General features: G+C 38.8%; 5 protein-coding genes across 6 annotated transcripts; 4 read left to right on the top strand and 1 right to left on the bottom strand.

Moving 5' to 3' along the window:
- Positions 1-3,339: 3,339 nt before the first annotated feature.
- On the top strand, positions 3,340-4,206 carry LOC131257788 (uncharacterized). The gene is made up of 2 exons (XM_058258681.1): positions 3,340-3,834; positions 3,894-4,206. Exons 1-2 carry the CDS (start codon positions 3,538-3,540, stop codon positions 4,116-4,118), a joined length of 522 nt encoding a protein of 173 aa, XP_058114664.1. The 5' UTR covers positions 3,340-3,537; the 3' UTR covers positions 4,119-4,206.
- Positions 4,207-7,291: 3,085 nt separating this feature from the next.
- LOC131257787 (probable amino acid permease 7) lies at positions 7,292-10,751 on the top strand. The gene is made up of 5 exons (XM_058258680.1): positions 7,292-8,117; positions 8,531-8,590; positions 9,346-9,479; positions 9,812-10,039; positions 10,266-10,751. The coding sequence occupies exons 1-5, from the start codon at positions 7,952-7,954 to the stop codon at positions 10,599-10,601; spliced, it is 924 nt and encodes a 307-aa protein (XP_058114663.1). The 5' UTR covers positions 7,292-7,951; the 3' UTR covers positions 10,602-10,751.
- Positions 10,752-18,232: 7,481 nt separating this feature from the next.
- LOC131257786 (probable amino acid permease 7) lies at positions 18,233-23,089 on the top strand. Its single transcript, XM_058258679.1, has 7 exons — positions 18,233-18,338; positions 18,444-18,677; positions 19,001-19,094; positions 19,480-19,694; positions 20,274-20,407; positions 20,742-20,969; positions 22,334-23,089. The coding sequence occupies exons 1-7, from the start codon at positions 18,269-18,271 to the stop codon at positions 22,733-22,735; spliced, it is 1,377 nt and encodes a 458-aa protein (XP_058114662.1). The 5' UTR covers positions 18,233-18,268; the 3' UTR covers positions 22,736-23,089.
- Positions 23,090-27,508: 4,419 nt separating this feature from the next.
- LOC131257784 (transcription factor MYB80) lies at positions 27,509-29,861 on the top strand. The gene is made up of 3 exons (XM_058258674.1): positions 27,509-27,700; positions 28,802-28,931; positions 29,097-29,861. The coding sequence occupies exons 1-3, from the start codon at positions 27,568-27,570 to the stop codon at positions 29,854-29,856; spliced, it is 1,023 nt and encodes a 340-aa protein (XP_058114657.1). The 5' UTR covers positions 27,509-27,567; the 3' UTR covers positions 29,857-29,861.
- Positions 29,862-29,878: 17 nt separating this feature from the next.
- On the bottom strand, positions 29,879-66,938 carry LOC131257783 (proteasome activator subunit 4). Of its 2 annotated transcripts, XM_058258672.1 has the most exons (35): positions 66,693-66,938; positions 65,002-65,104; positions 64,773-64,885; positions 57,885-58,007; positions 52,342-52,443; positions 52,078-52,243; positions 50,231-50,347; positions 50,042-50,109; positions 49,338-49,439; positions 49,040-49,256; positions 48,255-48,488; positions 48,032-48,159; positions 47,840-47,957; positions 47,510-47,728; positions 47,273-47,422; positions 47,060-47,136; positions 46,509-46,717; positions 45,306-45,522; positions 45,130-45,209; positions 44,896-45,013; positions 44,631-44,801; positions 41,715-41,883; positions 41,584-41,627; positions 41,419-41,461; positions 41,186-41,328; positions 40,685-40,779; positions 39,256-40,154; positions 37,143-37,424; positions 36,961-37,056; positions 35,622-35,800; positions 34,700-34,781; positions 33,701-33,825; positions 32,810-32,902; positions 30,894-31,047; positions 29,879-30,125 (listed from the first exon to the last, which is right to left on the bottom strand). In XM_058258672.1, the coding sequence occupies exons 1-35, from the start codon at positions 66,851-66,853 to the stop codon at positions 30,084-30,086; spliced, it is 5,439 nt and encodes a 1,812-aa protein (XP_058114655.1). In that variant the 5' UTR covers positions 66,854-66,938; the 3' UTR covers positions 29,879-30,083. The 2 variants fall into 2 exon arrangements, with proteins under 2 accessions (XP_058114655.1, XP_058114656.1); XM_058258673.1 differs by lacking the exon at positions 66,693-66,938 and having other exon boundaries at positions 64,773-64,880.
- Between the last annotated feature and the right edge of the window lie 5,151 nt (positions 66,939-72,089).

Genomic DNA, 72,089 nt, shown 5'->3' with positions numbered 1-72,089 from the left:
TTTGGAGGTTTTGGAGTCCATCCCTGGCTGACCAGGGCCAAGGTGGCCTTTTTCTGAATAGTGGGCCCCACACACGTGCGGCCGGGATCACACGCACGTCCGTTTGGGCCATTGTTGTTGTCCACACGCGGGATCATCTTTTGGCTCAGGTTTTTATCCTCTTTTATCCTCTCATAGTCATTTTTTCATGAATCCTAACCCTATATTACATGATCCCTAATTGATTTGCCCCTTTTTATCACCTTAGGGTTCCTTGAATTGAAATTAGGGAATCCCTTGGATTAGGGACTGATTTTTATGCATGAGTAGTTGATTTTATTTCCCTTTGACATTGTTTGGTTTATAATTTTATTGGTCCAGTCCTAGCTTGTGTTGGCTTGGACCCGCATAGATTCCCCTTTAATTGAATGTTTGGATTTTCATGTGGGACGTGGAATTTGCGTGATTGTTTCGAATTGGTAGGATCTAAGCCTGAAATCTTACATATCATATTTAATTTTCCATGTCTTGCATCCCTTGCCAATGTTGCCATGTGTGAACTATGTTGCTTCAATCTTCCTACCCTATGATTGAATTGTGTTCAGTGTTGTAAGTAACCTCATTGCGAGCTTGATTTAGATTTATGGAAAATCATTCTTGGATTTAAAAATTTGAAAATCTATTGTCATGCATTCATATCTATGGGCCAAGATACTAATCCTGACATGCATAATTTGATTTGTACGTCAAGGCTACACATATCAATGAGGGTGTTGATATTCACAGGCAACATGTCATGGTGTTTGACTTGCTCTTTTTTTTCTTTTTTCTTTTTTCTAGCTGAAAATAGTCATACTCCTTCTATTCCTTTGTTTCTTCAGCAAATATAGGTGATATACTTGCTGTCAAACGATCAGTCACTGTTGGATGGTTAACATATATGAGGCATAATGCTCCTCCATTCACTCACACGGTATCTTCTTGGAGGCTTTTCATTGAGCATAAAGGAGGGCATGGTGTTGTACAATCTAGGATTGGAAGGAAATGCTTGGATTGGCCAATCTGGGATTGAGCAATCCAAACTTATAACTAATCTACACTGGTCAATGAGTTTCAAGGAATAATTGACGTGCAGTTTGTAAGGGCTATAAGCCTATAGCGAAGGTTTGCAAATCAGTTTCAGTATACTGCATCAATCACCACCACTAGGGGGTTAAATGTATCACCCTGTATTGCTGTGTATTAGGCTGTTTTGGGCTGATACAGCTCAATCATTCATGGGTGATAACAGTATGTATCAGGCGATATGTGTCAGTTTTGGACGATAAATGCATGTGATCCCATGTTTGTGTCATGGTAATTGATTTTTAAATAGAATATACATGTCAGCATATGTTGTTATTGTCTCTTAGCATGCATTGCTTAATCCAAGCATGAATTTCTGTATTTTACCTCTACATGTCCATGGGCATCGCTTTCATTTTTGTTTTTTTTTTTTTAAAAAAAAAAAAAAAGCAAAAAGAAAAGCAAAAAGTTGATTCACTACTTAGAGAAAGAGATAAAAAGATAAATTACCAATGATTTGAGAGACTATTAAAAAGACATTAATTCATTACTTAGCATGTTGAATTCAGTCTCATTTTCTTATCAATGCAGATTATTATTATTATTATTTTTTAAGTCCTATTTTATGCTTATACATATGAAGGCACTTAATTTAATGGATTTGATATTGAATTTGGTATGCTTATAGGAGTTGAGGCTAGGGGGTTTATATTTGGCCATCCAATTGTGTTAGCGATTGGTGCGAAGTTTGTTCCATTAACAAAATCAAGAAACTTGCTAGGTATTATTCATCAATCTCTTCCACAATAATTCATCTTTCTTAATTTATATTTTTATCGCTTCATTTATATGCTTTCTTAGAAACCCAACTTGTAACTCCTCAGAATCTACTCTACCGTAAGACATTATGGTGCATGACAGTTCCCAACAAGTTATTATACAGAGTTGGTTGCATATCTTTTATTTTTATAAATGTTGTTAATAGTTAGTTTGATGATGAATAATACTCGCGACTTATCACACACACACACACACACACACACACACACATATATATATATATATATATAAAATTCTTGGAGGATTTATTTTTTAAGGGAATATGATATTCTTGCAGCCAATGGTATGATGCCCCAATATTGCTTGTATGTTACTAGTATGTAATAGATATTACTAGGTTAATTTATCAAAGTAAAATTTGTTTCTTTAGTTTAAATACATTCCGTTATTAGTTAGCTAGATAATGAATGTCAATTGCGATTGATTATGGAATTGTTTAAGTATAGGACAATTTGTTGCCCATTTGAGAATTTTTATGTGGCCAAGCATAGATATAGCGTGCTTTTAGAAGCATAGAAATTCTCAAATCGTCCCACATGTGGACAGTTCAAGGTTTGATAGATTAGAATGCTTTCAGTTCTTTGATTTAAATGCACATGCTTCTTATGTGCCGTATTTGTCCATTTCTCTCTAGTTACGTTTCTTATATTTATTTCTAATGTCAAATATCCCCACATTGTGTGGATACTTGACATGGGAATCAAATGTGAGATCAAAGTATCCGGAGAGACATGGGGAGATGTTGCAGGAATTTCGATGTGAGCATTTAAATGAGAATATGAAAGCATTACAATCTATCTAGTCTTGGATGGGTGACTGATTTAGCCAGTTAGTTAGAAATAACATTAGGGATTCTATAAGATGCTTAAATATATGACAATACTGAACCGTCTTACACAACATGGATCTTTCTTGATGAAGAGTGAGTTAGAAAGATAAGCATGTTGTAGTGAGTACGAAGCCTAAGGACTTGTTTGAGATTCATGGGGAAGAGTATGTAGATGATGTTGACACCTACTTGGAGAGTTTGTCATGCAATGATTAAATTTTGAAGGACTCAAGTGATGACATTATTACTTGGGAAAGGATAAATGTCGATGATACAACAATCGTCACACCTTTACCACCAACCAAAAAGATGGTAGAAGAACAAATAGATGATACTGAGTTTTCTGATCCCAATGGAGATGACATTATGTACGATAATTGATTTCTTATATACCACATTGTCCTGATATCTGAAAAAGAAATTCAAATGTCTTTTTTCATGCAATTTTGTTATTATTATTATTCCTATTTTCAAAATTTAAATGTTTTTTTAACAAGAGACTATTCATAAATCAAGCTTTTCATTTTATGGATCTTCGTGTACATATCATTAACTAAAGATGAAGAATGTTTTATTATCATACTGTCATATTGCTGGACACATACAGGTGTTAGACATGAGGCACATGAGAGGCACGACTAGGCAACCAATAGGTCCTATGAATGATGTGGGACCTAGCCAGCCTCAGGTGACCCAGGCTACAGTGGGTCCCTCCCAACCTCTAGTGACCCAGGCTATGGCAGGTCCCTCCCAACCTCAGCCTCAAAATCTGCACCTGTCAACTTCTGGTGGTATGTTATGCATCAGTTATTTCATGTGTTTTTATGCTAAGGAAGTATACAGGTATGCATATATTATTGTTGTGGTTTTTTTTAACAGATTCAATGTCTATAAAACAAAAGAGAGGCCACACACGATGCCCTGGAGTTTGGAAGATGCGTGAAGGGCAACGAATTCCTATTCCCATCAGCACTCTAGGACAACCTGTTGGTGACAATGTTAGCAAGCTAATAAACTTCTTGGAAACCATAGCACGCAATGCGGAATATGCACCCCTTACATTTACTGATTGGAGGGCAGTGCCGAATGAGAGGAAGGATGATATGTGGGGGCTTTTCACGGTAATGGTGACAATGTTTTTTTTTATAATGTAATTGTCTGGTTTCAACATGTGATGTAGTCCAAGTTTGAGTTTGACACAGATGCTAAGTCTTGGGTGTTGAGTTCAATTGGTAAAAAATGGAGGGATTGGAAGAGCGAGCTGAAAAAACTCCACTACTTGCCCCATGAGACTGATGAGGAGCGGCTCGCAGACCTTGATGAGCAGGTCCAAGAGGATCAGTGGAAGACGTCCATTCAGTTTTGGAACTCTGAAGAGGGAATGTATGTGAAGAGTAACTATTGATTGCTTCACATTCTAAAATTATGCAACAATCTTATGTTGATATCTTATAATTTACTTTGTCGGTGTGTCACATATAGGCTCGTACTAAGATAAAAACGAAGAATCGAAAAAAACAACTAATTGACCACGCTACAAGCTCTAAAAGCTTTGCGCGAATACGTGAGGAAAAAGTAAATTTTATTCATCACTCGATCAATCATGTCAGTTTCTTTGTAATATATAACTTGTTTACACAATGATAGAGTAAGAATAAGGCCAGTGGGGAAGATCCTAGCTGGGCAGATATGTTCATATTGACTCATACGTGCAAGAATAGGAGGCCTATGTATGAGGCATCATCAATAGCAATGATATGTTCATGTATCTAATTGTTATGTTTTATCATTTTTTTTCTCGCATTTATAGCTAAATATGATCAATTTATTTCTTTATCATTGTATAATCCAAACCGATTTTTTTTTTTTGTTTTTTTTATATTGCAGGCAAAGCTCAATGAACAAATTTCATAGCAGCCCCAGACTTCACAAAATAGCACGGCAAGGGATGATGTATTCTTTGAAGCAATGGGAGAAAATAGACATGGCCGAGTCCGCACTTATGAGTTAGGCCCCTCTTCGTCTGATTTGTGGGGCACAACACCTAACTAACAAACGATGGACTTCGCTGCTCAAAGTAGATATGAACAATACGAGAGACTGAAAATTGAAATAGCATCCCTAAAAGCAAGAGATGTTAAAAGAAAGGCTAAAATATCATAATTGAAAGAAACTGTGGCTGCCGAAATATCATCTTTGAAAGAAACTGTGGTGTAGCTGATGTCTGCTATGAAAAATTCAAATGTTAATGGAGCCACAGTATTAGGTCATTCGACAAATCTCAACCTGAACCAACTGGCATCATCATCAAGTTAGGTAATTATATGATATACATGTATATATTTACATGTGTATTATGTTCTAGATTATATATAGTCCAGTTAGTATATGATGATTGACATTGATTTATCATTTGCAGAGATACTTAGCGAAAAAAGGGAAAACTATGACTTGCACTAGTGCCGGGGTAAATTTTCACACCAATTAAATAATTCTTTTATTATGTTTTGAGATTATTGTTCTTAATTGGATGTGGAATACAAATGAGAATTTATTCGATGCAATGTATTGTGTTAAATAGTAAATTTTATTTGTAGGACGTGATTGAAGTTTTTCTTACTAGCATCGTGAAATCCGGGGCTACCGTGGCTAAAGGAGTTGTTTTGAGTGAGGATCCGCTCAAAAAAGTAGGGGGGGTTCAAACTTGGATTTGGTTGTTGGGAAGTATTTGTTCAGGTGGCAATGGTACGTCAGGAGACTTTCATGAGATCCAATGGACGATACGAAACAATTGGGGATGCAGTTGGAACGAGTAGAGCTGGGCAAAATTGATTATGTATCGTGAGATTATTATTTTTTGCATATACGATAGAACTTCTTATACAAGATTGCACTAGTGCTAGGGTAAATTTTCACACCAATTGAATAATTATTTTATTATGTTTTGAGATTATTATATTCTTAATTAGATGTGGAATACAAATGAGCATTTATTAGATGCAATGTATTGTGTTAAATAGTAAATTTTATTTCTAGGACGTGATCGAAGTTTTTCTTAATGGTATCGTGAACTCTAGTGTTATTGTGGCTAAAGGAGTTGTTTTAAGTAAGGATTGCTCAAAAAAATAGGGGGGTTCGAACTTGGATTTGTTTATTGGGAAGTATTTGTTCAGGTGGCAATGGTACGTAAGGAGACTTTGATGAGACCCGGTGGACAATACGAAACAATTGGAGATGCTGTTGGAACAAGTATTGTTTGGGCCGCTAGATTATGTACGGTAAGATTATTATTATTTTTTTCATATACAATAAAACTTCTTATACAAGATTGTAAATATTAACTAATATCTTTTTGTTATTTTGATTCACAGGTTGCAGCAAAGATGGATTGATCTAAATGGAAGGGTCTCTTTTTTTGTTATTTTTAAAAAATTGCTTTCATTTTGAGAACATGTATACAGTTTGGGTACAGTTGCTAGATTTACTTGACTCACGGGTTTTTTTTGGCTAGATAAATTCTTCTACTTCCTTTTACAATCTTGTTTCTTCACGTTTTTCATTTTTGAATCACATTTTCTTTGGATTTTTAGCATGTTTTTTGAGGCAGTATTGGATGAGGGAAGCCAAGCAAAGGAGAACCGCTACATTTATGTAAGTACTGCGAAATATTGCTTATTTATTTTGATGTTACTTAGGTGAACATCAATTGTTCATAAGATATGTATTTATGTTTTTCTTTCCTTCCATTATTATATTGCTCGTATTGGTGACTGTTGTTGGGGATAAAAAACAATTGAATGTTTGTTGACCCATAGCAAATGCCAGTTCTTAATGTTATCAGGATTTGTTTGCTTCAGAAGTTACAGAAGAGTACCACCTTTTCGTTGTTCTTTTTTTGTAGCTTTTTAATTTTAATTTTATTTTTATTTTTAATTATCTTCTTAGTAAAGCTTTCATTTATCACATCATAAATTTGCTTCATACTTTTAATTAAAGCCATTTGCTGAATTGCTGAGCCATATGGAACTTAGCGCAAACCTTCTGTTTTTATTTTGGAGATATCTTCAAAAGTTCATGGGCATGAAAGTCTATTGTTGCTTTATTGTCAAACTTACATACTTCTTTTTCTTTCCTTTCACAGGAGCTGTTGCTATTCTTCTACTCCTGGCTGTGGCCCTCCTCTGTACATACGAACTTTGTGCTGTGTATGTCATAGCAGGTTCAAGTGCCTCTCAGAGATATTCACCTTCTAGTTTTATGGAGCAAAAGATCAAGTCACTTGCTTATGGGATCATCAGACCATATTACAAATTACTAGCTGCTAATGCTGGCATGTCTTTTAAATTTTAATGGTGCAGGAACTGGCTTAGATGTAGACGAATATGTTTGAAGGTCATATAAATTTGCATATTCTGATTGCATTGAAGTAGGCCCTGTGGCTTGCTTACCAGAACCACCGGATCCCAATGAACTATATGCTCAAAATGTAAACAGTGAAAATAGAGAGAAGCCAAAAGGTTTTCTGTATTTGAGACAACCCTAAGGGGTTGAATATATAGAGATTACAGTAATCTATACAAGGAAAATATTTAAAATCGGAATCCTCTACCTATGAAAATGAACTATACAAGGTATACTAGCTATACAAGGTATATGGTCTGTCTAACATCTTCAGTCATTGGATCTGGCATCCTGTCGATCAAATGGAGCACAGTGCAGTTGGGCTGGGTCGTGGGTCCAGTCTGGATGCTTTGCTTTGCCATAGTCACCTATGTCTCTTCCTTCCTCCTCTCTGACTGTTACCAGTCCCCAGATCAAGTAATGGGAGTGTGGAATTACACTTAATGGATTCTGTTAGAATTAACCTTGGTATTACAACACAGACCCATGTTTTCATTTCTATTGTTTAGGCTGCGTTTGGATGCACTATTGATTTGAATTGCAATAGCTAGTTATATATTCCTTTCACACTCCAACTTGAAAGTAGCACTTCTGTAATTTGGAGACTGAAACTCACTATGAATGAATAATTTACACATTGTGTAATTGGATTTTGGTCATTTCCACCTTATAGAGCTGATAATTATTCTGATTCAATTACATCGTGCATCCAAACACAGCCTTATCTACTTGAATTTTTCGTTTTTCGGAAGTATAGATTGTTTCTGTAGCTTCTGTGATTTGTTTGATGATAGTACAGGTAGAAAGCAGAGATGGGTCTGTGTGTTGCTACAATATATGAGCTGGTATGGGACTGGTATTGCTTATATAATCACTACTGCAATCAGCATGAGGTGCTTCTTTAAAGTGAAGTTCCCTGCTCTGTCTCTTCTTGAAAGAGTAGGATTTCCAATCATACTCTGGCTCATTGTGGCACATGTAGGAGATTCAGGCTGCTCATCAGGTGGGTCCCACTCTTTGGCTGGAAAAAAAATCTAGCCAATCCAATCGTCAGACGTGCCACAGGTAGATGTTGAATGTGGACTGATGGTAAATCTTCTTACCAACTGGACTGGCTTGATTCTTGGACCACGGCACATTCGGTGCAGGCCCACCCCACTTGATGAACAGCTGCAATGACACATGTTTGAGATGATAGGATTTGAGATCCTACACTGGTTAGCAGCCATTGGCACATGCTTAAACACTTCTATTGGGGGGGCTGTTGGAATTATTTTCATTCATTAATTGGCAATTAGCGATTGGTTTTAGCTTGATGAGATTCCTTGGAGATAGTTTTTCTATGCTGCTGTTTGGAGGAATTCAGATTGTGCTTTCTCAGATTCCTGATTTTTATAACTTGGCATATTGTGGCAGTCATCATGTCCTTTTCCTATTCTTCCATTGGCTTTGCACTTGGGCTTGCCAAAGTCATAGGTATGGTGTATTGTTTCAGCACTGTATTTTGAATTGTTATATTGTCTGTACATTACTTTCAGTGATCCAGACTGTTCACTTGGTGGGCCCCATCTTGGATGGAGCATGCTGTGAAATTCCCTCCTTCGGACAATCCACACTCTCTGATCGTTAGGCAGTAAATGGATACTTAGAATTAATATAGCCAATGGTCTATTAGCATGAGGAGAAGTGTGCTAATCGGATGGCTGTGAGGATCACCAGTTGAAGGATCTGGATCACTGAAAAGTGGGCCAAACTGACCCATATCAGATGCTGGCTTGAATGGAAAAACAATAACGACCTGAAGATAATGCATGTCATACTCGGATTTTCACTACAAGCGGGGCCAATTCCTCAGGGATCCAGGCCCTTGGCCTAATGCAACATGCCGTCCCAGACAGATCACACAAAAGTTCCTCAATAGGATGAATCAAACCACTCAATCTGTGCCTTGTAAATAGACAGTTAAGAAGGAAAAGACGAGAAGAAACCACATTCAACTTAAAGAAAGATCCAAGATTGCTGGTTAGGACACTTCCTATTTGAGAAAATAGATTTCCATAGTCCATGTCGCATCGCATTAGACCAAGGGTCTGAATCACTGAAGCATGGGACCCATACTGCTGAAAGTCAATCAACCTGATAACAAAATTCATAACCAATTTCTTGCCGGTTCAGCAGGCCAGTCTGATCATGGAACTTGGTATTCAGCTTCCATTCCTTCATAACTGCAGGAAACAGGATGATCAAAGGGAATATCGTCAGAGTTCCTCAGTCGACATCAACTGAAATTTTGTGGAAAGTCTCTCAAGCACTTGGAGACATTGCATTCGCCTATCCGTACTCCATAATTCTTATTGAAATACAGGTGATGAGTTTTCTATGTTTGATCGCTCATAGATATTGAAAAACTCCTCAAACACACCAATGTAGGACATATGTGTGATATCCACTCTATTCATTAGGCAGATCCCAGCTTTTATGTTGTGGCCCAAAAATTGGGCAGATCCAGTCATCTAGTAGGCCACACATGTATGTTGAATGTGGACCTTTATCAATTTTTTTAGTCCATTTCTTTCATACATGTAGCCTAATAGAAGATTCTTGCAAATATGCCAAACTGGGGAGAATAGAATTCTATTGCATCTCTCTTAGTCAGTGAGGAAGCTAAAAATGAGTTACAAAACTTGTGAAATGAAGGATACACTGAAGTCGCAGCTGCCTGAAAACAAGACCATGAAGAAGGCGTCAATGATTGCAATTTTCATCACCACCTTCTTCTACCTATTCTGCGGATGCTTTGGATATGCTGCCTTTGGGAACAACACACCAGGGAACATCTTGAAAGGGTTTGGATTCTACGAACCATATTGGCTCATCGATTTCGCCAATGCTTGCATTGTTCTTCATTTGGTGGGAGGATATCAGGTAATTCTTCATTTCTTCTAAGTTAATATATAATTATATAATATAACACTAATCAATGGGCTGTCTGGGTGGGGGATTTGGGTCAGGGATTTGTGAAATTCATGGATTTCAAATCTCTGCTGTTTGTTTTTTGTCGGGGATTTGTTAAATTCTTGGACCCCATTTACACAAACTAGAACCCAGATTGCTACCAACTCAAAAGCCCTATCTCCACATTCTTTTGCAGATGTTCAGCCTGACAGTCTTTGTAATTGTTGAGAAATGGATTGCACAAAAGTATCCAAGCAGTGGTTTTGTGAACAATCTCTACACAGTCCAAATCCCATGCCTTCCACCTTACCAAATCAACCTCCTTAGGATATGCTTCAGAACAGCTTATGTTGTGTCAACCACAGGCATTGCAATGCTCTTCCCTTACTTCAATCCGGTGTTGGGAGTCTTGGGGGCCTTGAATTTCTGGCCACTGGCCATCTATTTCCCTGTGGAGATGTACTCTGTGCAAAGAAAGATTGGGCCATGGACTAGGAAATGTGTGGTCCTACAGACATTTGGCCTTGTGTGATTGCTTGTGAGTATGGTGGCCTTGGTGGGGTCCATTGAAGGGCATGTTAGTAAGAAGCTAAGCTGACAATTTAAGTGGACTTCTTTTCTTTATTTTTAATTAGCCAATGAGAAGAAATAGGCTTTTTAGTTGTTGTTTTCTTTTCTTCTTCTTCTTCTTCTTCTTCTTTTTTTTTTTTTTTTTTTTTTTTTTTTTTTTTTGGAGTTTGAAAATTGAGGGGTTTTAATTAGCAAAAAGAATGTGATTATTGGCTAATTATTTTGGTTAGCGGCCGATGTAAAAGGGATCATCACCTGTGGCCTGTTTGGAAAGGTTCGGACCGACAGATTTTGTGGTTTTGTTTCTTGAACTTGGAATATTGTAAAATGGTATCTTGTTGTAAGATTAATCTCATTTTATTTTATTTTTTACACACACACACACCCCAATTTCACCACTTATGGATACTCGAACCATTGACCGGGTGTTGAAACTCCTGAGAGTCTACCACCCGAACAAGAGTAAGGATCCAGATTAATTTCATTTAAATCTTTGCTTACTAGATGGGCATTGTCTTAATTGTATGAAAAAACATTTGGTATAAAATAATTTAGATTGTAGTCGATTTTGTGATTTTTTTTTTCTCCTTGCGTTAACCTGAAGAGAGATGAACTCACTTGATGTGATGATCTATACGCATCCCATCACTAGTTGCATGGGCCATTGGAAATTGGAATATGGGCACCTTGATAGCATGGACAACTTATTTTTATGTTCTGACTTCTTTTGGATGAGTACTGTCAGTAAGATTTCCCTAACAAAGGAAAGATATTATTTAAATGAACCTTCTTCTCCAATATCATTAACTTGTTTCATTAAAGACCCATGTTGGATGGTTTGGACTGAAATGCATATATATAATGCGATAGCGCCTGTGAGCATTTGTAGGATCTTGGTATGCCATAGGTGAGGAAAGCTTAATCTTCACATGTGGGAAAATGACTGATTCTACCATTGTGAGTGCACAAAAAACTGATACAAGCTCACTTGGAGATCAAACAATCCCACGATCCGGATTGTTGTTCTACACCACAAGATGAATCAGATGACAATTTGGCCTATAAGATATTTTAGAAATTTCTTTAATCACATCCGTTCTTTCTTGAAATCACAAGGGTCAAATTAGACATTTTCACAAAGGTGAACTGTAAGCTCCCATGACCTTCACGTCTGTTAAAACCAGTGTTTCAAATGGTGCCTGTAGCGTAGTGGTAGTGTGGCTGTAATGATACGTAGCATCCTAAATAGAGTAAATCCCCAATAGTAGCATATGGTATAAGGGTCGTAGCGTATGCTACAGCTATGTAGCGCATAGCGTACTATGTGATACATAGCATACGCTACAATGTATTTTTTTACTATTTTATTTTTTTATTATTTTTTCATATTTTATAAGGAATATGATACATGTATTGTACTTGATACTTTCAACCTATAGGATTTTTATTTCTTTTCTTGATTGTGACTTGTAGTTTCATTATTAATTAAAGGTTAGCTTAGAAAGTTATTAATGTGATAATTATTTAATTTGGTTTATATATATGGATTGGTTTTTGATAAATGATAACTAATCATTTATTTGAACATGCTTATAATTAACAAAATGAATTATCTTTTAGGCATTTTTATTATTTTTTCTTTTTTTTTAAACTATTTATTATATTTATCCTATTTTTAAATTAAAAAATAGAAGTATCATATAGCTTGTCACACCCCAAACTCGAGAACTAGGCTCACAGAATTCTCAGTTGCTGAATCCAATCCCAACAGCCTTCGCCCATTTTCAGATCATAACTTTCATAGCCGGGTTCCGATCCTGAGATCCTAATTGGAAGATTTTCATGGTGATTTTTTTTTTGTAAAGTAGCATAACCACAAGTGTACCCGAGTCACAAAATATCATTACCACATATCCACTAATATAATCTTTTAGTACAATGCTAAAAGGAAAATACATGATATAACGAAATTCCAAAAGACCAGGCACATGTTCCTACCTCAATGCTGCTACGGTCTAACATAACCTACACATAATGAACATGAGTAAGCTTACTACGAAGCTTAGAGAATGCGTGTGTGTGTGTGTGTGCACAATGCGTATGACAGTAATACAAATATCAAAGTATGCAGAAGATGATGGATGGCTAAACTGCACAGTCCATAAATGTTGTTAGCCATACCAAGGCTATGCAATGCAAGGCTTACGTGACCGAATGTCATATGCTAGAGATGCAAGACAAGCATGCTAATTCTCAACTAGTTCACGTATTAGTACGATTCGTCACTGGAAACATCACTAAGGTCTAAGACACTCTAACAATGGTTGCTGCCCCATCGCGTGCATAACCAAGTGAGTGGAAGAGACCTCACTATCTGTCTCACCAGTGGTATGTCAATGCTCACTTGGCTCATCAATAGCGGACTCATTTACGAGCTAGTCAAACTCAACCTAGCTTACAACCCCCTACCATCGGGCGGATAAGGTCACAACCCCTTTCAACCGACCATGGCACAATGGGAGACGCGGCCTATGGTATTTTGGCATTCAGTCGCTCATGTTATCCACTCGGTCTCGACATTGAAGCATTTTACTGGTGCCACAAATGTTTAGGGACTTTCACCTAAGGACATCTATAGCATCCTAATATTAAAACAAATATTTCTGGTATCTAATTCGGTCATCCACGAAATGCATGTGGAGGCCATAACCCTGATGTCGATAGGGCATAAAGTGATCGTGACATACAAGATGCAGGATGCATGAGTCATACCATATAAGCCATGCACCAAACATGCGCGTACGGCATGATCATGTGGGGCAACCCTATCTCATATAGGGTCCCCTAAGTATCTTAAGCCAAAAGCATATGATATGATCAACCTTCATCCACAACAAGCATAAAAATGATGTATATGGGCATATAAATGGGCATGATATCCATTGTACTAGACGTGTTATCAGTGTGTCCTATCAAGCTAATTACATCAGCATGTTATTAGACATATAATGAGATAATCGGCCTTAATTGACACATTATAGAAAGTGGGAGCCGAATGGTAGGATCCACTATAAATATAGAAATTTATGTGATGTGGCCCACATTAGATTAACATCGGTTCCTCATGTAGCCTGCAAGGCATGAATAAAATACATATAACAAGGCGGGGTCCATTGGGATTGACCCGGATGGACACCCACATGTACAACATGTGTGCCAATAGGCTACCAATCTATTCGGGCACATGGCTCAATGATGATGTCCCAAAACAATCAGATTATCCACGACATCACTTAATTACTTTAATAGGATGATCTGCAACGTCCGATCATTTTTTATGTAAACCGACGGTTACAGATAATTGGTTAGTCACTAGAATATGATCATATGCTTATGGGCGATCAGAGTCTTGGGATTTCATCTTTTGAAGTAAAGTATATCCCTTAACGGATTAATACAACCATAGTGTCAACATTACATACACACGCTAATTAAGGATTTTAAAATGATTTACTAATTAATTTCAAATTACGAAAATACACATCGCTTTTAACTTAGTATTATAGGGACTCTAAATCCAAGATGTCAAACATGACCAAGGAATTCCCGAAATCCAGGAATCCTAAGTTCAAGAAGGCCCCAATTTAAGGACTCTAGAATCCAAAGATTCCCGGGTCGAAGGGATCCCAAAAACTTGGGATTAATCCCAAGTCCCATGGATCTTAGATCTAAGAATTTCAAGTCCAATTGGGTTCCCACCTCCAAAGATCCCTATAGTACAACTCACCGGAGAGCCTGAGTTTTGGGCTCAAGGCATAACATGATCCGGCGAGATGGATGAACATGGTAGATAGGGTACATACATCATGTAGGGTCCCACTTGTGGTCCCACCTACACGTAGACCCAGATATCCTATGGAAGCCTTTTGCAGGAAGTTCTTACACTGGGAACCTGGGTGGGGTCTACTATGATGTTTGTGAGAAATCCACCCTGTCCATCCATTTTGTGAGTTCATTTTAGGACATGAGGGCAAAAATGAACCAAATCCAATGCTCAAATGGACTGAAAATGTGAGAATTGAACATCCACGGTTGAACTATTTGTGGGGCCTCGTAAGTTTTGAATCATGCTAATATTTGAGTTTTTAGTTTATCCCAGTAAGAATGATGTTATGAACGGTATGGATGGCATATAAACATCACTGTCGATCCCAAGGAAATTTCAATGGTGGGAATTTCCCTCACCACCTTTTTCCTTTAGTACAGCCCACTTGAGTCTTGGATCTTGATCACATTTGGTCTCATGTCTTAAGATGAGCTCGCAAAAAGGATGGACATAGTGGATTCCGTACAAACATCAAGGTGGTCCCCACTTCGGTTTCCAGCCCAGGAACTTCTTGGGAAAGACTTTAGTAGGAAAACTGCGTCCCTTTTATATGTATGTGTGTGTGTGTGTATATATATATATATATATATAGAGAGAGAGAGAGAGAGAGAGAGAGTTTTATTTGTCTGTTTTGATCACATCATCAAATAGGTCCCCACTTGGATAATTTACTCTGTTTACCGCACAGACTAGATCGAGAAGGGACCATTATGCTCTAACTGGGACTAGTTTGGATGAACAGCTATACCTCATATTTTGACCCATGGCCTAAAATGATCTTAAGAAATTTGTGGACGGTGTAGATTAAACATATACATCATGGTGGGTCCCACGAATGGGAGCAACCCAAGGAGGCTTCCACCCTCACGGAGCTGGGCAGTAACACCCAACATCACCCTTTTTTTTCTATCTTTTTTTTTTCCCCAGCCAAGTGGAGTCCACGAGTAGATAATCCACTCCATCCATCTTGTCAGCCAGCTCTATGTGGACTATAGAAGTCCAAGGTTGAGTAAATTCCATCACACATACACATAACAGTGGGCCTTAGAAAGTTTCAACAGTAGGATTATGTTTTCCTCGGTGCGGTCCACTCAAAACTCCAATTTGACTCATTCTTCAACACATAGCCTAAAATGATTTGGAGGAGATTGTGGACGGTGTGGATTTTATATATATTGGCTAGGATGACCCATTCCACGTCCGCATGGCTGACATGAGGGGTGCTCCCAGCCCACTGTCTCCTCTGGTGTGGTCCACCTGATGGTTGGGATTTACGGTCAAAATGAGTTAGGAAATTAGATGGATGGTGTAGATTTAACAATTACATCAGGGTGGGTCTCACAAGTGGGAACCTACTCCAAACCTCTCATGCAAGGGGAGTTGATGACGATGGAACTTTTCAACACATTGCACCTCAGTGTGGCCCATTTGACTTCATATTTTAGCTCACTCTTTACGGGCCTGGTTGATTTTCTGGCTCAAATGTAATTACCTTGTAAATGAGTAATCATTATATACCAAGATAATTACTGCATATTTCCCACCACTGACTAGACCGATTACTTTTTAAACAAGTAAATTGAGAAATTTGCAAAATAAATATGGGGCCCACCATAATGTGTGTGGCTAATCCACACCGTCCATTCATTATTCCAACTGAATTTTAGGCATGAGCCCAAAAATTTGGCTGATCTAAAGCACAAGTGGACCACACCACATGAAATTGTAAGAATCGAATGCCTACCATTAAAAACTTCTTGGGGCCCTTGGAAGTTTTAGATCATGCTTATATTTATGTTTTTCACTTATCCATGTCCATATGGCCCTATGAACGGGTAAGATGGTGAATAAACCTCAATGTTGGCCCAGTAAAAGAATCAAATTTCAATGGTAGACAAATTAAGTCCATTGTTTCCTTTCATGTGGCCCAATTGAGCATTGGATCTTTCTCATTTTTTGGCCCATGCACTAAAATATTCTAATAAAAGAGATGGACAACACTGATATATCATATACATCACGGTGGGGCCACGGATTTAAGTCAAACATTTGTTGACCAATTTTCTAAGTGGAATTACTCACTCATCTTCAAACGAGTGAAAAAGTAATAATTAATTATTTGCTAGCATCATGGAAAATCAATCAGGCCCTAAATGATTTGAGGAAGCCAATGGATGGCGTAGATTAAATATATACATCATAGTGGGACCCATGAGTGGAGGTCCAACCCTTCCCTTGCGTTCTTAGCGTCTAGACGCGGACATATCCAGCGTCTCTGATGCTGTGAACGTCCAGCGTCCGTACCCTTTTCTCTTTCATTTTTTTATACAGTATGCATGTGGGGTCCATGTGAGACATGTACAACGTCCATTAAACTGGCCAAATCATGGTGGGCTAAGGAGCTTTGGATCACATTAATTTTGGTGTATTTTCACCATCCAAGTGTGGTTGCATAAATCAATAGATTTAAATAGAAAATAAACATCACAGTGAGACACACAAGGTGGTCCATGCTGTGATACGGTGCGGGACATGCTCTCCAACAGCATGGCCCACTTGTGGGTCCCACAACACCGTGAAAGTAAGAAAATAAAGGGAAAGAGATCTGACCATCGGGGTGGGCCCCCGCTACTATGGGCTTCACCCTACACTCTATACATGGCCAAGGTGGGTTCCACCCTTGTGAGCCCACCAAAATAGAAAAATCGCAAAAAAATTGAGGGTTTTAACCATCCTATGCACTCACTTCAAAGGATGGATGGTTGGATCGATGATCAGACGGTCCACCAAGCTCCTCACTCCTAACCTTCTCTAATAACACTTTTCTCTTTTCTATTTCTCTTACTTTCTTTATCCATCCTAATCCTCTCTCAAGTTCTCTCTTTTTCTCTTAATCTCTCCCTAATTCTCTCTAATATTTCTCTCTCTACTCTTGCTAGAAAATGGTAGAAATGAGAGGGAGTTTGGGAGTTTTTGTGGTAGAGTTTTTTGGATAGATAGAAAATTATGAAAAGAGAGAGTGGTAAAATAGAAAGAAAAAGAAGGGAAAAATGATGGCTAGCATGGGTAAGGGCATGTGTTACATGAGAAATGCATGAGCTTATTTGACTAATGGGAGAGAGATACATAAGTGATGGATGAGTTGATTGATGGATTGATTGATTGATTTGACAACATTAGATTTGTGCAAGTATAGCCTGCATGCATTGCACGGCCCACCTTGGATTGTGCCAAATATGCAACTTCTAATGTAGAGACTGAAATGGGGCGTACAGCACAATGTTGGAATCATAGCACCTGCGCAGTTGTTAAGGTACAAGTCTCGAGGTGTTGCGGTACTAAAATATGGTTGCAATCAAAACTCGCTGATCTAGTCTGTCAGAAATGTGCCGGCACTGAAAACGAAACGTGCGGTTGGTCTCATAGGATTACGGGTCTGATATAGTTTATGCTACAGGCAATGTATTTACACCACATGCTATAGAGGGCTGATCGCTACGTGTCACTCACGCTACTGCTATTTAGAACACCAATTAAAACCATCTATTATTTTCCACTGATGTGGACATTTTGGACATTTTGTGTTGTTGTCCACACAAACACATTGACTGGTGTGAATAGGAAACAATTTGGCGCACATCATCTTCACATGTCATACAATATATTCCACTGATATGGACATTTTGGACCTTTTATATTGCTGTCCACACAAACACATTGACTAGTACTGTGGAACGGAAACGATGGCTGTCCAACGCTCCCTTGAAGTAGTCAGTGGTTCCTGTGACGACGACGGCCATCTACTCAGAACTGGTAAATTCGAACTGATCAATCTAGTCCATTCATCTGTTCTCAACACCATCCATTTCATTTACTTATATATTTTACATGGCCAAATCACGATATGAATCCGATCAGGAACAATATGGACGTGCATCGCTCATGTAATAACTGCGATCATTGGATCTGGCGTCCTGTCGCTTGCATGGAGCACAGCCCAGTTGGGCTGGATCGCAGGTCCGGTCTCGATGCTTTGTTTTGCCATGGTCACCTATGTCTCTTCCTTCCTCCTCTCCGACTGTTACCGGTCGCCAGATCCTGTAACGGGAGCACGGAATTACACTTACATGGATGCCGTTAGAGTGAACCTTGGTATTACAACATAGACCCATGTTTTTATTTTGATCATTTAGGCTGCGTTTGGATGCACTAGTGAATTGAATTGCAATAATTACTTATATATTTCTTTCACACTCTAACTTGAAAGTAGCAATGCTGTAATTTGGAGCCTTAAAACTCATTAGGAATGAATAATTGTGTAGTTGGTTTTGGTCATTTGTGTTTAAATGAACAGATAATTGTTGTGATTCAATTTGATTGCACATCCAAACGCAGCCTTGTCTACTTGAATTTTTAGTTTTTAGGAATGGTTGATTATTTCTGTAGCTTCTGTGATTTGTTCAACGGTTGTTCAGGTAGAAAGCAGGCATGGGTTTGTGGGTTGCTACAAGTTCTGAGCTTCTATGGGACTGGTATTGCTTATACAATCACTACTTCAACTAGCATGAGGTACTTCTTAGAAGTGAAGAACACTGCTCTATCTCTACTTGAAAGAGCAGGATTTCCAATCATACTCTGGCTCATTACAGCACATGTGCACAATTCAGGCTGCTCATCAGGTGGGTACCACCACCTTAACCTGAAAAATCTAGCCAATCCATTCATCGGACGTCCCACAGTTGGATGTTGAATGTGGACTGATGGTAAATCGTCTTACCAACGGCCAAGTGATGGCCAGACTGGCATGATTCTTGGGCTACAGCACATTTGATGTGGGGCCCACATGATGAACAGCCGCAATGACGCATGTTTGAAGTTAGAAGGATTTGAGATCATGCTCAATGATTAGCAATTATTTTTAGCAAAATGAAATTCCTTAATTTTCTTAAAACAGGGCTATACGGAAATCAGATTGCTACCATGAGGAGGGGCACAATGCACCATGTTCATATGGAGATGGTTTTTATATGATGCTGTTTGGAGGAATTCAGATTGCATTTTCTCAGATTCCTGATTTTCATAACATGGCATGGTTGTCTATTATAGCAGCCATCATGTCCTTTTCCTACTCTTCCATTGGCTTTGCACTTGGGCTTACCAAAGTCATAGGCATGTTCCATTGTTTCTACTTTGGATTTGAATTGTTATGTTGTTTGTAAGTTAGTTTCAGTGATCCAGACTGTTCACTTGGTGGGCCCTGCTTGGATGAGGCTTGATGTGAAAAACAGTCAGGCAATCCAAGCTATCTGATTGTTGGGCAGCAAATGGATAGTTAGAATTAGTATAGCCAATGGTCTATTAGCATTGGGAGAAGTCCGTCGATCGGATGGCTGTGACGATCACCAGTTGAAGGATCTGTATCACTGAGAAATGGGCCGAGCTGACCCATATGAGATGCTGGCTTGAACAGAAGCAATATCGATCGACCTGAAGATATGCATGGCTTACTAGGGTTTTCACTGAAATCGGGACCAATTCCTCTGTGATCCAAGATTGCTGGTTAGGATATTCCTATTTGAGAGATTTGATGGCCATACTCCATCCATTTCGCGTCTCATTAGACCAAGGGTCTGGATCACTGAAACATGGGTCCAATACAGCTGAAAATCAACCAACCTAGTCAAAAATTCAGTGGGCTGGTCTGATCATAGTACTGGCTATTCAGCTTCCATTTCTTCATAATTGCAGGAAATGGAATGATCAAAGGGAGTCTTGTCGGAGTTCCTGAGTCTACATCAACTGAAAAATTGTGGAAAGTCTCTCAAGCACTCGGAGACATTGCATTTGCCTATCCATTCTCCATAATTCTTATTGAAATACAGGTGATGTGTTCTATGTATGATCAATCACAGATATTGAAAGACTCAAAAAAACCAATGTGGGATGTATATGTGATATACAGTTCATTCATCAGGTAGGTCCCACCTTTTATGTTGTGGCCCAAAAATCGGGCGGATTGGGTCATCTAGTAGGCCACATATGTATGTTGAATGTGGGACTTTACAATTTATTTTAGTCCATTTCTTTTGTACATGTAGCCTAATAGAAGACTCATGGACATAAAAGCGTGGCCCGGCAAATGAACAAGCCAGATCTTGCATCTCTCTTTAGTGAGTGAAGAAGCTAAAAATGAGTAACAAAACTTGTGAAATGAAGGATACTCTGAAGTCCCCGCCGCCTGAAAACAAGACCATGAAGAAGGCGTCGATGATCGCAGTTTTCATCACCACCTTCTTCTACCTATGCTGCGGATGCTTCGGATATGCAGCCTTCGGTAACAACACACCCGGGAACCTCTTGACAGGGTTTGGATTCTACGAACCATATTGGCTTGTCGACTTCGCCAATGCTTGCATTGTTCTTCATTTGGTGGGAGGATATCAGGTAATTCTTCTTTTCTTCTTAGTTTATATATAATTAGTATAACACTAATTAATGGGCTGTTTCGGTTGAGGGATTTTGTTCAGGTATTTATGAAACCCATGGATTTCAAATCTCTGCCGTTCATCTTTTGTTGGGGATTTGTCAAATACTTGGATTTCCCAAATACAGACCCCCATAAATCATGGCTTTGGGGTGAATCCACATCCCCCTGAAAATTATAGACTTTGCAAATTCACAGAATGAAAGACTTTCTTGAAACAAATAAAAGTTAATAAAGTTGCAATAAATGCCCCAACATTCCAATAAATGCTCCAAATCCATGGATATGCAGCTCATTCCCAAACAGTTAACCTGGGATTAGACAAATCCAAATCCAATGCAAATTCATGAATTTGACAAGTTCATGGGTTTACCAAATCCGTGTACTCATTTCCTTGATCTCAAACAGGACCAATGCATTTAGTTGCACAAAATATCATGATATTTCATGATTAACCAGTGTAATTTGGTGTAGAACTTGGTGATGTTTCATGAAATTTGGTGTGCAACCAAACATAGCAGTAATAAAACCATATAAATTACAGCCTCTAGTACAAGTGGGCCCATAGTTCATTGATCCTGATGGGATGATAAGCCTCACCAATGGATAGGAAACAGACTGAAAATCTCCCCTTTCTAACAACCATCAGGCTGGTGGCGCCCACTTTGGATATCCATGCACTAAAAATCTCATAGATTAGAAGATCCTTGCCATTCAACCTTTGGCCTTCCATTGCGTTGGGCGCATAAGCGGACAACGTGGTATTTATTATTATTTATTATTAATAAGGACCGAACGATATGATTACGTGACCGATATGGGGAGCCAAAACATGATACCCAATTGCCTGCTCAAATCAAACACATGCAGGAAGACAAGCCAATTCACATCTCCGATCTGATGGAAAAAGTGATATGCCAGTGACACAGTTCCATTCAACATGCGAGTGGACGGTCCCACATAACATGCATGTCTTATCTCATCCCCTTGTTCCCTCACCTTATATGCCAGTATGTCTGCACAATAACATGATGCAGTTATCCCAAAGGGTTGTCATGGCTTTCCTTAAAAACAAAATGGCGTGGCTTTTCCCGGGCTGACACGTGTGGCCACGCTACCCATCTCTCTCCTCCATTTCCAATACATTGAATATGGACCCGTCTTTTCCGGCAAGCACTGATGAAAGGCAAGGATTGTCCTATTGGAGATATTTAAAAAATGAGCCTAATGACAGTCTGATTAACAAACTGTGGACCTGACTTACGCAAACTAGAGCCCAGATTGCTACTAACTCAATGCACTATTCTCCACATTTGTTTTGCAGATGTTTAGCCAGCCAGTGTTTGCAGTTGTGGAGAAATGGATTGCACAGAAGTACCCAAACAGTGGATTTGTGAACAATCTCTACACAGTCCCAATCCCATGCCTACCACCATACCAAATCAACCTCCTTAGGATATGCTTTAGAACAGCTTATGTTGTATCAACCACAGGCATTGCAATGCTCTTCCCTTTCTTCAATCAGGTGTTGGGAGTTTTGGGGGCCATTAATTTCTGGCCAATGGCCATCTATTTCCCTGTGGAGATGTTCTTTGTGCAAAGAAAGATCGAGCCATGGACTAGGAAATGGGAGGTCCTACAGGCTTTTAGCCTTGTGTGCTTGCTTGTGAGTATGTTGGCCTTGGTGGGCTCCTTTGAAGGCCTTATTAGTGCGAAGCTAAGCTAAAGATTTAGGTAGTCTTCTTTTTTTCTTTCTTTTCTTCTTTTCTTTTGTTATCATTAGCCAATGAGATAAAATTGGGTTTTTAGTTTTTTTTTTTTAAAAAATAAAATAAAATTGGATAGAGTTTGAAAATTATGGGGTTTTAATTTGCAAATAGAATGCAATTAGTGGCTAAGTATTTTGGTTAGCGGTGGAAGTAAAGGGATTATCGCTTGGGGCCTGTTTGGGAAGGTTTGGACAGACAGGTATTGTGGTTTAATTTGTTTCTTGAAATTGGCATATTGTAAAATGGGATTCATGGTAAGATTAATTGTATTTAAATCTTTGCTTATTAGGTGGGTTTTGTCTTAATTGTAACAAAAATCATTTGTTATAAAATAGTAAAGAATGGAGTCAATCTTGTGAATGTTTTTTTTTCATCTCAAATTAACATGAAGAGATGAACTCACTTGATGTGATGATCTAAACGCTTGTGTCCTAACCGTAGTTGAATGGGCCATTGGAAATTAGAATGTGGGAACCTAGACAGCATGGACATAAAAAATGGGCCCTCCCTTTTGTTATAATAGTTAAAGAAAATTATATTAACTCGTAGTCTATACTGAAACTTCACACTTGTTTAAGATAGTTGTAAAATGAGGAGTTCGAATTTATTGTTAGTGTGAGGTGCAGACATTATCGTTGTCTTTAAGATAATTCAAGCCTCTTAGTTTATTGGACCAGTAAAATAAGCTGTCGACGTGAATGTCCGGCATGATTATCTCCGGCATGGTCTGTCTCCGGCATGCACAGACTGTGAATAGACCCAACACCAAAATTGAGTAGTTCATATGCTTAGGAAAAGAGAAAAATGATTGTTTTTTACCGCAATGATGGGCCAGGCCATGATAAGTATGCATTAAAATAAACTAAAATTAAAAATTAAATTAAATTTTCAAAATTTCAAAACCAACCAAGCCTATCAAAACTTCTATAAAAGGTTCAGACCTCAGTTAATTGGTTTCAGGTCTGGGTTTTCCATCCAGCCAACCTCCAACATATATATGAACCTGTGAATGTTAATATATACAAATTTACATAAGTACATGTGAGATGCTTTGTAAGTACTTCACATTTCTTCTTTCCGCCTGACGTGGGACTAGTGCTTTGCACAAAAGACAAAACACAAAATGACGAACCAGAGATTAGTTTTTGCATTTACAATTTTTTTTTCTTCCTTTTCTTTTGTTTTGAAAAGCCTTTATTTTATTTGAAATACTACAACATCTTCAACTTATTTGAATGTTCTGACATCAATGGCTCTTTCGGCCAGTCCAGTGAACACGTACGTACTCACTCTAATTTTCATTATTATAATCCTATCTTGATTTTGTCTCACTTCGTTATTCAACAAATGGTCCATTCATATGCAATAATCATGTTGTAACTGATGTAGTTAAGTGGTTAAAAAAAAAAGTGATTTGTGGTTTGATTCATGCTCTCTCTCTCTCTCTCTCTCTCTCTCTCTCTCTCTCTCTCTCTCTCTCTCTCTCTCTCTCTCTCTCTCTCTCTCAAGATGGACAGTATTACCAGAATGTAATAATGAATCACAATTATATACTCAAGTTCCTTACATGGGAATAATGAATCTTACCCTGAAACTATAAATGATAAAATAAGGAAAGATCTTCCCAAACACCAACTAGCTAATTACATCTAAGATCAAACAGAAAATCATCCCAAACACTAACCAATTACATCTAAGGTAAAGCATGCTCGTCGCATTCAAGAACAACTTCCATCACATAAGAGGAGGTAGAATAGAACCATCATGGAAGATTATATTTGGAACCAGCTTGCATATCTACTTTGTAAACTAATGGAGATTTATATAATACGAGGTCTTAAGACATTTATGCCAAACAGTAAGTTTTCACAGACAATCTTTAAAAAATTTTGAATGGTCTAAGACATTTATGCCAATGAGTAAGTTTTCACAGACATTTTAGTAAAGTGAAGGATATTTCAATAACTTGAAAATATGATCGTGCAATTCAGATTTCACCCACAAAAGGCTTATGTGTGCGGCCGGCTTTCTTTCTCCTCATAGGCTGATTTTCTCTCTTCCATTCTCTCCACAAATTAACCTGTAAGTGTTTTTCATTTTAACTGGTTAATTTTGATCTTCTTTCATTCTTTCAACTTTAATGATGAAATACCATCACCATCCATCAGTTACTGGTGGGCCTCAAAGTAGTAGAGTCCAGTAACTCTCTGCTTTCAGCCTACATTGAAACCCGGTCTTTGGGAATGACAGAGGTGGTGATGATGATGGAACAATTGAAAACAACCATCATATGTATCTCAGCTAGAAATAAGAAAATGCACCATCGCCATGGTTAAGGTACATGGCTCAATAATCGCTTCATAGGATGGGTGTGTTCGCCCCAAGCATAGATGGATCATCCTCAAGTCCCCCACATCTGAATATCCTAGCCACCAACCATGGGCCTTCTTTAGTTAAACGTGAACCGTCTATCTGCCGGCCACAGATCGACAGGGCAGGACCGCTCGGTCAACGAAGTCTTTTCACTGGCATGGTCCATCCAAGTGGCCCCAACAGATCAACGGACCAGATCGCTAAACCCTGCTCATCCCCAATGGAATTTGTATGCATTCGCATTCTAGAACTCGGAAACGGATTGGCTACCCCCCTGCCACCAGCCAATGGCTGGTGGTCGGTGCTCTGTGGGCCCCACCATGATGTATGTGTTTCATCCATGCCATCCATCTATTTTTATAGATAATTTTATGATATAAACCAAAAATTAGGTATATCCCTATCTCAAGTGGACCACATTACAGGAAACAGTGTTGAATGAGCTTTGACCATTAAAAGCTTTTTGGGGGCATAAAAGTTTTGGATCAAGATGATATTTGTTTTTTTCCCTTCATCTGGATCTGTATGACCTATTCAACGTATTGGATGTCAAATAAACAGTACATTGGGCCTTAGGATCATTTAAATGGTGGATATCCAATCAATATTTTTCTTGTGGTGTGGTCCAGATGAGATTTATATCCCTCTAGTTTTTTATACAAACTCCTAAAATTATCTTTAAAAATGGATGAATGGAATGGATGAAACACGTACATCATGGTGGGGCCCACAGAGCACCGACAGGGGGAGTAGCCAATCCGTTCCCCTAAAACTCTAACCGTGCATTCGCCACCAACTTCCGCACCATGCACGTATCTAACCGTACATTCCCATGCAATAAAGGTGCATATCATCCACACGTGCAACGGAGAATCCAACTGTACATTCCTATGCAATAAAAGTGCCTCTCACGCACACGTGTGACATTTTAACTGTTTGTACCAAAAGCACGTCAGCTACATTTGACCAAACAACGAACGTACCTTAATTATAGGAAGCGGCTTCGCTGGATCTCCGGATACATCGAGGTCGTTGGATCCGTAACTGTGGGGCCCACAGTGATGTATCTTTCTTATATCCAGGTCGTCCATACACTGTTATCAGCTCATTTTACGCTACAATCCCAAAAATGCAGCAGATCCAAATCTTAGGAGGACCACACCAAAGGAAACAGAACACTTACCATTAAAAACTTAAGGGCCGCAAAAGTTTTGGATCAAGCTGATATTTGTATGGTCCCTTCATCCAGATCTTTTTGACCTTATCAACGGATTGGATGGAAAATAAACATTTCGGTGGCCTACAAGAAATTTTTAATGGTGGTCATTCAATCACCACTGTTTCCTGTGGTGTGGTCCACATGACATTTGGATCTGCTTCATTTCTTGGTTTATACAGTAAAATGAGCTATAAAAACGTATGGACAGCGTTGATATAAGGCATATACATCACAGTGGCCCCACATTCAGAGATCCACTGGCATCCACCCAAAGCTGCGAGCCGAACCAGATACATCCAACCGTACATTCCCATGCAAAAAAGTTCCCATCATCCACACGTGCAATATCTTAACTATTTGTAGTTAAACATGTTATCTACGTTTGTGTGACCAAAATACAAAGCACCCAAATCACATACACACGTGTCTAAGTAGTCAAACGAGAGAAATGGTACCGTACCACGTGATCCGGTTGAGCGGGAAGAACCCGAATATGGCAGAGCCATCTCTCTACAGTCAATCGGTCTGGCCATTTGTAGGTACCTAGCATGGATGGTTTATGTCTCAAAAACCACTCTTATCAGATGATCCTTTGCATCTGAACTGTGGCCATTAAAGCAACGGTGCAAAATAAAAGCAGTTAACGGCCAAACATGAAGTGAGATAAACTGGATACGATTGTTTCTTGGTTTTACTTTAAAATCCAAGCCATCCATCACGTTTCCAGTATGTGGGTGGACCGGATCGATGAACCACGATGCCACGTGTCATGTAGAGAGCTGGCTATACCATATATTCCGGTCCTTCCAGCTCTACCGTATCATATCCCAAGGTACTAAGGTGTTTGACCGGGCGTCTTGCGGGTGAGCTACCTGTCCCGTGCATCACGCATTCAACGGCGTTGAATTCTTTAATGAAATCATGCACATTTGGTGGACCCTTCCTCACGTGAACCCCCACGTACCCCACCCTTTTATTTACCCACCAATCGCATCCGTCCATCCATTCATCCATCCCTTTCCCCAACCCCCCAAAAAGAGGGGGAAAAAATGCAAAAGAAATTGTAGAAAAAATCTCCTCAGATTCTATACTTAAATATATCAAAGCACTTTTTTTTACTTTTTTTTTTTTCTTTTTCCTTTGATTGCGGGCCACGTATTATCTATTCAGAGTATCTACGTAGGAGTAGAGAGAAGGATGGGAAGGATACCGTGCTGTGAGAAGGAGAATGTGAAGAGGGGGCAGTGGACCCCAGAAGAAGATAACAAGCTATCCTCTTACATCGCCCAGCATGGGACCCGCAACTGGCGCCTCATCCCTAAAAATGCTGGTTCCTCTCTCTCTCTCTCTCTCTCTCATGTATCAATAATCACAAGGATTGAGCAATCCTAACCATTCAAATGCTGGCTATAAATGGATGGTCACAATTACATGGTGTGTAGTTCATATTCAAGGGAAAATCTTACGGTTACCAACATATTCTGTGTGTAATTTGTAAGGTACGCTCCATCACAATCTGATCATTTGAATGGTCTGGATTGCCACGTGTTGGGTTGAAGAGTCGCCACCATTTCTAAAATGGTGGACAACTATCATGGGAGTGTAGCGCAACCCAATAAAATATTTAGCCTGGTAAATATTAAAAATATTGTAGTATATGGCAGGATGAAAATACCATGTTATTCTGTCTCCACGTCTAAGGGACTTCAAACATGTGAGAGATCCAGACCGTTCATCAGGTATGCTACACTGTGAACATGCCATGGACAGTTAATTTTGGTCCACTGATCATGCAAGGTTGAACAAAATTTTATGAGAAAAATTGCGGTTAGGGAATAATAATAATAATAATAATAATAATAATAAATCAAACTGTCCAATTCGATGTGCATGCTTCGCTCACTTGATAAGTATACTGACCTGAATTTTATTTTATGGCATGTTCATAGCTCTCCCTACCTGATGAATGGCACGTGTCTCTGACACGTGTTCCACCTCCCTCACATGAGGCCTCCGGAATCACGACAGTACATTCAGCCTGATGATGAATATCAAAATATTGGAGTATTGGTTGGATGGGACTACCATTGTATTCCATCCCCACCAAACGTGGGCCCTTACCTTTATACAGTTGAATAGCTCTTTGCTTCACACTAATGAACTCGTCTGGGTGGGCCATCTGGAGTAGGTCCAGCGTATGAACCGTTGCGATTCACGGAATGTATGGCATGAGTACTGTGGTGAATTTGGTTCACAGCAATTCACATATGGCCCCAGTGCGAGAAAGATGATCCTAGCCTTGGGAACAATGGACTAATATGTATCAAACAGCTAGGATGGACCATCCAAGAGATGGATGGCCCACACTCAATAGAGGACTAGAATGCTTAGGCATTGACGAAAATGACCCCAATCTTTTCTCACCGATCAGGCTTGCAGAGATGTGGGAAGAGTTGCAGGCTGAGGTGGACCAACTACCTCCGTCCGGACCTCAAACATGGCGAGTTCTCGGAAGCGGAAGAGCAGACCATCGTCAAGCTCCATTCTGTCGTTGGAAACAGGCAATCCATTTCACATTTGTGTTTCAATGACAGTAGAAAAATCATCCAAACTTATTTAAATTTTTACTTGTAGTTATTTTTCTTCATGGGTATTGTACCATTGTTTCGGATGCCTTAGTTTCATGATGATATATTTTTCATTTTTTCTCATATGATGTGTTGCAGGTGGTCACTGATCGCAGCTCAACTTCCAGGCCGCACCGATAACGATGTGAAGAACCATTGGAATACTAAGCTGAAGAAGAAGCTATCAGGCATGGGAATTGATCCTGTCACCCACAAATCTTTCTCCCACCTCATGGCAGAGATCGCTACCACCCTCGCCCCACCTCAAGTGGCCCACCTTGCTGAGGCTGCACTCGGCTGTTTCAAAGACGAGATGCTTCACCTCCTCACAAAGAAACGCATTGACTTCCAACTCCAACGTGTGGCCACCACCTCTGGATACGACATGGCCCCACTTCCAGGCAGCAACCCCACAGCCACCCACATTGCTGGGAAACCTGATGACAAGGATGACACCATCCAAAAGATCAAGATAGGCCTCTCAAGGGCCATACAAGAACCCGTCAATCTTACTTCTAACAAACCATGGACCATGGTCTCTAACGGGGAGACATCCGACGGCTTTGCTGGAATCTGCAATACATTTCCAATAACAACGGTCGGCGGGTTCCAGTATGGAGCATCATCGTACGGCAACGATGGGGAGGGCTCGCCATGGAGCCAGAGTATGTGCACGGGGAGCACATGCACGGGTGGGGACCAACGGGGTGGCGGCAGCCTGCGTGAGAAAGGTGAGGAAGATGATGGAGAAGAAGCCGAGGGCGGAAAAGCTTCTGGAAAAAGTGCTGCAGCCAGCGTGTTTAATTCGGATTGTGTTTTGTGGGATTTGTCTGATGATCTGATGAATCCTATTGTCTAGAAGGGGGGAGGAGAAAGGACTCACTAAAATTACATATTAGAGAGAATAAGCTGATGGCAAGCATATAAATGATACAGACAGTCGCTATATGTAAATAAAGCTTATTTTATGAACAATATATGAAAAGGTCGCTAAGATAATCCTCATTTCTGATTTCTGTTTTTTTTTTTTTTTTTTCCTTTCGCTATTATTTCCCCTTTTTTAATCAATTTGGGGTTGCATTCAAATCAAGCAAAATATGACGAAGATGATGATGTATCTGCCAAAACCTGCAAGTTGAAATCAATGGGGAAAAAAAAAGGAAATTAGGAGAGAAATAAAAATAAAATAAAACAATGAATATAAAAACAGAATTTCAATATGAATTTGGAAAATGATCCACCATTGGTCACTTTTTCTCTTTAGAAATTTGGCAATCTATTGTGCGACACTGAAGCCATTCATCTGGTGGGGACAGAATGCCATTTGGACTTACCAGGATATAAGAAATGGATGATTGAGAAAATGTTCAGCCAACGGTAATGTTCGATGGGTTGGGATCAGTGTGACCAATGTTTGCCAAGATTTTGGAATTCTCATGATGTTAATACACCGAATGATATTATCACACTATTATCGTAAGATTTACAAAATTCTGGGCAGCTTTTAAAATACCATGGTTTTATCGCAATAATTCCACAATAATGTGTGTGTGTGTGTGTGTGATTTATTTAATAATTGACTAGATATTTTAAAATATTTCCTTTTGGCGAGATTTTCCAGAGAATATCCGAGGAACAAAAAAACTCAAGATTATAATATCCCCCGAGAAATTTCTGGGCTGAGAAATTGCCAAGAATGAGATTTGTCCCTATGGTTCGGATCATCCAACACGTGAACTATTGGTGTCCTTCCCATCCGTGGTAGGGCACACAAAGGACGGTCTAGATTGCATTACTGTCTGCTGTGTGTATCAAAGTACACGATCAGCTTTCAAAGTCAAAAGGAAAGAAGAAAAGCTGGCTAAACACTGGAAAAAAAATTCTCTATGAACTTACCTCAAGCTGATCTTCAGTAAAAGAATCTTTCTGGAAGTTCCAGGTGTCTGCATGGGTTCGCCGGAACTCTGCTACTGCTTTTGTCACTGTAGATCTTACAGGGGATGGCTCGCCAATGAATCGAGCCAATAATGTCACATGATCAGGTAGCCAGCTGAAATAAGGAAAAAAAAAAGTTGCTTGTTAATGACATGCCATGCCGACACGTGTATAGTGGTAGGCAGTGTTTTAAATATCGACGATATCGGCCGATATATCCCCCAATATATCTTGTATCCCACCTGTGCGATACGAAACGCATAGGTAGTGCCGATATATCCCACCTATTCAAACTAGTGAGCATTTTCAATTTTTTTTTATTTTTATTTTTTTTTGTAAACAAGGTATTCCCATAACGGTAATGGTCAAAGTATTCAAAATTGGTTATATAACAGCCGTTACGTAACAGTAGCAGTCATAACCGTTATGCGTTACAGGGTCGAAACGGCCATAACGGTCCCGTAACGTCCTTGTAACAGACTGTAACGGCCCCGTAGCAGTTTTTTCAAAAAATAAAAAATGGCCAATAGGGGGGCCGTTACAGCCCGTATCATAACGGTAATGGTGGTGGCCGTTACAGCCACCATTACCTTTTTGAATCACCTTGGTAATGGTGGCCGTAATGGCCACCACCATTACCTTTATGATACGAGGCGTTACGGCTGTTATGACCTCTTTTTTAATTGAAAAAAAAAAAAAAAATCCGAAAAACCTGTATCGACCCAGTAATGGATTGTTACGGGGTTATTACGACCTTTACAGATGGCGTAATGGACCGTTACGGGGGTTTGGTTTTTTCCGTAATGGTCTTTACGGCCTTTACGACCTCGTAACATGTAACGGTTGCCACCATTACCTTTACGTAACGGCCTTTACGGCAAACCATGGCTGTAAATCACGTTAAATCAACGTCAGATGGTTATAAATATATGATTCTTCATGTTTTCTATGAAAAATCATGGATTTGAAACTTCAACTTCGAGATTTGGAAGAGACGGGCCAAGTTGCAGAAAAATGAAATTTTTTGAAATTTCTCAACTTCTCACAAATCAGTTTCAATCTTTGTATCCAAACACAAAATCAAACATGTATGTAACCTGATCTAGTAATAATTCTTTTGCTTTTTAATGTATTTCTTGTGTTTCCATACATGTCTTCTTACATTTATAAATTATATGAAAAGACTTTGAATATACTTGCATCAGTTCAGTTGGACAACGTGTATATTAGGACCCCATATAGAGGAAACCCCTATTATGTGCACTTTCTTTTTTTCTTTTTTCTTTTGTAATGTTTTGATTTCTAAGTGTGTATTGATGTCTTTTTCAACAATCCCTAAAGTTTCATTGAAAAATTCGACCAATTTCTCAATGTTCCCATGTTCCTAACAACAGCAATACATTATGCGATGCAACCAATATATCCCATGTGATAACCGATATGTATCCGTATCCCATGGGTGTGATTCATTACGCGATAACTATTTAAAACATTGGTGGTAGGGATCTTCCAATCAAAGTGATCCTAAAGAGCCACAAGCGATCCAAGGTGAGGCCAATTGACTGGGTGGTCCAGAGTGCTTGGACCCCTCTGTTACAAAAGGTCTGGATTTTTTACTGTCCATTTCACACTCCAGCTACCAGATGGTTGGTTGCGACATTTAATTGAAGTCTGGCATGATGGCCCATGAAGAGTCAACTGGACCAGGTGTCATCTAGATTAATCAACTGTTGGACAATCCAAACATTCAATTCACATGAGTTGCACCATGATATAATTAGAATTGGTTGCATGCTTATGTAATATACTCGGTGTTACATTGAAATATACAAACATACCTGCATCTAGCTACCAGGCTTCGTAAATGCATAACATACCTGGGCATGTCGTAAGGGACTGATAGGACTGAAGCGGCCAAAGCAAGGACTGCACCGTGTGTAGAAGCTATAGACTGACCTGAATTTGAGTTTCTGCAAAGATGATTCTTCAGTAGTATCAGTCTATCAGAATGCAACTGCAGGTACTACTACCACAATCATGCGTCCTTGATTCATCTCATGTATGAAATGTACATGGTGTATGTGTGAATGAACAAGAGATGTAGGCATGCTTGCATAAACAAATTTTGGGCGCATGTGTACAAGCATTATATGTATGTGTCAGGGATGCAATATGTGGGGATAGATAAAAGAAAAAATAAATTCACAAATCAACAGCAACGAATCCCCAATCTGAGTGCATATGTTGATTGCCTTGTCCTGTTATACACATGCAAGTATTATGTGATTGGACCACATCTGTGTGCCTACAACATTTATTTACCTATTTAGGTACTCCCCAAGTCCTAGAGGTACTACACAATGCAGTAGAGTTTCTACCAACAGGTTTTCTGTATATACAAGTGGAGTCATGGCCTAGCCAGCCAAACTGTTGATATGTTGACCCCAGTGGATAGTCCATGTACCAAAAGCTCCCAAGATTCAAAGATCCAAACCATCAAATATTTCTCCTTTTTCTAGATTGAATGTTGACCATTGATGCATTTTCTTTCTTAAACATCTATTTGCTGGGCACATGTTGAAGGTTGAATGTTTTTCCATCTGGGAGGTTTTTGATGCATGGGCTATATAAAAGTGGGTCAAATCATATCAACAGATTGGATTAACAAATAATGGGGCCACACTTGTAAAGACAAAAAACTAAAGCATGCTGCCGCGCATTGTATGATCCGTTCAATGAAAGGAAGACTTCAAATGCACGGAACTGACCTCTGTTTTCTTTTCTTTTGAATAGAATGTGCCTCTGAGAATGCTCTATCACGGAAGTCCTTGGCTATATCTTCATCTCCACCCTTCAACAACCCCGCAAGAACTGCTGCAGCATGCTCCCTCACCTGAAACAGTAAGAAGCTCTTTCAGTTAAACTACAGAGGTTTTGCCTATTGCCTACTAACAATGAAAAATATTACATGGAAATGAAGAAGGATGAATGGTTGGTATCTGATACATGGTACTGAGTAAAACCTATGTGAACCAAAAGAGTCTCATGTCACCGACTCGGCCACAAAAATATTAAAGTATGTGATGTAAGGAAACATTAAAAAGGGGAAGATTAAAAATAAAATAAGCATGAAGAAAAAAATTTGAGCATCCACCATAAAACTTCAGGATAACTATCATCTATTTAATTCTGAGAAATGATATTTACACCTGCTGCTTCTGATATCAACCCCCTTTTAGGCACATAATATTGGATACACTTTGCACTTTAGCAAAGAAAAAGGGGATGTAGGATTGCTGCTCAGGCATGACCCCTGGGACAGCTCGGCTACAACATTTACACTAAAAATTGGAGTGCGAGAAAGGCGATGTAGCACCCACTTAAAGAGTTTGTGTAGAACAGGGTTTATGTATCAAAAATAAGGTCGACATATCAGCCTGACTTATTTTGATTGGTCATTCCCATTGGTTATGTGTGTACGGGTATGCAATAACTGCATGCATCATGCACATGTACATACACATGCAAAGATGTCTTCACATGCTGAATATAACATTTGAAGTTCACAGAATTAGAGAATAAATGAAAGACTCACAACAGCACATAATTATCTTTTTCATGTTAGACAAATGTTTTTTTATCAGCAAAATTTGCGTTAGCACTAGAAAGAAATAAAAATGCACAAGGAACAAACGACAACTAAAACCCCTACGAAACAAAACTCTTCATACAGAACCGCTAGTTTAGAACCTAATCCAAACACTCACCTCAACTTGGTTGTCTATAAGTAACTTCTCAATATTTTTCCAGATTTCTTGCTTCTCTGCACTCGATAGAATGAAAATATGCCTGTGAGAAAGAGGTGAGAATTTTTAGAACCATCAAAGCTGCAATTGACTTTATAACACATTGGATAAGTTGACAACTACACATATCAGTAATGGTGGCCATAACAGTCACCACTTTTACCAATACAGTTCTCGATAGTAATGGCCGATACGGGGGCAAAATAACCTTTACGACCCCCGTAACGGTTTTAAAAAAAATTGCCCAAAAAAATCTGAAAAAAAAATCTAGAAAATCTAGAATAATATAAACATTCTAATTCTGTATTCATTTTTCTTAACATGTTTATGGTAGCATAATGGTTCACTCTGTGGTGAGAGTATTGTATTCGGTTGTCTGGTGAATTTATGAACATGGTTGTCTCTAATGTTTACATATTACAATCAAGCATTGGAATTAGAAATCGGGAAAAAAAAAATGCATATATGCTACTTTTTCCATTTTTTGAAAAAATGGCCCTCGGAGCTTCTATTCACCCAAATCGCTTTAATCTACTATTTTAATACTAAAAACTATAGTTATGAGTGGTCGAAATCTGCTGTAAAACAATGTAGAAAAGTTTTTGGAATGAGAAAAGTGAAAAAAAAAAAAATTACGACTGCTATGGGGTAACGGTCGTTATGCCCCGTAACAGCTGTTACGGCCCCTGTAACGGCTAATACAGTCCAAAAATATCAATTGCCCTGTTTCACCCCCATATCGCATAACGGTCACTGCCATTACCTATACATATCAGCCTTTATGGCCGTATCGTAATGAATACGGAACACCTTGCAACTAACACACTACTATTTCAATGAAATCAACCCAATACACATGAGAGGCCTACTAAAAGTACCACACCTGTACATAAAAGTTCGGAGATAAGTCAGAGTTGCCGATCTAGTTCGCCAGTTCGGATCATTGACTGCTGAGAGAAGCACTGATACAGCCTTCTGTAGATGTGGCTGTGGAATAATCCTCCATTTTAATAATTCAAAAGCTGCCTTGGCCAATATTGATAAATCTTTATTTGATGTTTCCTGTAGACAAGCGAGGAAATTTCCTCAGCATTCATGACATGCTAGATGCATATTTACTCAAAGCAAACCAAAACCAGACAACCTTTTCCGCAGATTGCTTCCATGTAAAAGGATCAGATAGATTAAAAAGTATTCTTATTGGTATGCTGGGCTCAAACCTGAGACCTCAATGTGGAAACATGCCCTGACTACCATTGAGCTATGGCTCAAACCCAGATCAGGTTAATAAGTAGATAGATCAGGGACGGTGAGGAGATTCGAAAGTTTGGCAGGTGCTATCAACTTGCACAATATCTTGCCTTGTTAATTGAAGGACATTGCTTTGTACTAGTATCCGAAATAATCTTCTTTTTTTAGGTTATTTTGTAGAAGTACACAAGTACTATAAAAATCTCCCGAATTCTAGCAGCCAAAAAGTAGATGCATTGACCCATAGCAATAGACACAATTTTAAAGAAAGGTTTACAGTATAGTATGCATCAAGTATCATTTAGTGAATGGCATCAATTCCATGAACCCAGTATTGGTGCGCTTTGGGAGGGATCTGGACCATCTAAACCGTGGACCATATATTGAATGAACCATAGCCCAAAATTTTCTTCTCTTTTTTCAACGATGCCATAGCCCAAGAATTTCAACACATTGAGGTTCTAAATCAATACAATACTTCACCATTTCATACTTTCAAAAGTTCAAATTAATGCTGCAACTAAATTGGCCCATCCATAAGGTGGCCAATCAGTTGGTTGGACTAGAGTGATTGACACATTTTCCAATCATATCATACGAATGATAGGAGTGGTGCCACTTATTAAATGGTACTCGACACGCATTAGATCAGATCACTAAGAAATTTCTATTTCAGTAGATGACTCAAAAGACATCCACACAGCAACCATCAGGTTAGCAGCACTAAGAAGAGTGTTAATTTAATTTTTAAGGAAAATTCCCTTCTAAGATAGATGGTATTCCCTACCATCTCAACTGCTTCTGAGTGATAATGAGTCATTTACAGTATTATGCATACCGATGTGAATGACACATGAACTGCATCAAATATATCAAGAGGGATGAACAGACAACTGAACAAATATCTTAAGAAACCTAAAAATTGAATACAGTCAAAACCCTTACAACCATTAGAGATCTCACATGCATACCTGCAAGGAAATGATAGGATAAAGAAGACCCACAATTATGTCTAACAAATGCGAAGATCTGCCCGACTTCAAAGATGAAATAACGAAATGGAACATCTGTAATCATTAAGAAAAACATGTTAGTCAACAAACTAAAAGAATGAAGTAGAGATTTCAATTGAAAGTACACTGAAATGGATTACCGTTTCCATCCACTTAACGTCTTCTCGTGACTCATCATTTGAGGGACCATTTTCACGAGTTATGTCCATTGGAGACTCCACATTATCCGACTGACTAGCGTTCTGGATATTCACTGCCAGTTTAGAAGCCCTCTCCATCAAATGTTGATCCCAGTTCCCCCTTCCAAATGGGTCATTCACACTACTTTCTGGCCCTTCTTGTACTTGTGTAAGAGTAAAGGATGCAAAAAGCCGCTTGTTTGAGCACAGTACAGAAAGGGCAATACCAATAGCTTCCCTTACCTGACATACAGTATGTATCAGTATAGAATACAAAAAACAATTTTGGTGTTATCATTTGCAAAATACTGCCAACAAAACCTTTATAATGATGATAATGATGGATGCCCGAAAGCAATAATCTCACATACTTGAAATTTATCAGCATGTGATGAAAGCCAAAAAAAAAAACTACGTAAATTTATATCACCTTTGTCATAAGGGCAGAGCAAGACACATGAATTTTTTTAACTCACTGAATTCAACATTGAATAATCTTAAATTTGTCCCAAGGATCAAACAGATGCTACATTGATCTAACACCATCTAAAGTTTCAGCTTCAAGGAATGACTCGACACGATTAAAAAAAAAAACAGAACCGATAGGAAATAGGATAGATTAGTGGCCTAGAATCTTGGCCTTTCAGTTTGCAAGAGAAAACAATATTGATATACTACAAAGGTGCTGAGAACAACAAAACTACTTTTACTATTATAAAGCATATCTAATTTTATTATATTGAAATGAAAAATAAATAAATAGAAGAAGAATGTTTGCAAATTGTTTTATAATGACAGGTTTAATTATTGAATGAACATTTCCCCCCGTAGGGTTGATCAAACAGCTTTACATAACTAACCACTTGATCCAAAATTTTCAAACCCTAGATCCAAATGTGATGCAACTTAATTATGACCAATTGGATAACCCAGCCAATCCCATTGCTGGCCTCAAAATGGATTATTTAATAATAATAATAATAATAATAAAAGGCAAACACTTAGGAATCAACAGAACAGGGAAAAGTGATGGCTAGGATTGCTTGATTGGTGTGGGTTTTGAACTGCACCGAACTACATGATAGAGTCCACCAGATGGACGATCCAAATCGACCTTTTCCTCTGTCACATGCATGCTGGGAGGTAAGTTTTATGCAAGTTCATATAGAAGTATCATATGTTATCATTTCCCTATAAATAATATGGCCAGTAATGAACCCAACCAGACAACAAATAGATACTGAATATAATCAAGCAAATTTTTCATAGCTCGAGTTAACAGTCTTGACGGAGTTGAATGAGGCTTCAACCACAAACAAAAACGATATGGTTTGTTTCTTGAATCAAAGGAAACCAATTGAAGCAAGGGTGTAAATCAGATTAGCTTTGGTTGTGTAATTGTAGTGACCACATTTCGTTCACTACAAAGGAATGAAAAAAATAGCTGCTCATAAGACTATTAAAATTTCATACAGACAACTACAGTTCCATGAATAATTGAAGGAATGGAGAATATAAATTCTATCCCTGACATGATATGACATTTCATCTACTTAAAGAGGATGTGTAATATGAGAGAGAGAGAGAGAGAGAGAGAGAGAGACAGACAGACAGAGAGTCTTACCTGAGTAATACGGGGGCTGTAACAGCCGTTACGACCCATATCATAAAGGTAATGGCGGTGGCCGTTATGGCCACTGTTGCCGTTACGGAATACCTTGGTCTGGAGGCTTATCTCAATGGGTATTTTCTGGTTCAATTGGAAGGGATCAAAACAGTGTGCGGTTTCAAGATACGAAGCCTTCAGTTGAGAGGATCATTTATCTGAGTAAATGTGCTGTTTCGGAATGTGTGCCTCGTTCAGACAGCTAAGTCTGCAGATCTTTCCTTTTTATTTCAGCTATAGTGTATCTTTTTAATCTTTTCCACTTTTGCGGCTTTCTTAATAAATTTTTGTTGCCTCTTTCAAAAAAAAAAAAAAATCTCTCCCCCTGATATGATATGACATTTGATCTACTTCAAGAGGATGTGTAATATGAGAGAGAGAGAGAGAGAGAGAGAGAGAGAGTCTTACCTGAGCAGATGGATGGCTCATATTATCCAGCAACTCTTGCAGAAGTTTATCATGGAACTGGATCTCTGCGACTGGCATTTTGGGAGGAGATATTTCAATTAGTGAAGCAGAGAGAAAAGCATACCTCTTGGCAACTACATTAGTCGGCACTGATTGAGGTAAAGGTTTCACCAGGCAATCCAAAATTCTTTGCCTCAAAAGGGGAACCCTCGTCCCATATTTTCCTTTCCCTGTAACTGCATATCGTATGCAAGCTGCCCACTCAGGTATGGAATCCACTGACGGTGCAAGAATGATCTTGTCCAGTTGATTCATTAGCCAGTGATCCCAGGCTTCTAAAAGACCATTGATGTCAGAATGCAGCACTCCAGCCAAAGCTTCAGCAGCAACACACTGCCTTGACCTCTCTTTTGCATCTGAAAACTCCTCCAATGCATTTTGAAGTGCAACCATAACTGACATTCCACATTCTTGTATCAGCCGTTTGAAAATGCGTGCGAAGCTTGAGTAAAACATATCGGTCCCCAACAAAGAGATCCAACTAGGGGTGCGTGGCCATGAAGCTGAGAAGTCAAAATAAAAACGTGTGATCGATTTGTCTGCCAGGCTCTGGAAGGAAGCCCCATGATTTCCTCTGGAAGATGTGCCATCGGTATCAGTAATTATATGGACGTGAGAAAGACTATTCAGTGTTTCATTGAAGAATCCCTCTTCCTGGAATACTTTACTCAAAGCCCCTTCGAAGGAAGAGTTAGCCTGTCCTTTAAAGTCCTCAGCACATTGGCCATCTTCCTGACCAGAGATTTTGTGTCGTGATTCTCCCAACAATATGTTTAAAGCTGAAATTGCAAGCATCCTTGTCTGAGGAAGTTGACTTTTTAAACTCTTTAAGAAGTGTCCTGATAAGACATAAGCCATCCATCACAACATAAGAAAGGTGCCCAAAAGTAGCTGACAGTTTATTCAGTTGCAGAAAGGCAACACAATCTTGAACAGGAAATAACCATTGCATCAGAATTAGGATTGCGCTGGGCTGAGATGATGCTTGTCCAGACCCAACAAGTGAGCTGGGCCCAGTCACGCCTTCTGGCTAAAGGCCCAGGCCCAAGCTTAGCCCATTAGCCACGTATAGGGCTCGAAAATGTTCAAAAAAAAAAAAAAAAAAAAGAATCAATCTGGACCAGGCCAGCCCATCAGGCCTTCAGGCAGACAGTCCTATGCCAGCCCAATTATCTATCAGGTCTGAAAACTCGGGCCTGGACCATCCTGCAACCTTTTAGACTTAACCCAGATCCAGCCCAACAAAATTGACTGAACATCAGTAATTTGTGGTATAATTTAGGCAACTATCAAACAATTGCAGACGATGCTATTAATACAATCATCTTTTTCAGCATATGCATCCATTAATCATGAGAGAAGTGCTGACCAGCAGTTTCAGCGAGAATCATTGAAGACGAATCTGAGTCACTCCTAGAAGCCATAGTTAACAACAACAGTACTCTATTAGCCATCAGATTATACCTGGAAAAAAAAATGTACCATTCGCTCAGTGTTTCAGAAACAATAAAAAGAGAGCAATATGCACGTATAAAGCTGCATGGCTGCACGTGAGAACAACTACATTAAAAGACTGACAGAAATATGTATATGCCCATTTGCTGATGAGTCTTTGACTAAAGTGGCTCCTTAGGGCTGGTTTCATGAAGGCCAGGAATAACTTGGTATCCCACCTTCTGAAAAAATATTACATATTATATTTAAACCCAGTGGAAAAAAAAAAAAAAATCTCATTTTTGGTTCCTCCCAAAAATTTTGGCACCATTTGGAGAATTGCAGGAATTCTGCAGTAGTCCCCACAGCCAAAAGGCTCTCAACATAAATCTGGAGTTGAAAATAAAACTATCAAAAAGTCTAAACAAAACCGTACCTCCAATGCAGACCAGTGGTATCAAAGCTCATAGAACCAATCTGAGAAACCAAATCTGCAAACTCTGGCCGTTCTGACTTGTCAGAATTCCTTAAAATGCTCCTTGACACTCCAGAGAAATGGATGTTGTATTTGACAAAAAGCTGCCAATGTCATACAATGGTAAACTCTTTTTTCACAGAGAAAATTTAACAAAACGCGAGTCTACTATCTACTGTTATTAAAAGCACTACCTCATTGATGGCCTTCTGTGCTTTCAATGTTTCATGGTGGGAGCTTAAAAGACAAGAAAAGTATGATTCAGATTGCAAAGAACATGCATGGCAAAACATTAAAAAGGATAATGACCAAAACCAATATTAAGAAATAATTTATCATGATTGCAAAGTTACCATTACCTAGAAAGAATCCCCAAAAGAAATGAAGAGAAGGACTTTGGATCCTGAAATATGAATAGAAAAGGCAACATGTCAGAAAGATTTCTCTTTAAATATGTTCTCAAAGAGTCATATCGCCATGAATAGAGTACCAGTGTCAAATGTCTAAGAACAGTTTGCGTTGCAAGGATTGTGCAAGAACCTAGCACAGCATGTTCTGGTGCATTTGGATCACGCAAGCTCTCAGTAAGGGTAAGAACACATTTCCCAATCAGTGATGGCCAACGTTTGAGCATCTTCAAGAGAGATTTTCCTGCAAGTCTGATAACAAATTCAACAATCAAATTAGATGTAATGAAGTAAAGCAAAATCAAGGAAAAGTTGCATCAGGGACTCTAATAACAAACACAAGTCATCATAAAAGTAAAGCACAAAAGGCAGTGGTTTTCTTTTTTGTATTTTGGATATGTGCATGTGTGCGTGCATGTGTGTGTGTGTGGAGAGAGAGAGAGAGAGAGAGAGAGAGAGAGGAGGCAAAGAAGTATACGATGTAATTTAGTGGAAGGGCTAAATTATTAGTTATATGACCAAAAGTAGTCAAGCAAACATAGAGGCGCATACTTTCAAGGCTTTGAGTGGGACATCCATTCTGCAGGTGGAAAGAAGTGTCTTAAAATAGACAGCCAAAGTTTTAATCATTTTCTTTATATCTTGATATATCTTTTAAGTCTCATATACTTTTTGAACTAATATTCTTATAATGTAATCTCTCTCAGCTCTACTAAAATTAACAACCTCCCAATGAATAACTGTATAACCACTGTTTATGTGCCTGGCACCTCCTTAGTACCCACACCAACACAAAAATCCATACCTTCAATATTAATTATTCACAAGGCATCACCGGAGGTAAAACAAGTAATGGAAAAGGGGCCTTGTCATACTTATGAGGGACAGGATGAAGTAACGCCAAATTTTGGTTCTACTTACTAACTCAGTCTACATCTCTTAGTTTCCATTACTTATGAAACATCAGCTTTCAACTCTAAGCTTCTATAATGCCAGCCCATGGCCCACCCAAGCCCATAGGCCATTGAGATTTACATTTACTATTTTTGGAAGATATGGGGGTTGAGTTAAAGATGTGATTGAAGATATGAGGGTGATGTGATTGAAGATATGGGGCCAATTTAGAGATGTAATTAGGATTTTTTATATTTGCTTTTACTATTTTTAGGCTTTTACCATCTTAAGTAGATTAGATTGATTTGAAGTCAACTATCATTGATTTGAAATCAATCTCTTACTTGGGAGATTCTTATTAGAGATTCCTTTAGATTCTATAAAAAAGGAGGGGTGGTGTAGGAAGTAGTTAATTCCAATATTTTTCTAAGTGTTAGTTTTTCTTAAGTATTATATGAGAAGAAGTTTGGCATCAATAAAATTACTTCTCCCTCTACTCCATTATTTTTGTGGGTGTAATTCTTGTCCACTTCTTTGCTATTCGATGTCTATATCTAATTGATTCGATAACTGAATTGCACCATCTTCGTATCAAAGTAGGTGATCATCGAGGAATTGCTAACACTTTACATCATTTCCTAATGGCTTCGAAGGGGGTGGCACAAGAAGAGTTTGTGCAAGTAATCCAATCCATGCACTTGCAGAGCAGGTAGATCAACTCATGCATGTTGTGGGCAATCTCATTAATCAAGTGGAGAAGCTCCGGCTGGTCGTGGGTTTTAAAAAAAAAAAATGGATAGAATCCGGAGATTGAAGTTGGAGCACGTAGACAGGTAGGAGAAGGTCCCCACCAAGGTTCTAACCAACAACGGGTGGCCTTGGCTTATAAAGACAACAATGATGGAATCCTTCGATTGTTGGAACGTGACAAAAAACTTAGAATTTAAGTAAAAATTCTGGAAACAACAAAAAATCTACGGAGGAAAGGAATACTCGACATATGAAATGATCGATGCATTAACGTTAGACCTACACGTAAATTCATCAATGGATCAATTGAGGAACCCACTGATAGTAACACTCACATTTATAGACATGCCAAGGGATCTCAACCCTCAAATTAAAGCACATTTTGCAAAAGATGATAGTGGCATGAAAAACGGGGCAAATGTTATAGGATCTACACAAAATTTTAAAATTACAACAAACAAGTGGGCACCCACGAAAGCGCAAGCAAAAGAGACGCCATCTACATTGGACTCCAACAAAGGTTATGTCGAGCTGGCGCTTAGCGTTGCTCCACTAGCTTTCAACAAAGAAGAAGAAGATTCATCATAGAGGTAGTGCAAGTCCAAAGGTTGAAATTAGTTTCCAACTAGGTAACGAGTTCTTTCAAAGCTGGGGAGAATTGATGCAAGGCCACGGGACCCATTGCAATTTACTATTTTTTTAAGAAATTACTGTTGATTTAAAGATTTAATTGAAGATGAGAGGGGGATGTAATTGAAGATATGGGCCGATTTAGATATGTGATTACGATTTTTATATTTTCTTTTACTATTGTTAGGCTTTTAGCATATTAAGTAGATTAGATTGATTTGAAGTCAACTATAATTAACTCAAAATCAATCTCTTAGTTAGAGGAATTCTCATTGGAGATTCACTTAGAATCTATAAAAATGAAGGGTGGTGTAAAAAGTAGTTAATTTAAATATTTTTCTAAGTGCAAGTTTTTCTTTAGTATTTTAAGAGAAGAAGTTTGGTATTAATAAAATTAAATTTCTCCTTCGCTACTCCATTATTCTTGTGAGTGTAATAATTGTCCACTACTCTGTTATTCTTGTGGGTGTAATTCATGAGCACTTCTTTGCGATTTGGTGTTGATATCTCATTGATTCGATAACCGGGTTGCATCATTCTGTTACTAATAATTACAGCATAGTGTGCTCATTTAAGACTCAAGAGCTCATAGAATTTTTTTATGAAACCAAAATTGAAGGCTACCAATGTGCATAGTCTCAACCATTGCATCTAACTTTGTGAACCTGTACATAAAACCATTTCAGATCATTTTACTAAAGAGAGTAAAAGATGAAAGGACTCACGAACGAACTGTTTCGTAGTTATGAGAAGAGAGGGTGAGAAGATCATCCATCAAAAGAACGGCATGCTCTGATGGAGATAAATTGCTGTTTGTACGAAATCGATGATATGACGATTGTGAAGATCGCCATGTATTATGCATGTATGCCTTGTCAATAAGTGCCCACCTGGGTCTGTAAAAAATACACATTCACAATGTAAAATACTTGGTGAAATTTTTGCTAGTTTAAATAAATGAATGTCTTTGTAATAGGACAGGCCCATCACCTCCTCTTCCCTGGAGCATGCGAGGAGACAATAAAATTCGTTGGAGGCTCTATTATAGCAGCAGATTCCAATTTCCAAGCCTGTCTGTGATTTGCCCACTCATCATACTCCAAGCTTCCTGCAACATAGGTTACATAGAGAAGAAACTGTATGACAACCGTAGACTACCTGTCTCCAGACAAATTATTCACAGAAAACCAATGAATGTACTCCTTATAGACACAACGCCCATACCGAAATTTACTAGAGCATCCATTACACGGATGGTAAGTATGAAAAGGATGCTATCATCTGATCTTTCTTCCAACAAGTATCTGCAAAATATCCATAAATCAGAAGGTTCAGCAATCCAAAGCCACTACAAAATGCTGAGAGTTGTTGACAAAGAGATGATGGATAAGAAGCATTACCTTGAAGCTACATGTATAATCTTTGCAGCTTTTTCCCTCAGTTCAGGACTACCAACAGTAGAACCAGATGCTCCAGCAATTATGAAAGAACTGAAGTCCTGATCTGTGGCACTCCCATTCCTAAAGGATGGACGAAAATCAGGCAAGCAAGACAAAATGCCTTGCAATGAAGAGTCAATGCGCAACAGGGTCACTTTTAAGTGCTCCTTCTCATTTCCTGGAGGGTAAATTGTATTCACTGGTTAGAAAGTAGTAATCGTATGGAGTTTCGAAAGTAATTACAAAGACATAAAAGAAAGATGCCTTTAGCATTTTTTTTTAATTCAAAAAATATATGCATTTGAAGAATCGTATTATATGGCATGCCCGCTTCATGGAGTTTGATGAATTGTGCACCAAAACTTCTCCAATTGTACATATGGCACCTGTTTCCGGTGATCAGGACCTTTTGGCTCAGTGACCACCACATGGATGGGCCTTATCCTAGAAAGCGAACCAATCAGACTGGTAGCCATCCAACCAGTGACCTAAAAAGGAGCAGTTAGCTCAATAAAAGAGCAATGGATTGCATTCAATGGGAAAACTCCCAACAATCAGCTAATTCAGGCTGTCCAATCACTACAATTGTTGGCCTCTAGCCCATCAACATTATGGCCACCAGAGAAGTCCGGAAAAACATGTGTTTACCTCATCTGTGATGGACACAGCAATTCATAGATATTCTAGGAAGTGCAAACCATACTAGAACACACAATAGTTCGGATATGAACCTATAATAGCAAAAAATTACTTCTCTAGACTTTTTTCTTCTTTTTTTTTTTGAAAGATGAAATGAACTTTATTGAGTCTAAAGCCAAAAAGCAAACAAAGGAAGATACAAAGAAAAGGAAAAGAACTATACAAACAATCCACAAGAACTAGTCTGGATATATTAAGAAAAAATAATAAACTACAAACACTTGCATGGAAGTAGCCTACAAAATTTAGGTCATGAAAAGCCAGGATTGGAATATTCCAGTACAATCCTTTCTGACGATAATTATGCATTCTCCCTTATTAGAAAAATCGACTATCACATTCGCTCATGTGAAAAACAGAGTGCATCAGAACATTTTTGTGTGATAAATTTCTACATCTGTTTGTGTGTAAAATAGAAAAGTGCAACAGAACAGAATTAATTTAAAAGGAAAGGCAGTAGCATACCTGGATCAGAATGAATTTTGTTCTGACATATTTTGAGAAGATCATCTAAAGCTGATCGAAAATGAAGGTCTAAAAGTTCATTTGCAAACAGCACTTCATCCTCACTAGGAATGTGCCACTTAGGGGTCAATGATGGCTCTTTGTTCTGATAATCTTTTGTGCTAATCCATTCTTCTAATACAGCAGCAGCAGGATGATGTGAAAAGCACCTGGACATCCGGGAAAGTTACATTCTAGCAGAGAAAAAAAAAAAAAAACTACTAAGAGAAGCAAGCAACACACTGAGGCAGCAAATCCAACTGATATGCAGGAAGAGGCATTGTGTGATGCTTGGTCCCAAGGAACTTCTTTTTTCAACACAACAATGTTGCAAGTGGCCCACCTTTCTGTCACCGAAATCATTTACCTAGTGGGCACCATCATGGATGGGTCTACCCACCCACACTCACGCACGCATACACGCCCACGTACACATGCACACGCAGATAGAGATAGAGAGAGAGAGAGAGAGAGAGAGAGAGAGAGAGAGAGAGAGAGAGAGAGGTGCATACTTGTACTGGTCAACAGGATAATAAATGACCAGGCTACCAAGAAGGGAGCGAAGAACGTGATCCCCCGCTCCATTAACCTATCAAACAATAAAAATATTCAAATAACAGGAACAGGAAATCCCAAAACCAGTAAAAACCCAGATAAAGATTAGTTAAATGCATAATGCAGAACTGCTGCAGAGAATATCATATTGCCAGAGACAGCTAAAAGACCTTCCAGGAAGGAGCTTCAAATGCAGATGCAATTGCTTCTTTGAATTGATCCCCGTACCGAAGCAGCACAGGACCTCCATAACTGATCGCAACCGATAACACCTTCAGTTGATAATCAATTGCTGTTTCTAGAGCTGGAGAAAGTGTTGCCTGGGAAATAAAATAAAATAATTTTCATACAAGAACTCCCATTAAGGGATAAAAACCACAGGAAAAAAGTTTGTTGAAGAGAGAAACCTTGGTTGAAAAAGAACCATCAGTAATTCCTCTCCCACCAAAGCCAGAGATGGGGATTCCTTTCAAAGAGGAGATGACAGAATTCAAGATCGGTTCAATAAGGTGCACAACTGCCTCCTCTGGATTAGAGTGAACACATGCACAACAAAGAAGCCCGACCTCCGCAATAGCTCCAGGAAGAATATTACTGTTGACAAACTTGGCAATTTTCTTCAATGCCTACAAATATTAAGGAAATAGAGATCATACATATCAGATGATGATCCAGACATGGACAAATGTGAACTAGGGAACTGATGGAAGTGGTGTTCAGGTGTAAGAACTAAAAACCTGATTATATAAAGTTTTGGACAGCTTCCCAAGTAAGATCTCCAACATGCAGAAATAATAAGGACCATCTTCAACCAGGAAAGTTCCAGATGTCGCTGATGTATGGATCCCTTCATTTCTGCAGATGCCATAAAATGGTTAGAGAACTTCTCTGGTGAAACAAAACACTGACTTCTGAATGCCATTACTTACAAAACACTGCTTGGTTCCAAGTGTAGAAGTAAAGAAAACAGGCGACAGAAGAACTCATCAAGCCATTCGGAAGAACTGATGGCTGAGAGAAATGTGGGCCCATCTTCATTTTCATCTAGTGCTGATAACTGCAGTCAGAGAACAAATAAACAAGATCAAACAGATTGTGTTGTAAACACAGTGAGCAATGTGCGTACCAAGCAATGCATAGTTCAGAGCTTACATTGGAGAATACAGAACCAATCAATTGCATGGTTGCCAAGGTCTTTGGAGGATCATTGGCATCCATACCAAGTAATGCATTGTTTAATGAAATAATTATAAGATCAGTGAAGGCATCTGCACCGCCGAGACCATCAGTTATGGATGGAGTGTCTGAAACAGAAGCAAGAAACAGAGCACGCCCAGCAAACGCAACAGATGTGACAGCAGTCTTCAACTGGTGGGTAGCCGTCATCTAAGCAAGCAAAAACAGTCAATAAACAGTTAGTGTGAGAGATGAAAACATTTAAAAGAATAAATCCCTATGGGACCTCAATGTCTGCTAAGTCTACACATAGATCTCAACCCCTCTACATGCCAACAAATGTGATGAACGCGGCACAATTTTCAAAGATCAAAGCCATCCATCAGGCTGGCTCTCTGGTCCAATAATCAGGCTGGTCAGTCATCAGCTGAACCAGTGTACAAAAAATTGGACGGTTTAGAAAAGCTCACCAATATCAACATTTAATTTACATGTGTAGCCCAGTGATGATGTACTGGTTTGATTCTTGGACATATCAGATATTGTAAATGTGTGCCATGTGGTCGCATCTGGCAGTGTGTGAAAGGGGGTGGGAACTACACGCATGTAGAATTAGATAACCATTGGAATATGCTTTCCAGGAGAGACCTGTCTTTCAGCAAAGAAGTGAAAATCTCGAATCCCTGTAAGATCCAGAGACAGATGAAGTAGAGTAATACTAGCATAAAGAAACGGAAGAAAATACAGTTAGTGACACTCACCGTCTCCAAGGCCAGGTGGAACCGAGATGCAATAAATGGAAGCACCAAGGAAGGCTCTGCATATGCTAAAATGGAAGTTGCAGCAGCAACAGTTTCAGCAAGAGATTCGTTTTTGCTGTACTGGCCGCGATCAATTAACTTCAGCACCACTTTGACAAAAGCAGCTCTTTCTGTTTTTCCCAAAGAGAGTTCAGCATGTCCGTTGTCATCTGCATTTCTGTAATAACAGGATCTCAGTAGAAAAATAAGACACCTTGCCTACCATGAATTCATGTCATAATCCAAGTAGATATCTTACTGTTGCTCATGACGAAGCCGTTGTTGGAAGGTAAGTACTAAGTACCGCAGCAGACGCTCTAATGAGTAAGTCCAGCGGCCCCCGTTTGATGGATGGTAATATCTAGAACAACGGAAAGTATTTGCAAAGGGAAGCTAAATAGAAATAATTAAAAGAGGAACTGTATGATCCCCAGCCAGAGGATATGCATAGTATCCTTGGATTTTCAGTAAGCAGGACCCTTGAAATGACTGGCCCCACAATGGATGAACCATGCCCAGAAAATCTCCCAGATAGGGAGCTGACACCCATCTAATCGTTGGCCCTTTTCAGTTGAACATGGACCATTGCATTACTTCTTTTCTTAATCATTTATTGGAGGCTGTCAGTGCAAAGGACTAGAATTCCCATCGAGGAAAATTTTTGGCATCAAACGTATGCCATAACTTTCATCATGAATCCGAACAACTCTAACTGAAGGTCAAGCTCTAGATACAGTGGAATGGCGGAACAGCATAAATGTAGCCAACCCCAATTAATTGGGATAAGGCTTTGATGATGATGATGATTATGGCAATTCATTGTAGGGCCATACATTGATCTGGATCAAAGAACTACAAACCCACTTCTACAACTACGGACCCAAGGATATTTACACATAGATCAAGGATCATGTAGTTGACAATGAAACATAGCACCGTGACTGAAAATGTCAGAAAACATACTGTTCTAATAGGTTTGACATTTTCTCAAAGTACTCTTGTGCAGAACTCCCAGGCTTCAACAGATACACCTGCAAAAGTTTCCATGTTGAATGGGTTTATAAAAACTGCAAAGCATGTGCCTCTTGACATAATCACACAACTGCAAAACAACTATAAAAAAAGCAGCATGACAAGAGGCCCCTTCCTTACAATTGACTTGGCAATGGCCTTGGCAGGGGTAACCACTTTGCTGGAAAACAAGAACCTCATATTTCTTGGAACATCCACAGAAAAAGGATATGATCCATTTCCATTTGCTACAGGAACCTGTAACAAAGATACCAATAGCACATCGTATTAAGCAAGTCACTTCGAGAAATAAGAGAGCATTATTACCAAAAAAATAAGTAAAATTGCCAGAATTATTGGTGTTTAAGCAGGTTTATAACTCCATTCATGATAAACTATAATGCAAGCCCTACAGCCCACTTAGGCCCACTGTAGGGTCCAGCAATGACCTAGGCCCACAGCCCACCATAGGGCCCAACATGTGCTTTTTTAACTGTTTATCTATAGATTTGATTTGGGGGCCTAAATCAAGGATTGCAATTTTCTATTTTTTGAAGATATAGAGGCTAATTTAAATATGTGAACGAAGATGCAAGGGAGATGTGATTAAAGATATGGGGTTGATTTAAAGATGCAACTAGGATTATTTTCTATATTTGTTTATACTATTATTACGCTTTTACCATCTTAGGTAGATTAGATTGATTTGAAGTCAACTATGATTAATTTGAAATCAATCTCTTAGTTGGAGGGATTCTCATTAGAGATTTGCTTAGCCTATAAAAAAAGGGGATGGTATAGGCAATGTTTTACATATCGACGATATCGGCCGATATATCCCACGATATATCTTGTATCCTGCCCGTGCGATACAAAACACACAAGTAGTGCTGATATATCCCACATGTTCGATCCAGTGAGCATATTCAATTTCCGATCCCTTTTTTTTGTTGAAATTGTGTTAAACTAGTGTCAAATGGTTACAAATCCATTGGTTCTTCATGTTTTGCATGAAAAATCATGGAGTTGGAGCTTTGATTTCAATATCCATTGGTTCTTCATGTACTCCATGTTCTCCATGTTTTTTTTCAAAATTTTCCTTCAACCAGCTGTCAATTGAGACTAATTTCGCATAGCTTAGGACCCTATACAAAGGAAACCTATTGTGTGCACTTTTTTTGAGATGTTATGATTTAAAAGTGTGTATTAAGGTCTTTTTTAACGATCTCTGAAATTTCATTGAAAAATTCAACCATTTCCCCAACATTTCCCCATGTCTCCCAAGAAGTGCGATAAATTATCTGATACAAATGATATATCCGGTGCGATAATCAATACATATCTATATCCCAAGGATGCGATACGTAACGCGATACCAATATTTTGAACACTGGGTATAGGAAGTAGTCATTCTAGGTTTTTCTAAGTGTGAGTTTTCTTAAGTTCTGTAAGAAGCTTGATATCAATAAAGTTATTTCTCCCTCTCTATTCAAATATTCTTGTGAGTACAATTCTTGTCCACTCCTTCACAATTCAGGTGTTGATATCTAATTGATTCAATAACCGGGTTGCACCATACAATTTTTTTATCCAAAAGGCAAAGAAATTTTATTTTTTTAAGGCAAAGAATTCTAGTAAGAGGATCCCTAACCAGAATCCCAATCCCAAACAGGAGCAGAAAAGGACAGAAAAAGGGTAACTAAAACTAAACTCCCTCTAACCAGGATCCCAATCCCGAACAAGCAGAAAAACCCTGGCCACCATACAATGAAAATCTTCCAGGGCAATTAGAAGGAAGAGTCATCTCAGGGAGCACACATACAAAACAAAATCCAGAAAGCATATCATCATTTGATTATGAACCACAGTCTTCATGGAGAACTAAATCAAGTTCAAAGTGATGGCCTGAGAGTCATTTCTATCCAAATTATGCATTTTATTGTTCATGCACACAAGCAGTGGAAAGAAAAGCATGCTTCAAAACTTGCCTCAAACATATTCAAGAATCGTGTAAAAAGCACTGGTAAGAAACACTCCCAGTCAATAGAATTGTAGTGCTTTATACAGCGAGCCATAACTGCTGCCCATTGAATATCCCAAAACTGGCAATTTGGTATTGAATCCCACAGATCTAGGCACTGTTTGATCCAATCCCTGTCATGCAAACAGTTAAAAGTGAATGGACAATGTACCAATATTGTTGAAAAGAATAAGAACAAGTACCCTCAAGAAATGGAATTCACCATCCTTACTGTGAAAAGAAGTCACGGTTCTCCATGTTTGCCGGAAGAAACAGTTTCACAAATCCAGAACCTTCAAAGGACGAATTATGCCAAGGATTTTCCATTAAGGATCTGCAATTTTGTTTGATTAAATGATGTTAAACACCACATTAAAAAGGTGAGTTAAACAGCCTAGTTTATCATACTAATAAGGTATGGTAGAGAGTATTATTCTCAAATTTTTAAAATGTCAATATAAAGGCTGCAGTTGACAAATAATCATGAGTGGATACCAAGAAGAAGGGCATATGCAAATGCCTACTTAAATGCTAAAAGTATTGGGCACTCTTTATCCCTTGACTAGTTGCAAAATTGACATTTGTCAGAAAATAATGATAGTTTGAAAAACAAAATTCTCATTTTAAACATGAAGCATCACTTTCTGAAAAGAAGTTCAATGAGCTTCAGTCAGTTCTCTTTGATTATTCAGCCAGCTGACAGACAACTCCGTAAGAATTATTGACACCAAAATGAGAAATTCCACATGCTAAAGAAGGTCTTACATTTTTCTTAAGGTCATTCATTGCTCCCTTCAGTCTTGACAGTGGACAGTAATTTGTTCAATGTGATTCATTGGGCGAGATGTGGGGGGCCATCCCATAGAAATTAATGAGTTCAAGAAGATTTGTTAAATTCATTCTTCATTAGAACTATATTTCAACCATCACTATGGGGAAAGCCATATTATGCATGCCCTACCTAAGGAAGAAGTATCATGAGTCTTCCTTTAAAAATATGGGTTTCTCATCTCCAACAATAAAGTGATTGCTTCTTTTTTCTTATTTTTTTTAGGCTTGTATATTATGTGCTATCTGAGTAAAGGAAGGTTATGTCAAAAGGCAGATGGCTGGTCATAAAACTTTTGTCAAGCAATCATGGAAATTCCTGTAGTCAACCTCAAATAGCTAGGACAAGGCAACCTACAATGATATGATATTATCATTATTTGTTTGTTCTCTTTTACTGATAAAAGAAGCATCAAGAACATGCAGCAGTACAGGAAGAACCATAACTCTTATGGTAGACAATGTATGGTTTTATGGTGATCCCCTTGTGAGCAAATAGACTATAGATTCCTTTTATCTGCGCAAAAAGACTATGGACTACAGTGTTGAATCCAAAATGTAATGCTAGATGCTTCCCAATTGGTGTTATAGGAGCCTGCTCATTTCTCTACCCTATCATTGATGATATACTGCACAGTCAATATGAACAAGCTGGTAAATGGCGTTAACATTCATCATGTGACCGTGTTCTAAGCAGTGTTTTAAATAGCACGTAGCATATAGCGTAGCGTTTGACCATCTATAGCGTGTAGCGTAAGCTACATAGTTTATACTTTATAGCGTAAGCTACACGATACTTAATATATTTTTAAATAATAGAAAAATATGATTTAAAAAAAAAAAAATACCAAATGCATAATTCCAATGAGTTTTTTACTGCGAATCTAGATCGTCAACCACATATTTCAATGCAAAATCTCTTTGTTGCCTTCAGACATCTCTAATTGTGACCTCTTCGTTTTATATATTGAAACATCACAAATTCACAATTTGGATGGTTTGGATTGATCTAAGTGCTCTATCCACGGTATGGACCACAATTTAGATGTTCCGGATTGATCTAATGCAGTGCCACGAATGATGGGGATGAGTCACCACCATTTTAAAATAGGTGTTGAACTAGCATAGAAGAAAAACTAGAGAGAGAGAGAGAGAGAGATTTTATGTAGCATACGCTACATTACATGTAGTGTACACTACATGCTCTGTAGCTTACGTTACGTGCCCGCTACGTAGCATTTTAGCTATGCCACACTATGTAGCGTAGCATATGCTACGAGCGCTACCAAAAACACTGGTTCTAACTTCCAAGCTACCTACTCCATGAGGGTATTTTAGTTGTAGGATATTCTCCAGATCTGTAATTCTTTTCTTTTTTCTTTTTTTGATAGGTAAACAGGGCTCAAAACCTAGAACTCAAGGTTGATGTACGGCCCACCTACTGTTAAGCTAGTGGCATTTATAGTGCAAGCAGGACCAATCACAAGATGTGTTCAATGAAGATGTGGGTCCCAAAATCCCATCATGGGACCTACATCTTGTCCGTCGGACCCAAGCTTAAGGGTTGTATTTAAAGATTATTAAGGAAATATGGATCCTATGTGTTGTAGTTTGATTCTTAAGTCTTTATTTAGTAAAGATTTTGGAGGATCTTTGATCTAATCTTCTGTACCATTAAGTCATTGGTAATTTTCTATTTCAGGAGACTTGTATCTTGAGGGATCTTTTCTTTTTTTTCTTTTTTTTCTTTTTTTTTTTCTTTTTTTGAGAGACAGAGAGGGAGATGAAATGAACTTTATTAAGGTCAAAACTGAAAAAGAAACAAAACAAAGAAAAGAAATCTATACAAACCCACCCAAATGCCTACCCACTACAGGGATCTTTAGGATATGATTACATTTAGAAATAGTAAAATCCAGATTTGTGAGATCTTTTTGGATCTATCTTTTGTATTTTGGCATATATAAAAGGCCATTGTATGTGGAGTTGAATGAGATTGGAATCAAAATAAGTGTCAGTTTTGCGAGAATAAGAAAACCCAAAAAATCAACCTCATTGAGTTGTGTGGTTTGTGCAAAAATCTGTTCTTCTCTTCTTCTTCCTCATTCACATCCTACGTCAAATTTGTATCAGAGCAATTTCATCTGTGGGTTTTTGAAAGATCAATGGCAAGCAACAAGAGGAATGTCGTGGATGAAATAGCAAGTAGATATGATAGTTTGGAGGGAGTGCCCCATGAGACCTCAAGTAGATTGAATAAGTTGGCAAAGTCAACACAACATCAAGGAGTGCCTCCTTGTGCACAAGAAGGTGACAGCGCCCTATGATCAGACATTAGCAGTTCCAGCAGTGTTCAGTTCAATCATCCTTGTGGTAGAAGAGATGACCAACTGGAGAATCGTGATTTTTCTTATGATGTAAAACTTGAGATGCTCTGGTTTTACAAAGAATCTGAGAAATTCAACGAACAAACCCAATCTGCATTACAAGAAGTATGTGAAGATCCAACAGATGACGTGCCTAGTTGACGTGCCACACCCACAATCCAAAAAGATACACACAAAGAATCAGTTGGTGGTTGATAGATGAATCTATCAATGGATCAACAAATGGATTAGCCTATAGAATAGGACGCATTAGTTCCCTCCCAACAACAATCAGAGCATGCAGATCAGAAGCTTGTGATGAGAGAGAAGATGCACAAAAATCAGGAAGCCTATCAAGAGCAAGCCATCCTATAGGGCATGAACCACTAAGAACTGATGAGGATGTGGGTCCCATAAACCCAATTTGCGGATCCTATGGCCCATTTGGTGCGCCCCACCCATAGAGTTGTGTTTAGAGATTTTTAAAGGAGATATGGTTCCCGTGTGTGATTGTAGCTTGATTCTTTAGAGCACTTAGTAAATATTTGGGAGATCTATGATAACGTATGTCTCAATTGTCGCCAAGTCATTAGTAGTTCTCTCTTTTGGGAGACTTGTATTTTGTGGGATCTTTAGTATATATATCTTTAGCGTGTGTGTGTGTGTGTGTCTATATATATATATATATATATAGACACACACACACAGTAAAGTCACTAACCTTTGATATGTTTGGGTCATTTCAAGTGATCTAAGCCCTTGGGCCTGTTTTAACTGGTAGTTCTTTGATGCCAAGTGCACTAAAAAGCACTTTTAATGGAGGAATCTAGCAGTTGAAAATTGGATGCCAAATCATCGATATGTCTAGGCCCGTATTCAATAGCTTAGTAGGTTGAGGCAAGACAACCCTTGGGAGATGTAGAATGGTGACTTTTCCCTTTTTAGAGACTTTGGCACAAGAGTTGGTTTACAATGGGTCTGTTTCGCGTGATCTAAACCATAAAATATCACGCAGACCATTTCCAGTTATCCAAATGTTTGTATAATTTAAACCAATGTTTTTAGTAGCGTTGTAGCGTAGCGTACGCTACGTAGCATACGCAAGTAGCATAATTCCTTGGTAGTGTAAGCTACAGGGTATGTAGTGTAAGCTACAGTACATGTAGCGTACGCTACATGTAGCGTAGTGTAGTGTGTAGCATGGATAGCGTAAGCTACCTGAAATCTCATTTTTTAAAGTATTTTTTCTATGTTAGTTTAACACCTATTTTAAGATGGTCATGACTTCTACCTATAACACATGGCACTACATTAAACTAATCCGTACCATTGAAATTTTGGTCCATATCGTAGATAGAGGACTTAGATTAATCCAGACCATCCAAATTGTGGTCTATATCATGAATTTGTGATGTTTCAATAAATAAATAAATAAGAAGTCATACTTAGAGATATCTAAAGGCAGAGAGAGAGAGAGAGAGAGAGAGAGAGAGAGAGAGAGATTTTGCATGGAAATAAGTGGTTGATGATCCAGATTCGTAGTCAAGAACTCATAGAAATTACGTATTTTGTAAATTTTATCATATTTTCTATTATTTCAATTAAAAATATTAATGATTGTGTAGCATAATTAAAAATATTAATGATTGTGTAGCTTACACTACACGCTATATAGCTCACACTACATGCTATAGAAGGCCAAATGCCACCCTATACGCTATTTAAACACTGATTTAAACATTAAATGTTTGCATGGGGAGTTGATGAATCAGAATGGAACTAAAAAAAAAAAGTCAGTTTCGGAGAAATTATTCCCTTGTAGATGGAAAGAACCTAAGAAAAATAAACACTTTGAATAGTTTGGTTTGTGCAAAAATCCATTCTCATCTTCTTTCTTCTTTCTTCTTTCTAATTCACATCCCATGTCAATTCATATGCAAGTTTATTATGTAAACAGAATGTCTATTTGGGTCAATATTCAGTTTCTAATAAGCAGAATCTTTATGGACAATTGCAACTTCAAAGGAAAAATAAATTAATATGCAGAAACAAATTGGGAGGTATCTTTATGGATTTAAAGTTGATGTTGCAGTTCCTTGAAGGCTCGAAAATCTGTTCTCATCTTCTTTCTTCTTTCTAATTCACATCCCATGTCAATTCGTATGCAAATTTGTTATGTAAACAGTATAATGTCTATTTGGGTCAATATTCAGTTTCTAATGAGCAAAATCTTTATGGACAATTGCAACTTCAAAGGAACAAGAAATTAATATTGCAGAAACAAATTGAGAGGTATCTTTATGGATTTAAAGCTGATGTTGCAGTTCCTTGAAGGCTCACATACTGTGAAAAGTAATGCATGTGCACATCACAGATATGGCTTTCGCGCTTAGAATTAAAGAATCAAACGTAGGTAGAATACCCGCATTAAATGTTTGGACAACAAAGTCAAGACATGCCTACAAGGAAATTTTATAATAATTGAAGTCAACTTTTTCTTTTTCTTTTTTTCTTTTTTTTGAAGATTAACAATAATAAGACAACTTATTTTGTTCAGCCCAAATGAAGTCAAAAGAAATACCCGAACTCCGACCAAATCTCAGCGGCAGAGCCTGATGGGAAGAAATTCCGGCAGGATTGAATGAGGGAAGTCACAGCCTCAAAATGCCGTTGTCTCAATCTCCACCCCTCTGGACCTGTGTTTCTACAGCACAACTCAGAAGAACTGAAGTTACTAACATATTGCTTCAAGCATTTGAAATTGAATGTTCAGCAAATTCAACAAGAATTCAATCAAATTTATATAATAAAAAAAAAAGGTTGGATATAATTTTCAACAACAGGGTCAATTAGTGGCATGGTATTCAAAATTGGTTACGTAATGGCCGTTACGTAACGGTAACAGTCATAACCGTTACGCATTACGGGGTCGAAACGGCCGTAACAGCCATTACAAAAAAATGGGCCGTAACAGTCCCGTAACGGTCCAGTAACAACAATTTTCAAAAAATAAAAAACAGCTGTAATGGCCAATATGGGGCTGTAACCGCCGTTACGGCCCATATCATAATGGTAATGGTGGTGGCCGTTGCGGCCACCGTTACCATTTTGGAACACCTAGATTAGTGGAGAGATTTTATAGATCAAGAATTTGACTAGAAAATTTTGACATTGTTTTACAAGGAAAATAGGTAGTGTGTATACATGAGAGAAAATAAAGCCAGAGCTTTTGAAATGTCCTAGAAAAATGCTGAACTATGACATTTCAAGGATACCGTACATGAAACAAATGGTTATTTACAGTATAAGATATACATAAACTGGGAGCTAATTCAATGGTCTAGGCATTGACAAGGATTGTGCAAGTAAGAAATATGAGGTTCATAGATCCCAAATCCATATATGTGGTTGGTGTTGCGGAAAAAGAAAATGTAAAGTTTAACTTCAAACTGTATTTATTATTTACCTACATTCCAATACAAGTATTAAAATTTAAAAACTGAAGCCATCTTCTGAAAAAACAATGAACCCACTAAACACTGGCATCTTCCATAAAACAATGAAGCCCCTAGACATTGGATTTACTTTCAACCAAAAGGTAGTTGAACTTTGAAAAAATCTGGTACAATCAAACACAAGAATAAGTTTGGCGAACAACACATCCATTGTGCTAAAACAAAGCCAAATCCAAGTCTGATAGTTCAAACTGATTCCCCAAAGAGCAAACTATACCACATTCCAGTATGAAACAACTTTGAGATATTCATTGATCATTCTTTTAAAACCTAGAAGAGACCAGACAGTCAGGCCGGTTTGGACTGGAACCATCCACTAAAATAGGCCAGCTCAGTAGGAACCCATCTCAACTACATGGGCAACTGTTTAAAAAAGACAAATAATAATAATAATAATAAAATTAATTAATTAATTAAAATTAAAATTAAAAAAATAAATAAATAAATAAAATTCATGAGTGAAGGGTCAAACCCATAACCTTTAGTCATAAACTAAATGCCAAAACCACTATATTATGAGCAATTTTTTTGCTAAATCTGCATGTTTGAATGATTTTAGATTAAGGAGATTCCAGGGCCAAAACGGATTGTTAGACCAGCAGTTAGAGACCAAACCACCCACAAAAATGAGCCTTGGTCCAGTCCGGGTTTTAAAACGTTGGGAAGGATCCATCTAAGCAAATGAGTGTGTTAGTCCCTCCTAATCTCGGAATCTCCATAACCACTTGGAAGAACATTTAGGCATCATAGAAGTGATGGGCATAACAACTACAGTACTTGAGGCAGTCACAATTGAACAATTCGAATGTAGTAGTCATCCTCAGAGATACACTCAACAGGAGTTGTTTTTCCAATGTCATATGTCGTTACAAGATATCCAACTACCAACACACACATGATGCATCGTGCCCAATAAACCAATGAACTTAGTTGGTAACCTATCAATGAACTACATATGAGTGATTAATTCGGCAACAGGATCAACATCAGTTCAAAGTGATTCAAATTCAATTAAAATGAGGAACGAGTCTATAAAATGTAAGACATCCCCATACCCCACAAAAGATTATTGTGGAAGTATATATTAGCATTGTTGATGGGCTAGACCTCATGGTCTTCTGGGCCTAGCTAATCAAATGTGCTTGGACCTCTCTTATTCAAGATCTATCAGCAAGAGCTCTTGAAGATGAAATTTCTTGGAAACAGAAAGCCCGGGTGAAGTGGATCAAAGAGGGCGACAGGAACCAGAGATACTTCCATAACTTGGCCAACATGCATGCCAGTTTTAATAAGATTACCAGCATTGTTGTTGATGGAACTCGAGTGGAAGACAAAGATGTAATTGTCGAGGCTGCTATTTCCCATTTCAGATCCCTTCTCAGTTTGACCCCCCACAGACGTCCTGAAATCGACAATCTCCATCTTAACTCCATATCACCTGAAGACGCTATCTCCCTTGAAGCTCCATTTTCCCCGGAAGAAGTGAAGCTGGCTATTGACTCCCTCGGGGGTGATAAAGCTCCTGGACCCGATGGGTTCCCTATTCTCTTTTTCCAAATTTTCTGGGAGACTATCCAATCTGATGTGATGGACTTCTTCATCGAATTCCACGACAGGGCCAAACTTTCAACCAATCTCGGAGCCACATTCATCGCCCTCATCCCCAAATTTCACGGGGCCGCTTCCTTTAAGGATTTTCGCCCAATTAGCCTATTGGGTGGCCCATACAAGATTTTGGCCAAAGTCCTAGCCAATCGCTTGTCTAAGCATATCAGCAAAATCATATCTGCCAATCAATGCGCTTTCATCCCGAGAGGCAAATCATTGATGGTGCGCTAATCACTAATGAATGTATTGATGCTGCCCACAAATCGGGTCACAAATTCATCGGCTACAAGTTAGATATCGAAAAAGCATATGATCACGTAGATTGGGAATTTCTGCATCTTATGCTTCTCAAAATGGGCTTCGGGCCTCTTTGGAGAAAGTGGATTGGGGAGTGTATCTCGTCTGCCCGATACTCAGTTTTAGTTAACGGATCTCCTTTCGGTTTTTTCAAGAGCTCTCGTGGGATTCGCCAAGGGGACCCTCTCTCCCCTTTTCTTTTTCTCATTGTCGGCGAAGCTTTCTCCAGAATTCTCCATCAAGGGCAGGAAGCTAGAATCTTAGCTGGTATACCTATACAGGGCCTTCCCACTCCCATTTCTCACATTCAATATGCAGATGATACTCTCATTTTCAGCGAGGTATCTCTGGACAAAATTAGCAATCTCCGAACTTCCGTTCTCTGCTTTGAAGCCGTGTCGGGCCTGTCTGTTAACCTCACTAAATCGAAGATTTTTGGCATAAATTTGGAAGAAGAAGAAACCGATAGATGGGCTGAATGCTTCAGTTGCTCGGCGAGCTCTCTCCCATCCACGTTCGTTGGCCTTCCTTTGTGTATGGGCAACCCTCCTGAATCCGCTTGGGACAAAGTAGTTTCTAAATTTGATTCCTTTCTGGCTAATTGGAAGTGTCGCTTCCTCTCATTCGGTGGTCGCATTACTCTTATTAAAGTGGCCCTTTCAAATCTTCTCGTCTATTTCATGTCCCTTTTCAAATGTCCTTCCTCTGTCCTTAAGACTATGGACCACAAAAGAAGAGACTTTCTTTGGCATAACAAGGGCGAAAAGAACAAGTTCCACCTGGTTGATTGGAAATACGTTTGCAAGCAATACAACCAAGGTGGGACAGGTATTAAAAATTTGAAGCTTATGAACAGGGCTTTGCTGGGTAAATGGATTTGGCGTCTAGGAAACGAAGACAACAGCTTGTGGAACCAAGTTATCAAAGGCAAGTATGGTCAATCGGTACGCGGTTGGTGGTCGAACACATCTGCTCGTTATAAAGCGTCCGCGATCTGGAAAGGCATTATCTCTATTCAAGACCAGGTCCTGTAAGGGTGGGGTTCCAGCTTGGAAAGGGCTCCAAGATTCGATTTTGGCAAGATTGTTGGGTAGAGAGCATCCCGCTTAGAGATAAATTTCCCTCAATCTTTTCTGTTGCTTCACACCCCGACGCTGCGGTAGCTGATTGCTATTCTATGACAGATGGAAAGCTGGTTTGGTCGGTGGACTGTAGGAGAAATCTACAAGATTGGGAGGTCCAAGAGTTTGTGGACCTTCTTGAATGTATTTATAGGGCTCATCCCAACCCTCTAATCGATGACTCTTTGCTCTGGACTTTGTCCAAGACTAGCTTATTCTCGGTTTGCTCCCTATACCTGCTTTTGGACAAATCTCCCCACTCTGTTGAACATCATTGTACTCAAATCTGGAAGCTCCCGGCTCCCCCCAAATTCATAGCGTTCGGGCGGTTGGTATCTCTGAAAAAAATCCTGACGATGGATAATCTCAGAAAGTGAGACATGTGCGTAGTGAATATCTGCTTGTGTTGTATGAAGGCGGAAGAGTCGGTGGACCATTTGCTGCTCCACTGCCCTTTCATTTCCTCTATTTTGGCTGATGTTCGGTCACGATTCGATATCAGTTGGTGCCCCCCTGAATCCATTTCCTCTCTTTGTATGGACTGGCACGGGGTGAAGCTCAGAAAAAGTCGTTCCATATTATGGAGAATGGCTCTTCTCGCCATCTGGTGGTGTGTTTGGGAGGAAAGGAACAGTAGATGCTTTCGGGATACAGTTAATACCTCGGGATGGGTCTTATGTAGAGCTAAATCGCTAATTATAGAATGGGCTACCCATGTAGAATTCATGAAGTGTTCCGATCTTTTGTTTCTTGGAAAGTAGCCTTTGTCTACTATCTCAGTAGTATCGACTGCTGTCCTTGTTCTTTGTATCTTCCTTTCCCTTTTTAATTTAAAAGTTTCGTTATCTTTCAAAAAAAAATGTGCTTGGACCTCATGTTTAGGCCTGCGGCACAATATGGGCCTGTTTTTCATGCCTAACAATAAAAGCGTGAGGGTTGGGCCAAGCTCCCATGTTCAACTACTTCTTCCAAGGCCTAGCCCAAGCATGGTGCAAGCTTGTTCGTGGCTGCCAGGAGTTGGACTCAAAACACGAGGCCTGACTTTCTAGGCCCATTGACTAGGCCGAGGCCTGAATTTCCAAGCCAACAAATAAAGAAGCTGACTCCATGATGTAGGACATGGCACAGATACATTCCTAACATGGCTGGACCCAAAGAAGGCCAAACAGAAGCGGAAGTAGTCCATCATATCCGGGCCCAATCCTACATAGGGCATGACATAATTTGGCCTCAGGCACATCCGGTCGAAAAAATTCAACCTGAATAGGGAGAAATTTCCGTTTGAAGTGTGAACCATAAATCGGCCATAACTTTTGATATGGGTATCATTACGAGACGAACGTCCTATCGATCTTTACCATAACGGGCCATCTAGGGTCAACCGACCCACAAAGTGGGTCATGTCCATCCGTGTCACGAGAAAACACACACTCCCAGTTCAAAAATAGAATTTCAAGGAAAATTTACTATTTTTAGTAATTCCGATTGGTGTAGTATTTCCTTATTTTTAGAATTTTAGATATTCATCTTTTTTAGAAATTACTTGTAATCATGCTAGGACTCCTCCAGTATGGTTTATCAGGTCTTTCTATTTTTAGCAAATTAGGCTTTAGATGAGTTTTACTATTTTTGGTAACTTTCAATTAGGGTTAGAATTTTGTTATTTTGGGTAATTTCGAATTAAGGTTTTATTTTTTTTATTAGTGGTGTAATCAAAAAATAATACACATTAGATAAATTATTCAATAAAATAATTGAGTTTTTTCGCTTATTATTTCTTGTAGATTCAAGAACTAGCTTGTGGATTCAAGGTTTTAATCACTTGAGAAAGACGATGATCTTTTTCATTATTGTTTCACGCTCTTCCCTGCGTCACTCCAGCTAACCCTAGTCCGTCTTGAACTCAGTCAATGGACAAGTTTGTAGATTCATGCGATGACCATACCATTCGAGGCAAGGTTTTGAATAACAATATTGGTAGGCATATGGGCCAAGACCAACAACGATACAATATGGGGCGTATCGGATCCAAATTGGATGATATGAGCCAACATTCAGCCTGAATTTTTATTTTTGGACAAAAAAAAAAATCTTGAAAAGATCACTAGAGAAATAGGGGAAAAAAATGTAAAACGCCAAAATCTATCACTTTTTTAACATTTATTCAATGGTGCATCAAACATACTTCGATAAGAACGTTGTTTATCAGCTTGATAAGCTGAAAGTCAACCAAATAGTCCTAATTGAACATAAATCAAGCATGATTTGGTGGATCAGGGCCCATTATATAAAAAATCAATAAAATGAAAAAAAAAAAAATGATGGTTTACCCTAGTGATATTTCCCAAAGTGGTCAATTCCGCTTTCATTTGTCAAATCTCACTCAAATTTGGGTTTTAATCATCCAAATAGGCCTAAATCTATTCTAAAATTAGTTTCTAAGCTCCCTCCATAATTGAAATGAAGAACAAAGTAGAGAAATGAGGGAGAAATTGAAAATTAAAAAAAAAAAAAAAAAAATCAAAATAGAGCCCCTTTCTGTGGCCACGTCAACCTTTAGCTCGTATAGGCCCTGCATCGGTGCGGATGTACAGCCTATTTTTTTTTCATAACCGACTGACTCACCCATGTATCGCACAATGGGGGTGGCTCATATGGTTGCAACACCATCAATTCGGCCATATCATAATTGATATGTAAAACAATGGCTTGAGGACACAAATAAATTTTTAAAATTAAAATAATTGATGGCTATGGAAATTGGATAAGACATACTCAAGAAATAATAATAGTGAAGAGAACTTTAAATTTATCTTAGAATTACAAACCACGTTGACTTATTTATCCCTCATTTAACCAATAATCCACACATTGACTTATTTATTCTAAGAACCCAAATTGATGTTCTAAAAGGATTAAAAATGTCACCTGCTGAAGTGTGTTTGCATCAAAGTGTCATAGAAAGGTCGCCATTGAACACTCAAGGACAATTTCTTTCCATATTTCTTTAGTAATCTGACTAAGATATTTCCCCATCTAACCTAATCAGCACAGATGGAACTTCAGTCACCACAAAGACAACACTGATAACAGTAACAAAACAAGAAACCAACAATGTATAAACACCATAAATGTATGAACGAATGGATCCTATTACCTGTGCGTAAAGTTTGTTCTCTGAAATGCGAAATATTTCCAGCCCAACTTCCACAAGTGCCGCTACATCTTCCAAAGAAACTTCGCTTTTTGCTCTTACAAAACTGCAATAGAAAGGTAATGCCTAGGCTCATAATGCAGGTGACAAACAACTAGCCCTTATCCAATCACTTATAAAACATTCAATCAGTAGCTATAAGCAAATGTCAATAGAAGATAACCAAAAATCAAGTTCAATCTTATCTTGAAAACAAGCCTCAAAGTATACAGCAGTCCATGGTAACAATAGGCCTATACGGTCTTCATTCAATGTTCAAATCCAGTGGTCAGGATTTTCCATTGGCCTGATTTTTTACCTTGTCACATCCATTGTAGGGCCCTTGCATGCAGTCCAGATCCAATATGTGCTTTAATGGCCATTATGTAATGGTAATGGTGGCAAACTTTATGTGTTACGGGGACGATACAGGTTTTTTTTCAAAAAAATGAAAAAGAAAAAAGGTTTCGTAACAGCCATTACAGCCCATATTGTAATGGTAACAGTGATGGTCGTTACAGCCACCGTTACTGTTATGGAATGCATTGGTTAGATATCGTGCACAACCCAAGTTTAAATGCATGGCAATGCGTGTGTAACATTAGAATTCCTCAATAAGGATCCATTCAGATACAGTATTGAATTGCATTGCAATTATGGGAAAAAAAATGTAGTTTCCTTAGCATATGTATCAAGTCCATGCCCCAAATTGCAATGATGCTAGTTGCAAGTTGCACATGGAAAGACCATAACTGGAAATTGAAGGTGAGTTCTTCTTTACTAATATTTAATACTAGGAAATATCATTAGCTTATCCCATTCCATCCCATTTAAATTGATATTTAATACTAAGAAATATCATTAGCTTAAAGTTGCATTTTAAGCTCGCCCAAATGTAATCAAATTCAACCATAACTAACAGTGCCAATCCACATGACACTACAGCCCAACATCCTTTCTAGCAGCACCAAAAATCCAACAGAATTCACAGCCCAAACAGAACGAGATAAAATTCAAACTTAAGTGTAACGCAACCAAAATCCAACTAAAACAAACCAAAATCAACTAAAATTCAACTAAGAAAAAGCAAGATATCAACACCAGATTCAAATTAACTAAAATCCATCGATAATTCAGCTGAATTTAACTAAACAATAGCACCAATCCGCAAATTAAGAATCAACAATGCTCGAAAAAGATCACAAAATCAAACTTCAACTAAAATCGTACTAAAACGACCGAGCAAAACTACATCAGCATCAAATTCAACCTATTCTGAAACCAAGGAAGCAAAAAAGGAACCCTAGCCCATGAACAAGTAATCTGGGCCCAAGCTCATGAAGCCGAGTTCAGCCCACTTCCCAAGTACCATGGCCCGTAAACATCCCAACCCACTTGTTAAGCTCCCAAGCTTCGCGCCCATCGCCAGCATGCTGACAGGGATGCTGGGCCAGTCACGATCAGGCCCAGGCCCAGTACGATTGTTTATTAGTGTTTGTTGTTCGTGATTGGGCTACGCCCATGGGCCTGCAGGTAAGTCATGTGGGCCCGGCCCAGTTTCATCCCGACTGCAATTCTACCAATACCAGATGGTGAAATGACATGGAGTTTCAGCAAATTGAGAAAGAGAGGGAGAGATAGAGGGAGGAGCTTACAGTTCGATGACTGAGATCCATTTGAGAGTCGAATAGACGGACTCTGGATCGTCCGATCGCCATAATTCCTTCACCGATCTAACAACAGAGGCGAAAGATTCCCTCTCGCGATTCGTCTCTGCTGCAACAGGAGGAGGAAGCCATGCATTGTAGAGATGCATTCTCTCTCTCTCTCTCTCTCTCTCTCTCTCTCTGCGTGAGAAATGGGGGAGAAAATACGAAGAAAAAAGGTACCTTTTTTCTGCTACGAGGGCCTGTATTTTCCGATATTTATACCTTGTTGTCTTTCTCGGCAAGAAAATGAAGACCTGGTTGAGGGAAGACCGGAGCAGCCGGTGGAGGGATGACTTTTGGGACACGGTTGGATCTGACCCGTTGATTCATTTCCACGGCTTGGATTTGTTTTTCTTTTCTTTTCCAGTCAACAGATGGTGGGGACAGTTCATTGGACGTTGATGGAACGGAGACGTGTTTATTGGATTGTGGAATAGAGACACCCTTACAGCGGAGAACTTGGCAGAAGGGATGAAGATCTGGACGGTCTATCATGTGGGTCCTTCCATCTGCACACTATCAGTGGATCTCAGCCATTGGTTTTTTTTTGTTTGACAAGCTGATCACGATTAGCCGGATTTTGTTTCGAACCGTCCAATGTAAGGTCACCTTCCACAAGGAAATGAACATATATAAGTCAGCGTTTCTGACCGTGATCCATCTACGGTGGGGTCCACTACATGGATGGTTCGGATACATCACCTGACTGCCATGGCTTTGTCTGCAAAGGGCTCTCTCAAATCACAAGCAGCCACGTGGGGCCCACTTGATGCATTTGTTTTTATATCCAGCTATTTTATGGTATGAAACCAAAAATTAATAATATTAATATCTAAGGTGGACCACACCACGGGAGCAAGTGGTGATTGAACGCCTGCCATTAAAAACTTCCTAGATCCACTGTTTATTTGCCATCTAACCTTCTGATAAGGTCATACAGATATGGATGAAGACAAAAAACAAATATCAGATTTATCCAAAACTACTTGGCCCACAAGAAGATTTTAATATTGGACGTTCAATCATTACGGTCACCTGTTGTGTGGTCCATCTGAGATATGGATCTTCTTCAATTTTTTTATTCATACCATAAATGATCTGGAAAAACGAATGGACGGCATTGATATACAAAAAATCCATCAAGTTGGGCCCCATGGAAGTCCACGTTCCGCTGCCTCCATTTTCTATGGGATTTGATAAAATACATCCTGATGTATCGCAATAGCATACGTCGGAACTTTAGCCGTTGGGTGGAAGTTCTTTCTAAGGACCGAACCGTTTATAAGATGGGCCTGACTTTGGACGACGATATCCCGAAAATCTCTCAGATTGAAGTAATTTAAGCCGTTCGTAGTTAAAAAGTTAATCAGACCGTTCATATTCAGAGAAAAAAAAGGGAAAAATTATCAAAAGGCTAAAATATTTTCAATGGCTTTTATTCTTTGGTTGTGATTCATCCAAGGAAAGGCCCACCATACAAATGGTTGGATCATGGGAAGATGAACCAGATACAAAAGCTAAAATTCGGACGTATCTTACATCAGTACATCGGGATGTATTCTAGCGCACATAGATTTCCATTCTAGGAGACAGTTATGAGACACGTGGACCGATTTAAAGCCTTAATTTCTTCTCGTTCGGACGGCGACCACCGAACAAGGGTATTTGATACAATACATCTGGACGCACGGATAATTTACATCCGAGCATTAGTTGTTTCTAAAATCATTTTTAAATCATCCAAACCGTTGATATGGTGAGCCACACTGTTTCGGGTATTTTCAGAAAGAATTATCTAATATTTAATATTTAAAGAGCTTTAATTCTTTTTACTTGAATGCAGAGAGTTTCTTCGTGAATTATATTATGAAAAATTGAAATTCGTTTATTATCTAAATCCACGGTGGGTCCATCATACAAACGGCGTGGATCATTGCAATATGATCCCAGATCCAACGGCTACACTGCCGATATAAAATCACTAATACGTTTTGATGTATTGTAGCACCATTGATTTGATGTTTTCAAAGCCAATCCCATGCATGCCCCCCTTCACATGCACTGTCAGCGCCAATCTGGCAAGTTTGTAGGAGAGCGCTAACGGTTGCAGGAGAAAGCTGCATGAGGTGGGCCACGCCCGAGAATCAACATGGAAGGATAGGATTTGATTTCTTATCTGAATCATTGCAAATCAGAAAGAAAGTGAGATGGACCCATGCGAAACTCACACAGGCACACCATCACGATCACTCGCACGCGCACCCCAATTCGCACGCAGCGCAGGCATCAACCTTCACAATTTGGTGGATCCGTGAATGTGGGGCCCACCTTGATGTATATATTTTATATCCGCTCCGTCTATCCGTTTTGCCGGATCATTTTGGTGTATGATGCCAAATATGATGCAGATTCAAATATCAGTTGGACCACACCATAGGAAACAGTGGTGATTAAATTCCCACCGTTAAAAACTTCATGTGGCCCACCGTATTGTTTATTTTCCATCCAACCAGTTGATAAGGTCACATAGACCTGGATGAAGGGAAAACAGACATATCATCTTGATCTAAAACTTTTGTGGCTCCCGTGAGGTTTTTTAACGGTGGGATTCAATCGCCATTTTCTTATTGTGTGGTCCACAGTGGATAAAAACATATACATCACGGTGGGCCCCACAGTCACGGACCGGATCCATGAAATCCGCGTCCAAATCTGTATGGTGGACCCCTCCTGAAGATGACGTATACGAAAATCACACCGGTAGACTGAATATACCTGTTACACTTGTACGTTGCATGTGGACGGTCGGATGCAAGGGTGGGCCACCTGATTATTTCCTACGGTCATCTTCACGGTCAGAACCACCTAAGCACCGGCCACGTGTCCCAAAACTTGACAGCTTGCCAGCTTGGCACTTCCACTGCGTGTAAAGGTGCGTGGGGATGGGGTGCGTGTGAGGCACGCAGAGGGTAGATGATATGGTACTCGGGTGGCGTATTGAACCATACTCGTTCACATAAACATTGTACACCAAGCTTGTCCATGCCTTGATCTTGACCGTCCAAATTAATTCAGGCGGGGTGATGGTCCGAAAATTGCACTGATGAAACATTGTATCTGGTCGATTTCGCTCGTGAAATTTTGAAGCGGGTGTACTCTCCTTCTCGCCATCCATCATATGCCCATTTAATGATTCCATTGCCTAATAAGTGCAAATTTTTATCATGACCGTCCACTATGGGATTCAAAACTAGAGTATTTTGGGGAGCAAATTAGGTGAGACCCTGTATCCACCGAGATGGGTGGGACCCCTGATTACAAGGCTCATGGGGATGTGTGTGCCTTAAATCCAAACCTTCCAACAATTTTGAAAGTTCATTTTAAAGCATGATCCCAAAAATGAAGTAAATCTAAATCTTATGTGAACCCACAAGAAACCATAGTGATGGAATCACTACTATTAAAAACTTCATGGGACTATTAAAATGTTCATTTATCATCCAACTTGTTAATAAAGTCACAAAGATCGGGATAAAAAGACCACGTCAGTATTAGCTTTGATCCAAGACTCTTGTACCCCTAAGAAATTTTTAATACATGATTACCACTGTTTCACATATTATGGTCCCGCTGAGATTTGGATCTGCTTTATTTTTAGTATAATACCTTTAAATGAGCTTTCAATGGGTCTCACGTAATCCATTTCCTTATTGACTGCATGCATGGCAATCATACACGAGTGTGAGTAGGATTTAATCCACCGACACCAGGGCACTGTGCCTGCATAGGCTAAGGACGTGGATTTCCCAAAAGAGGGGCCCACTGTGATGTTTGTGAGAAATCTTATCCGTTCATCCGTTTTTTGAGTTTATTTTAAGACATATTATGAAAAGTGAACCGTTTCCAAAGCTTAAGTGGGCTGAAAACTTGATAATTAAATTTCCACAGTTGAAATATTCGTGGGCCACAGAAATTTTGAATCATGCTAATATTTCTGATTTCAATTCATCCCAGTAGGAATGAAGTTCTTAATGATATGGATGGCATGTAAACATCATTGTCAAACCAAGGTAAGCTTCAGTGGTAAGAATTTTCCTAACCACATTTTCCTTTAGCATGGCCCACTTAAGCTTCAGATACGGTTCATTTTTGGTATCATGCCTGAAATGAACTCACAAAACTGATGGAAGAGGAAGATTTCTCACAAATATCACAATTACCACGAGTTCCCAGAGCACCAACATCCTGCCAAAGGCTTGCGCAGGAAATCCGCGTCCGACAGGTTGAGGAGCGAGACTCCCTGTTGTAGTGACGTCACCAATTTCTATAGTCCTTACTACGAGATATATATATATATAGTATCCACACCATCCATATATTTGGGGATCTCATCTTAAGGTGTCATACAAAGAATGAGGCAGATCCAAATCTCTAGTGGACCCCACCACAAAAAACAGTGGGAGAGTGACATCCACCATTAAAAACTTCTAAAGGCCACTAATGTTTTCGATCGAACTGATATTTGTGTTTTCCCTTCTTTCATGTCTGTGTTAAATTTTGAACAGGTTGGATTTAAAATAAACATCATGGTGGGCCTTAAAAAGGTTTCACGGTGGACATCAATCTAAAGCTTTGGATCTGCCTCATTCTCTAGCTGATGCCCTAAAATGAGATCCCTAAATATATGTACGGTGTGGATAAAAAATACATATCATAGTGGGGCCTACATAAGTTAGTGACGTCACTTCGGTAGCAAGCTGGCTACTCAACCGGTTAGTAGCTAATCCGTGTCCCATCGGATTGGAATTTTGTATGCGGGTGTATTTGAACGTAATTAGGTATAAATGTACATTTTTTTGTCTATTTGGTGCCAAAAGTAAATGGAATTAAAAGGTAAATGGAAAATTACCTATTTTGTATATTTTGAAATCATTTTGTTTTAATGTAATTTTATGTAATTAATTTTGTGTGAGGGAGAGCCACACAAGTCAAAAAGGTATGAGGTCACTGGTTTGCCATACATGTAGGGTCCTAATAATACTTAAAAGTAATTTAATTATTGACTACATCACTAGAATCACATTAATAGAATAATTCAAAATATTCAAACGTTAGAGAAAATATTACTAAGTCTTTTGTTTGTAATCTTTATATTTATGGGCCTACATGAGGTTTATATTTGAATGAGCTTATTACAATTATTTTGACAAATATCACATATTTATACTAATTTAAAAAAGTAAAGTTGATTTAGTTAATCAACTCTGAATATAGAAAAGAATTCTAGTGCATTTCAATTATGGTCATCCAACCATAATTTTTGAAACAGTGAATTTCCATTAC

This window comes from Magnolia sinica, chromosome 10 (genome assembly GCF_029962835.1).
Source record: "Magnolia sinica isolate HGM2019 chromosome 10, MsV1, whole genome shotgun sequence".
NCBI classification, from domain to species: Eukaryota; Viridiplantae; Streptophyta; class Magnoliopsida; order Magnoliales; family Magnoliaceae; genus Magnolia; species Magnolia sinica.
This window is presented reverse-complemented; position numbering and strand designations above follow the sequence as displayed.

Bases quoted from the DNA above. Each gene is read 5' to 3' on its own strand.
- LOC131257788 (XM_058258681.1), top strand. From the start codon at position 3,538: ATGCTAAGGAAGTATACAGGTATGCATATATTATTGTTGTGGTTTTTT. The intron at 3,835-3,893 runs GTAATGGTGACA...CATGTGATGTAG, and splicing joins ATATGTGGGGGCTTTTCACG to TCCAAGTTTGAGTTTGACAC.
- LOC131257787 (XM_058258680.1), top strand. From the start codon at position 7,952: ATGAGCTGGTATGGGACTGGTATTGCTTATATAATCACTACTGCAATC. The intron at 8,591-9,345 runs GTATGGTGTATT...TCATAACTGCAG, and splicing joins TGGGCTTGCCAAAGTCATAG to GAAACAGGATGATCAAAGGG. The intron at 10,040-10,265 runs GTAATTCTTCAT...ATTCTTTTGCAG, and splicing joins ATTTGGTGGGAGGATATCAG to ATGTTCAGCCTGACAGTCTT.
- LOC131257786 (XM_058258679.1), top strand. From the start codon at position 18,269: ATGGCTGTCCAACGCTCCCTTGAAGTAGTCAGTGGTTCCTGTGACGAC. The intron at 19,095-19,479 runs GTACTTCTTAGA...TTCTTAAAACAG, and splicing joins ACTACTTCAACTAGCATGAG to GGCTATACGGAAATCAGATT. The intron at 20,408-20,741 runs GTGATGTGTTCT...TGTGAAATGAAG, and splicing joins TAATTCTTATTGAAATACAG to GATACTCTGAAGTCCCCGCC.
- LOC131257784 (XM_058258674.1), top strand. From the start codon at position 27,568: ATGGGAAGGATACCGTGCTGTGAGAAGGAGAATGTGAAGAGGGGGCAG. The intron at 27,701-28,801 runs GTTCCTCTCTCT...CTCACCGATCAG, and splicing joins CCTCATCCCTAAAAATGCTG to GCTTGCAGAGATGTGGGAAG. The intron at 28,932-29,096 runs GCAATCCATTTC...GATGTGTTGCAG, and splicing joins CATTCTGTCGTTGGAAACAG to GTGGTCACTGATCGCAGCTC.
- LOC131257783 (XM_058258672.1), bottom strand. From the start codon at position 66,853: ATGCATCTCTACAATGCATGGCTTCCTCCTCCTGTTGCAGCAGAGACG. The intron at 40,155-40,684 runs GTCAGCACTTCT...ATGTCTTATCAG, and splicing joins GATTCTCGCTGAAACTGCTG to GACACTTCTTAAAGAGTTTA. The intron at 31,048-32,809 runs GTATGTTATGCA...TCCTTATTTCAG, and splicing joins GTCCCTTACGACATGCCCAG to CTGGCTACCTGATCATGTGA.